The sequence below is a fragment of the Misgurnus anguillicaudatus genome, chromosome 1 (assembly GCF_027580225.2).
Source record: "Misgurnus anguillicaudatus chromosome 1, ASM2758022v2, whole genome shotgun sequence".
NCBI lineage: Eukaryota > Metazoa > Chordata > Actinopteri > Cypriniformes > Cobitidae > Misgurnus > Misgurnus anguillicaudatus.
The window spans coordinates 18,454,173-18,526,261 of record NC_073337.2 but is presented as its reverse complement, the minus strand read 5'-3'; the positions used below and the strand labels follow the sequence as shown (position 1 = coordinate 18,526,261).

The 72,089-nt window shown below is 38.5% G+C and overlaps 4 protein-coding genes and 2 long non-coding RNA genes across 6 annotated transcripts; all 6 read left to right on the top strand.

Annotated features, from left to right (window-relative positions):
- The first annotated feature begins 22,169 nt into the window (after positions 1–22,169).
- LOC129432381 (sialic acid-binding Ig-like lectin 14) lies at positions 22,170–28,270 on the top strand. Its single transcript, XM_073873129.1, has 7 exons — positions 22,170–22,215; positions 22,587–22,946; positions 23,573–23,911; positions 23,992–24,258; positions 24,381–24,671; positions 27,891–27,958; positions 28,178–28,270. The coding sequence occupies exons 1-7, from the start codon at positions 22,170–22,172 to the stop codon at positions 28,268–28,270; spliced, it is 1,464 nt and encodes a 487-aa protein (XP_073729230.1).
- A 3,561-nt stretch (positions 28,271–31,831) lies between these two features.
- On the top strand, positions 31,832–37,148 carry LOC129432094 (sialic acid-binding Ig-like lectin 14). Its single transcript, XM_055190311.2, has 7 exons — positions 31,832–31,942; positions 32,215–32,310; positions 33,469–33,828; positions 34,707–35,045; positions 35,164–35,539; positions 35,853–35,919; positions 36,041–37,148. The coding sequence occupies exons 2-7, from the start codon at positions 32,265–32,267 to the stop codon at positions 36,368–36,370; spliced, it is 1,518 nt and encodes a 505-aa protein (XP_055046286.2). The 5' UTR covers positions 31,832–31,942; positions 32,215–32,264; the 3' UTR covers positions 36,371–37,148.
- Positions 37,149–40,194: 3,046 nt separating this feature from the next.
- Positions 40,195–43,686, top strand: LOC129432093 (Schwann cell myelin protein-like). The gene is made up of 6 exons (XM_073872773.1): positions 40,195–40,240; positions 41,141–41,500; positions 41,681–42,019; positions 42,125–42,415; positions 42,841–42,923; positions 43,669–43,686. Exons 1-6 carry the CDS (start codon positions 40,195–40,197, stop codon positions 43,684–43,686), a joined length of 1,137 nt encoding a protein of 378 aa, XP_073728874.1.
- A 1,066-nt stretch (positions 43,687–44,752) lies between these two features.
- Positions 44,753–45,609, top strand: LOC141363922 (uncharacterized). Its single transcript, XR_012369587.1, has 4 exons — positions 44,753–45,021; positions 45,114–45,132; positions 45,208–45,318; positions 45,444–45,609. It is a non-coding gene; the product is annotated as an uncharacterized lncRNA (long non-coding RNA).
- Positions 45,610–47,842: 2,233 nt separating this feature from the next.
- LOC129432380 (sialic acid-binding Ig-like lectin 14) lies at positions 47,843–50,491 on the top strand. The gene is made up of 6 exons (XM_073861564.1): positions 47,843–47,888; positions 48,325–48,684; positions 48,862–49,200; positions 49,314–49,683; positions 50,015–50,081; positions 50,182–50,491. The coding sequence occupies exons 1-6, from the start codon at positions 47,843–47,845 to the stop codon at positions 50,437–50,439; spliced, it is 1,440 nt and encodes a 479-aa protein (XP_073717665.1). The 3' UTR covers positions 50,440–50,491.
- A 7,973-nt stretch (positions 50,492–58,464) lies between these two features.
- LOC129432382 (uncharacterized) lies at positions 58,465–64,806 on the top strand. The gene is made up of 4 exons (XR_012369589.1): positions 58,465–58,743; positions 64,080–64,167; positions 64,591–64,645; positions 64,750–64,806. It is a non-coding gene; the product is annotated as an uncharacterized lncRNA (long non-coding RNA).
- Positions 64,807–72,089: the final 7,283 nt, after the last annotated feature.

Below are 72,089 nucleotides of genomic sequence, written 5' to 3'. Positions count from 1 at the left end.
TACGTACAAACACGAACACGAACAGCACATGTTGTCCCTGAGCTCCGTAACGACATCTCTCATCAAGGTTCCGCCTCACCGGAAGTTTTACCCACTTTCTTTTTTACAGTAACACCCCCTGGAAACTTGTGTATATATCTGTTGCTTCGACACTGCTTGATTGACAGTTACTCCAGCAAAAGCATTACAGGGCAAATTATGTAAATTACATTTTTTATCAAATACGGCAAAATTCACCCAAAAATAAGCAGTTGCATACCTGGATTTTATCATTCAACTGTTTATCATTAAACAGTTTCTATTAACAGACAGCTTATTCACCTTTATGCAGCAACAGAAGAACCGACAGGTGGATGACAGTATGAAGTAACGTGAAAGCAATTTGAGAAGATACACTACAAACTCCCGCTTTCTTTTAGTAATTTGATTGGGTGACATTCGTTCTCGGCTTTGGTGAACAGAAACTCCCGCACTCTTTCATTTGATTGGTAAACATTTTGACATTGACATGCACCAAAGCCCTTTTAGGGAAGCCAGACCCTTACGAAACAAAAATATATTGCAGTATATTGGAAAATATCATGTAATATATTAGGCAACATATTCCCATATATGGGATTTAATATTTATATTTTTCCATATATTGAAATATATGCATGAAACATACATGTATATATGATACAAAATATATTGCAATCAAGAACAAAAAGGGCACTATATTTTTTACATGTAATAGTTTGTCTTTATATGCTTTGATATATTGCAATATATGCATAGACCATACATGTATATATGAGACAAAATATATTGCATTCAAGAACAAAAAGGGCACTATATTTTTTACATGTAATAGTTTGTCTTTATATGCTTTGACATATTGCAATATATGCATAGACCATACATGTATATATGAGACAAAATATATTGCAATCAAGAACAAAAAGGGCACTATATTTTTTACATGTAATAGTTTGTCTTTATATGCTTTGATATATTGCTATATATGCATAGACCATACATGTATATATGAGACAAAATATATTGCAATCAAGAACAAAAAGGGCACTATATTTTTTACATGTTATAGTTTGTCTTTATATGCTTTGATATATTGCAATATATGCATAAACCATACATGTATATATGAGACAAAATATATTGCAATCAAGAACAGAAAGGGCACTGTATTTTTTACATGTAATAGTTTGTCTTTATATGCTTTGATATATTGCAATATATGCATGAAACATACATTTATATATGATACAAAATATATTGCAGTCAAGAACAAAAAGGCACTATATTATATATATATATATAAAATGCTCGAGTAGGAAGCTGAGATTCAGGCGTGAAGAGAGGACAGGATGCGTAACAGACACCAGCAACAAGGAGGCTGATAGATAGGTCCTGACCTATGATCCTGACCCACACTCCTAATCAGTAGGTGGCGGTAATGCCACTAAAAGTTGTTTGCCAACTGCCAGTAAAACTCAAGAAGAAGAAGAAGAAGAAGGCTGATGTCAGCAGGCTCCAAGGAAACTTCAAGTTTTAAAAGGTATATAAGTTTTCAGAGCTGGTGCTTTTCAGTTTTTATTGCATCTCTGAGAGATTTTTGTGAACAACTTGTTGTTCTGCTCCACAGATGCTATTTTAAAACAGTTTCCTATAAGGCCAAGGAAGCTGATGTCAGAAAATCTATCAACAGTAGAATCTGCGAGCTAATGGCATTAAGACACCAGGTGAAGAGCAAAAGCATGGATCTGTTTCGACCTCACTCTGACCGTCACTACGGTCTAAAAAGGGAATGATCACCTTCGTTCTGCCTATCACCGAGACCATATGTCAACAAAGTCATGTCCATGACCTCCGGAAGCAGAACGACCCGCGTCTATAAATAGCAGAGAATGCTCCCGGTTCAGTCTCTCACCTTGATCGCCTCATACGAGACCGTGAGTAAGAGACTACTGTACGTATTCAGGTAAGAAATTCCTGACTATTTTCTTGTTGCATTCCACTAATTCGCTACCTAAACGGTGCGGGTGCCTTGTGCCCCCGAGAATTGTTGTGGTTTGTGTATTGACTTATTATTTTTAGGTATATACCTTTCATTTAAACTTATATGCACTAGATTTCCGGGTAATTTAAGTTGTTTATCCGTGTGCCTCTACTGCTGTTCGCAGCCGTGGGCTTTGTGCGAGCCCACTAAGTGCGTTCGCGCGCTGGTGTGGGCCGCCATTTTACCTGTGTTTGTATTTACTGCTGTTTTCAGCTGGTATATTGTGTCTGCTGCTAGTGCTATTTTTTGTTGAATTTTTTGGTTGGGGGCTGTTTTTTCCAGTACATTATAAACAGCCCTGTTATTATTGTGTTTCCTGTTCACTATTTCAGTCTGTTAGGTGCGTTTACGTGCTGGTGCGGGCTGTGGCAGTATTTCCCCACACCCTATACCCCTGTTCACAGCTGGTAAGGGGTTAGTGTGTGCCTGCTAAGTGCATTCGTGCGCCGGTGCGGGCCATCATAATACTGTGTGCTGTGCTTTTCTGCTCTTAGGTACTTTTTTTCGCCTTGAGTGGCGGCTACAATCACACTTTTTCCTGCAATACTCCCCTCTGACACACCCTATACCCCTGTTTGCAGCTGGTGGGGCAAGTGTGTGACCGCTAAGTGCATTCGTGCGCTGGTGCGGCCCACCGTATTACCTTGGCGGATTGCTGGAGGAGGACTCCAGGCATTATATTGGGATTCTGTGTTGCTGCAATGGCTTCCCACTACTGCAGGATCTGCAACGCTTCCATGAGTTCTAGGGATGGGCACAGGGAGTGCCCCACATGCCTTGGAGCTGAACACGTGCTGGAAGACGTGGACAATCCCTGTAGTGCAGCCTGCGATCTCTCCAGGGACGAGCGACGGCGCCGGGCCAGCCAGGTGCGCGGCCATGGGCGTGAGGAAGGGAGCGGGAAGCGGCGCTCCCCTGACCAGCCGTCCCTCTCCAGTAGGCATGGGCATAAACACAAGCGCAAGTGTTCACGTTCGCGTGATCGACAGCGGGATTTCCCCCATGGAGTTACCCAGGTTGAGCCACCCAAATCTGTTAAGCCCCCTGCCTCAGCTACGGTGGCAGAAAGCAGCAACACGGGGTCACTCGAGATCCTTGCGGCTCTCCAGGCTCTGTCACGGAGGTTGGACAAGTTAGAAGGTAACCAACAGGACTTATTACATGAGGATCCCCTCTCAGCCAGGCCCGAGAGCTTCGGCGAGGAGGAACATCAAGACAATGTAGATGTGTTATCCCTATGCGCTTCACACACAGTGGTGGACGACACCACAGGTGGCGACGACCTCGAAGGGGAGCTACGTTCCAGCTCTGCTGAGCCAGCTGACGGCTCCACGGAGCCAGGAGAGGCCCCTGTCAGTTCCCTGATGTCACGGGTACTGAGCGCTGCCAAGGTTTTGGGCCTTCAGGGGCCTACATCTGCCCCGGCTCCCGCTGGAGGTGTTTGGGAGGGCATCTCCCGACCTGAACCACGGCCTTCTATACCTGTAGCAGATGACTATACTGCAATGCTGAGGTCATCATGGGGTACAAATTCGAAACGGCCCCAGTTTAATGCAGGTTGTCGCCAGCTGGCAAATGCTAGTTATCCGGTTGAAACTGGACTGGGGAACATGCCACCAGTTGAGTCGCCTATGGCTGCATTGACGTCTCTGGGGTTTTCCCGTGTATCCTCCGATCCACGGTGCCCTCGCAAGGAGTGTGCCAAGACGGACCGTCTGGTCACTAATTCCTTCAACGCATCAGCTCGAGCGGCCCGTATGGGTAACGCTCTAGCCATCACCCTGGCGGCTCTACGGAAGACACTGGGCCCAGACGATCATGATTCCAGGGCCCTGGTCGACGCGGCTCTGTCTTCCCACTCCCAGCTGACACGTGACGTGGGGGATGCTATGGCCTCTGCAGTGCTGTGTCGCAGACAAGTTTGGCTGGCACAAACCTCCCTGCCAGATGCCATCAGACAGGAGCTACTCAACCTCCCTGTGGTACCAGGACACGTCTTTCACCCTGGATTCCAGGAGGTCCTTGATCGGATTGAACAGACTGCAGCATCTAGGGAAGCTGTCCAGAGGGTTTGCTCTAGGTCTGCTTCAACTGCCGGCCGCCCACCTGTCAGTAGGTATAGGCTGCGGCAGCCTACCCGGCCTCCATCAGCAGGTGACAACCCAGAGGCATGGGACTGGTGATTTCGTGCACCTGACCGACGTACAGCCTCAAATTCCAGAATTAAGGGACGACGAGGACCACAGCGGGGCACAGGCAGGGGTGCAGGCCGCGGTGGCGGTCCTGCATAGGAGTCCCGGGTCGCCCGTCGATTGTCCTTCCCAGCTGTCACGGACCTCCTGGGAAGGCATTGTGCCAGACCCTTGGGTCGTGGCTACGGTGGCTCGCGGCTACCGATTACAATTTCGGCTGCGACCCCCAACGTTTTCAGGGATCAAGATAACGTCCGTAAAAGACCCTGTTTTAGTGTCCGTCCTCGTCAAAGAGGTCCAGGAGTTACTTCTGAAAGGGGCCATCTCAGAAGTACCGCCCAGCACACAGCTCACTGGGTTTTACTCCAAATACTTTATTGTTCCAAAAAAAGACGGCGGTCATCGGCCTGTTCTCGACCTCAGGCCCTTGAACCGATATCTCAAGGTGCTACCCTTCAAAATGGTCCACACAAGGGTGGTGATGCAGTCTATCCAGCAGGCTGAGTGGTTCACGTCCCTGGATCTGAAAGACGCCTACTTCCACGTCCCAATCTGTCCAGAACACCGGCCCTTCCTGCGCTTTGCCTTTCAAGGCAGGGTATTCCAGTTTCAGGTCCTTCCCTTTGGTCTTTCTCTGGCCCCAAGGGTCTTTACTCGCATGGTGTCAGCTGCGCTGTCCCCCCTCCAGGCTCGAGGGTTGAAGATCTTGCCCTACCTGGACGATTGGCTCATGTGCGCCCCCTCTCAGGAGCAGGTAGTACGAGACACGAGCACAGTTCTGGCCCACATTCAAATGCTAGGCTTCACGGTCAACCACAGAAAGAGCAACCTGCAACCCCGCCAACAGGCAGAGTTCCTCGGCATCTTTCTGGACTCGGTAAGCATGACTGCATCTCTCACTTCACAAAGAGCAGACAGCTTGATCAACATGACGAAGCAGTTCCACTCGGGCAGCCTTGTCACAGCTCACAGAGTTCAAAAGCTACTGGGCTTGGTGGCTGCAGCAGCAGCAGTGATTCCTCTGGGCCTGCTGAGGGCACGCCCCCTGCAGTGCTGGTTCAATGCTTTCCATCTTCACCCCAGAGACGACAGGCAGAGGAAACTGCGTATATCTCAAACCTTCATCAAAGCCCTACGCCCTTGGAGCAACCGGGAGTTCATTTTACAAGGTGTCCCACTGGGGGGCCTTCCCCACAGGAGGCAGGTCATCTCAACGGACGCGTCCCTGACAGGCTGGGGGGCTGTCTGGGAAGGAAGGGCAGTGAGGGGCACATGGCAGCCGCTGTGGATGAAGGAGCACATAAATGTCCTCGAGTTGAAGGCCATTCATCTTGCTCTTCAGAAATTCCTGCCAGAGTTGCAAGGCCAACATGTTCTGGTGAGGACAGACAGCACTTCGGCAGTGTATCATATCAATCACCAGGGAGGTCCCAGCGATGCCTCCAGGTGGCAGAGGAGTTGCTGATATGGGCATGGCCTCGATTTTCCTCACTGAGGGCAGTGCACATCCCAGGTGTGGAGAACAGAGCGGCCGACATTCTCTCCAGGACAGGGCCACTCCCGGGAGAGTGGAGGTTGAACACCGACGTAGTTGTTCAGAACTGGATGCGTTACGGTGCGGCCCAGATGGATCTCTTTGCTTCAGCGGAGACAACACACTGCCCAGAATGGTACTCCCTCATGGGGCAGGAGGGCAGTTCGGGCCTGGATGCTCTGTCGCAAGACTGGCCAACAGGCTTGTTATACGCTTTTCCTCCACTCCCTCTCATAGCTCAGGTTCTCCGACGGATCAGAGAGGGCCAACACTCAGTCCTGTTGGTCGCGCCACGGTGGCCGGCGAGGCCATGGTTCCCAGAACTCCTCCGGATGCTGCAGGGTCAGCCATGGCAGTTGCCGTGCAGAGCAGATCTCCTGACGCAAGCAGACGGGCGGATTTGGCATCCGAACCCGGGAGCCCTGCGTCTATGGGTTTGGCCCCTGCAGAGCCCATCGATGGACAGCTAGATAAGGCTGTACAGGAGACACTTAATAATGCCAGGGCCCCATCTACCAGAGCTGGCTACGCACTCAGATGGAGGATCTTTTCAGAGTGGTGTTTTGGCTTGGGCATCGAGCCAACGGTTTGTCCCGTGCCACAAGTATTATGCTTCTTGCAGTCCCATTTTGATCTGGGCAAAGCAGCCAGTACGATTAAAGTCTATGCTTCGGCCATTTCAGCTTTTCACCAGGGGGCAGATAACACATCCCTGGGTAGGCACCCTCTGATTAGCCGGTTCTTAAGGGGAGCCCGCCGGTTACGTCCAGGTCGCACTTTGAGGGCACCAAGCTGGGACCTGCCTACAGTTCTGACATCTCTCACTGAAGGTCCTTATGAGCCTATTGCAGACGCAGATCTACGGTCTTTGTCTCTTAAGACAGCATTTCTCTTGGCTCTCTGTTCAACCAAACGAGTCGGGGAGCTGTGTGCTCTCTCCGTTAATGATGACTGTTTGAGGTGGCAGGCAGGGGGCACTGGCGTGTCACTCTGGCCGAATCCAGCTTTCCTGCCAAAAGTGCTTGATCAGCAGTCCATGAACAAGGTGTTGGAGCTGGCCCAATTCCAGCCTTCCGCTGCCTCACAGGCAGAGCATGACAAGCTTAGCACATTGTGTCCAGCCTTGAAAGCCTATCTGATCCGTACACAGGCTTTAGGAAGAACGCACTCTCAACTGTTTGTCTGTTATGGGGCGGCAAGGCAGGGACTGCCGCTTTCCAAACAGAGGCTATCCCATTGGCTGGTGGAGGTTATTTCCCATGCCTATAAGGCTCAGGGGATACCAGTCCCAACAGGTACAAGGGCTCATTCTACTAGGGGTATGGCTACATCTTGGGCTGCCCTCAAGGGTGTGGCAGCAAGCGACATCTGTGCAGCGGCTTCGTGGTCTACGCCATGCACTTTTACAAGATTTTACAGGGTGGATGTGACTCGACCAGCTCCGGTCGGCGACGCTGCCCTCATGTCTGTGACTGAGCGAGGTTCTAATTGATCCTGGGTTCCTCGCGACTCTGTTGGTATGTGTCATCCCTTTTTAGACCGTAGTGACGGTCAGAGTGAGGTCGAAACAGATCGTAGGTTACGCATGTAACCATGGATCTGTGAGACCGAGGGATGACCGTCACTATCCTTGTCGCTCGGACCATTCTGAGGCGCTCAAGGTAGGAGACTGAACCGGGAGCATTCTCTGCTATTTATAGACGCGGGTAGTTCTGCTTCCGGAGGTCATGGACATGACTTTGTTGACATATGGTCTCGGTGATAGGCAGAACGAAGGTGATCATTCCCTTTTTAGACCGTAGTGACGGTCATCCCTCGGTCTCACAGATCCGTGGTTACATGCGTAACCTACGGTATGTAAGTGGTTTACATCAGTGAAGAACCAAGGTGGACTCCTAACCAGGATAATGGACTGTTCTTTTGGCAAATTTTTTTTTTTTTTTTTTGCTTTTTCACGGTTCCCAAAACTTCTTGAAAGTTTGTTTATTATTTATTTGTTCATTATTGTCTGTGCATTTTGTTTATTGATATTGTCTTTATCGATATTGTCTTTATATTGTATAATGGCACTGCTGAAATTTTGAAATAATTTAAGTTGCTTCAATTTATATTTTGTATATTTTTTGTTTAATGGCACTCTTTTAAAATGTAATTTATGTAAATGCAATGCAACACATTTATGTAATGTAATGTAAAGCCAATCACATTTCCTTTGACTGACCATATGCAAAACCTCTTGTGGTTTTAATAGGCCTATAGAGCTCTGTACCTCAAATTGGGTTTATTATCTGTGCCTGATTAAAAGAAAATAAAGGTGGCTTTTGATAGATTACCCATCAGTCTGTGTTAATATGTGGTGTAAATGTTTGTAAATTGCAGGTTGCATATTTAAGTATTTATATATTTTAGATGTTTCATGTACATATACTGTATATATCCCAAATATATTCATACATTGTATGTGCATGTTCTCATATATGTACACACATTATGCATACATTTACAATAAATATGTACATATATTTCCATCTAATTTTAAATATATGCAAAATGTATTCCACAATATATCAAACACATATCTACATATATATTTCCATATAGTTGTACATATATTTGAAATATATTCTACCATATAGTAAACATACTTGTGACACTATATCTGTACATATATTGTTAATACATGTTCCCATATATGCACATATATTTCACATATTTTCCATCTAATTTTACATATATGTAAAATGTATTCCACAAGATATCGAACACATATCTACATATATATTTCCATATAGTTGTACATATATTTGAAATATATTCTACCATATAGTAAACATAAATGTGACACTATATCTGTACATATATTTTTAATACATATTCCCATATATGCACATATATTTCCCATATTATTTTACATATATTTAAAATGTATTCCACAATATATCTACATACATTTAATGTATATTTCCATATAATTTTACATATATTTGAAATATATTCTACCATATAGTAAACATATATGTGAAACTATATCTCTACATATATTGTTAATACATTTTCGCATATAAATCAAAATACAATATTGCAGATATTTATAAATATAATATTGCATATATTTTTTAATATATAAACACATATATTATATCCATGTACAATATATTGAAAGTGGCAATAATTTGTATATTTTGCAATATACTGCAATATATTACACATATATAGAATATATGTACCATCAATATATTATTCCTTGTATTGCCAATGTATAATATATTGGAAAATGGAAAGTAAAATAATATATTGCAATATATTGCAATATATTTCAAGTAATATATTGGTAAATATATTTTCCTTTCGTAAGGGGAAAGCTTAGCATAAAATCGCATAATGGGCATTTCACACGGTACACGGCAGTCACGAGTGCCTAGTTTATTTTCAGTAGGAGACATGCAGAAAGCAGCAAAACGCAAATTTCACCGGTAAAGTGAAGGCGGTCCACAAGCAATGTGGGAGCACTCAAAGTCTTGCCCCTTTTGCGGTCATGGCTCCTAGTCTGCCCCATTTTAAGTCATTCAGGTAAACTTATAAGACTATTACACAGGCTTGGATTTAATCAGGAATAACCAACCAAATGTAACATTAAGCCAAACTTTAGGCCAAACTGTCATTGTTTTGACTGAATTATCCTGACTGTTTTAAATTGTCAGTTTTTTTACAATTTCAACTTTTTTAGAATTAGATACATTTTAAATAAGTTTTCTGTTTTTCCCTCAGATGCTCCTAAAAACACATCAGTGTCTATGTTTCCATCTAAACCTGTACTGGAGGGCAGTTCAGTGACTTTGATCTGCAGCAGTGATGGAAATCCAGCAGTGTTCATCTACACCTGGTACAGAGAGAATGGAGGACAGCTGGAGGAGCTGCAGACTGGATATAATCTCATCTTCAATGTGACTAATCGTACACACACAGGACGCTACTACTGTCAAGCCAAAAACAAACATGGTACTCAAAACACATCAGTGTTGCTGGACATTCAGTGTGAGTATTAACTGTCTATTTTACTTGTGTTTTACCAGCTAGAGCACAAGAACACAACAGCACAAAGCAACAACACAATACATGTTTAGTGAGTACATCACTTTGAATTTGTAGATTACTGTACATAGTGATGCCCTGAATTTGTTTTTTTTCTCAGATGCTCCTGAAAACACATCAGTGTCTGTGTTTCCATCTAACTTTATACTGGAGGGCAGTTCAGTGACTTTGATCTGCAGCAGTGATGGAAATCCAGCAGTGTTCAACTACACGTGGTACAGAGTGAATGGAGGACAGCTGGAAGAGCTGCAGACTGGATCTAATCTCACCTTCAATGTGACTGATCGTACACACACAGGACGCTACTACTGTCAAACCAAAAACCAACATGGTACCCAAAACACATCAGTGTGGCTAGACATTCAGTGTGAGTATTAACTGTATTAACAGTATAGTTAAATTATGCACTTCTACAGGCAGCAGGCTTAAAAAAGTGATAGAAAAAGTTTATGAGGGCACGTGCCACAGACGGTACAGCTTTATTTCTAGCAATGCCCCTGGCCCCCTGCTGTACCTGATTGTGGTAACACTTACTGCTCGCAACAGATTTCACTGATCATTATTGATTGGCTGAAGTGGTGCACACCAGTAATGCGTGGGTTAATCCAAAATGAGCAGGTGCCTGCAGTCATATATATACAGTGAGGAAAATAAGTATTTGAACACCCTGCTATTTCGCAAGTTCTCCAACTTAGAAATCATGGCGGGGTCTGAAATTCTGCGGTATCTGGGGTAGTGTTCAGTCCAAGGGAAGCGACAGGGGGTTTCACACTGCATGACTTTATCGTGGGAACAATCGCAGACAATAATGTGCACTTCCGGTTTACGATACCTCCGTGTTGTCCTAGATGCGAATCGGTGCAACACTGAGCTGCGCGGCCGGTGTGAGATCCCCTTAAGTGTAAGAGGTGGATAGTTTGACTATAGACAGACAGACAGACAGGAAGGTACAGATAAACACAGAAAGGTTTGTCTGAGGGTTATGTTTAGGAGTGTACAGAGGATACATTAGTATTAATCAGTTTGTAGAGTATAACATTCAGGATGTATAAACCTATTATATGAGTTTGTTTGTTTGTGTGCGAGAGTTTGTTTTTGCATTTTTTGTTTATGTTTTTGTGTGTGTAATTTTGTGTTTGTTATTGTGTATGTCTGTCTGTCTGTTTGTGTGTGTGTGTGTGTGTGTGTGTGTGTGTGTGTGTGTGTGTGTGTGTGTGTGTGTGTGTGTGTGTGTGTGTGTGCTATTGACTGAGGTTGTGAGTCAGAGAGAGACTGAGAAAGATTGAGAGATGATTATGTAATATGTGTATGTTTGAGAGTTGACCATTAGAATTTAAAGAAAAACACTCTAAACATTCTGTCAATGTAAGTCTATGGGACTTTTTGGGACGTTTGATCAGATGGTTTAGGAGCATAGCCGTGGGAACTAATTTTACCATAGGGGTGCTGGGCTTAAAGCCGAAGGTATACTAGAGACGGCCGGGTCCATGATCGTCCGTGCGCGGCCCAAAATTTGTGGACGCGCGGACAGTGTGCGTACAGTCCGCATTGCCCAGTGGGAAAACTCCCACTCTGCCACTGCCTTAAGACATTCAGGTAAACTTGTAGCTATTACATTGGCTTGGATGTAATCAGGAATAACTAACCAAATGTAACATTAGGCCAAAAATAATATTTATTTGATATCTGAATTATCCTGAGTGTTTAAATTGTCAGTTTCTTTACAATTTCAACTTTTTTTTTAATTAGATATATTTTAAAAACATTTTCTCAATGTGTTTTTCCCTCAGATGCTCCTAAAAACACATCAGTGTCTGTGTTTTCATCTAAATCTGTACTGGAGGGCAGTTCAGTGACTTTGATGTGCAGCAGTGATGGAAATCCAGCAGTGTTCAACTACACCTGGTACAGAGAGAATGGAGGACAGCTGCAGACTGGATCTAATCTCACCTTCAATGTAACTGATCGTACACACACAGGACGCTACTACTGTCAAGCTGAAAACCAACATGGTACCCAAAACACATCAGTGATGCTGGACATTCAGTGTGAGTATTAACTGTCTATTTTACATGTGTTTTACCAGCTAGAGCACAAGAACACAACAGCACAATGCAACAACACAATATGTGTTTAGTGCGTACATCACTTTGAACTTGTAGATTAGTGTACATAGTGAAGCCCTGAGTTTTTTTTCCCTCAGATGCTCCTAAAAACACATCAGTATCTGTGTTTCCATCTAACTCTATACTGGAGGGCAGTTCAGTGTCTTTGATCTGCAGCAGTGATGGAAATCCAGCAGTGTTCAACTACACCTGGTACAGAGAGAATGGAGGACAGCTAAAGGAGCTGCAGACTGGATATAATCTCACCTTCAATGTGACTGATCGTACACACACAGGACGCTACTACTGTCAAGCCAAAAACCAACATGGTACCCAAAACACATCAGTGTGGTTGGACATTCAGTGTGAGTATCAAGTTTCAAGTTTAGTTTTATATTCAGGAATATATGGCCTCTCGGACCATAGTTTCACAGATATCATGACATGGCAGATAGTCTCTTTTTCATTCCTTGATATATTTACAATGCCAATCGCCATAGTCAGAATCACAAATATTTGACACATCTTTGCAGACATCACCTACAAGGACAAGTTTACTTAAATATTTCTAACGTGAATCTATATGCCCATTTTCTTGGAAAACGGTGATCAGGCATCGACACTAATTTTATCCAAACATAATGCATCTTTTCATATAAGATGTAAACAATGCAAATCTATCCAGGTCACCCTAAACAGCTACATTGCTTGCACTTGTACTGATACACACACGTTTTTTACAAAAAGACACTTGAACATTCTCAATTCATTCTTCTGGCTCAAAGCCCCATATTTCACAACCATAATAAATAAAGTTTGCAAATGTTGGTGGCTGTAGCTTGAAAGCTCTGGTAGGAGTAATGCCGCTTTTCCGTTGCATAGTACCTCACTGTTTGGTTTGGGTCAGGTCGGGTCAGCTCACCTCACTTTGGCTTGGTTAGCTTTTCCATCGAGATTAGTAACACTTTGCAGTGGGAGGGATTTTAGTTGTGTCGCTATATTTGCGCTGCCTGCTGCTGTATCAAGCAAGTGAAAGCGTTGTTGGAATGCTAAACATCTCATTTAAGTTGCATATACACACATATAATGCGCACGTGCGATGCGAATGTACTGCTACAAACTGCAAGTCTGGAAAAAAACGGGTATGGTGTTCCTGTTTCTCAACCTGTGGATGTTATTCATTGCTACAAGGGAGTTTGGGAACTTATAGCAGAGCACAGAAGACAACATCTTTGCTCGAGAAAGCGCAAGCTAGCACTAAGGTAAAGCTTATCTTTACATTATAGCGATGATGACGCTGGTTGTGGCGATTCTCTCAGTCCAATCAGTGATCTACAGTGTTTTTGCGTCACGTTTGGTATCAGCTCGAATCGCTTGGAACCCCAACTGAGGTGGTACGAAAAAAGTATTGGGTAATAGTACTACGTACTGTATCCAATGGAAAAGCTCTCCAAAGGAAGCTGACCTGACCCAAACTAAACCATGGATTTAATCAGGAATAACCAACCAAATGTAACATTAGGCCAAAAATAATATTTATTTTATATCTGAATTATCCTGACTGTTTAAAACTGTCAGTTTTTTACAAGTTCAAGTTTTCCAGAATTAGATACATTTTAAATAAATTTTCTCAATTTGTTTTTCCCTCAGATGCACCTGAAAACACATCAGTGTCTGTGTTTCCATCTAACCCTGTACTGGAGGTCAGTTCAGTGACTTTGATCTGCAGTAATGTAAATCCAGCAGTCAACTACACCTGGTACAGAGAGAATAGAGGACAGCTGGAGGAGCTGCAGACTAGATATAATCTCACCTTCAATGTGACTGATCGTACACACACAGGACGCTACTACTGTCAAGCCAAAAACCAACATGGGACCCAAAACACATCAGTGTTGCTGGACATTCAGTGTGAGTATTAACTGTCTATTTTACTTGTGTTTTACCAGCTAGAGCACAAGAACATAACAGCACAAAGCAACAACCCAATACATGTTTAGTGAGTACATCACTTTGAACTTGTAGATTAGTGTACATAGTGAAGCCCTGAGGTTTTTTTCACTCAGATGCTCCTAAAAACACATCAGTATCTGTGTTTCCATCAAACTCTGAACTGGAGGGCAGTTCAGTGACTTTGATCTGCAGCAGTGATGGAAATCCAGCAGTGTTCAACTACACCTGGTACAGAGAGAATGGAGGACAGCTGGAGGAGCTGCAGACTGGATCTAATCTCACCTTCAATGTGACTGATCGTACACACACAGGACGCTACTACTGTCAAACCAAAAACCAACATGGTAACCAAAACACATCAGTGTTGCTGGACATTCAGTGTGAGTATTAACTCTCTATGTTACTTGTGTTTTACCAGTTAGAGCACAAGAACACAACAGCACAAAGCAACAACACAATATGTGTTTAGGGAGTACATCACTTTGAACTTGTAGATTACTGTACATAGTGATGCCCTGATTTTTTTTTTTTTGCTCAGATGCTCCTAAAAACACATTAGTATCTGTGTTTCCATTTAACTCTGAACTGGAGGGCAGTTCAGTGACTTTGATCTGCAGCAGTGATGCAAATCCAGCAGTGTTCAACTACACCTGGTACAGAGAGAATGGAGGACAGCTGGTGGAGCTGCAGACTGGATATAATCTCACCTTCAATGTGACTGATCGTACACACACAGGACGCTACTACTGTCAAGCCCAAAACCAACATGGTACCCAAAACACATCAGTGTTGCTGGACATTCAGTGTGAGTATTACCTGTCTGTTTTACTTCTATTTTACCAGCTAGAGCACAAGAACACAACACCACAAAACAACATCAAATGATCTGTTTAGTGTAGGAACATGAACTGAATTTCTTATGAAGATTTCTTCTTCACCTTCTCTTAGATGCAACCAAAATCTCTCTCTTCAGCTGTAACAGATCTGATGTAACTGTGTGTTTGTGTGAGGCTCATGGGAATCCCTCTCCTAAAGTGAAGTGGCATCTATCAGGACGTCCTGTCAGTAACTCTACAAACACATCCATCATTGAGGAGCGATTGAACAGCACAGACTTGAGGAGCTTCATTTCTCTCCATCAGTCACTTACACACACAGACACTCTGCAGTGTGTCACCATCAACACTCACAGCACCGCCAGTCATCAGATTCAAATGCTTCACTATTTTCATGAGACAAGTAAGTTCTCTGTTTCAACCTCTAGATAAATTAAACTTCTTTAAAGATTTATTTAAAAAACTTTTGTATTTAGTTTTTCTATTTATTTGTTTGTAGAGGGTGACATCACAGGCACATGAATGAGTTTAAAAATATAAAAGTTTTCTTGTTCCTTACTTCACACACTTTGTTGTAGTAAGAACACTTGAAACCCTGAGAGAACTTTTTTTTAAGCATTTTAATTTTAATATATTTCTCATCAGGTATCAGCGTTTCCTCTGTGCTGATGGGAGTTGCTATTGGAGCTTCAGTAATGATGATCTTGTGGGTCATGAAGCATTTCTATAAACGGTAAAAAAACATCACATTTCAGTTGGAAAAAAGGGCACTAAAATATACTTTAAGTACACTTTCCACAATATGCTAAAAGTGCTCTATTTCCGCACACTAAATTTGAACTTAGTATACTAATAAGTAGTATTTAGTACTTCTTAAGATAAACCTAAGACCATCTTAGTGTACTCAACTGTGCTATTCTGAGACACTATGAAGTTGAACAAAAATGTAATTTTAACATACTATGTCTGTATTTAAAAAAATATATATTTAATTATAACTTGAACCTTTAAACATTTACAAATATACTTTAAAGTATACTAGTAGTATATTAAAATAATATACCAAAGGTATTCCCAGGTGAAAAAAGTTCACCAAGTACACTTTGGGGCGGTTTCCTGAATAGGGCTTATCCTAGTCCAAGACTAAATTGCATTTTTGAGCAGCCATAATTTTAAAATATCTTGCACTGGCATATCTTAACATATATCAGTACCATTGTTTTGTCTTACGATGCACACCAGTAATGTTTTTTGTAAGGTATGTTTGTAAAAACTACTTAAATGACCTAATATAACTATGGCCTAGACCTGGATTAATCTAAGACCTGTCTGGGAAACTGCCCCTTTAAGTACACAACCGTAAGGTAACAAAAATGCTCCATTTTCGTTCAGTAATTTGTACTCCAAAGATCTCCAACCTCGGCCTTGATGAAAGGAAATATCTTTTTTTTGCCCGTTCACACATTCTAAATGTGATTGGATTCCAATCGGATATGCACCAAATTCAGATTTGGACTTATAGTGTGAACAAGGTCTAATACACATCTTCCTGCATTGACGGCCTGTGAGAGGCTTGTCAGCACTGCAGGATTGCTTTTCAGCCCCAATAGAGCTTGATATTCACAATTTTGAAAATCAGCTTCTGGTTAAGTTAAATTTGAGGTTTTACAACTTTGAGTAGCATGTTGCATATACTGTACTGAAATTAGGCTTATAGTTTGATAATTAAATACAATTTAGAAACAGTTGTAAAGCAGGACAAAACCTTCTATGTGGTTCATTCATAAAATGTAATAGTAAAATATTATTTTTAATAATGGGGACATAACTTTTTTTAGAAATAGAAACAGCAGATCCTCAAAGACAGAACAAGAAGATACCACTGAACTTAAGATCACTGACCGGGTGAGTTTAACAAAAACACTTTACCCCCAAAGACATCTGTGTTGGAAAATAAACTCACACACATTTAATCTAACATTTAATACAGAATAGTGTCTGTCTCTGCTATAAATCATTGATTCTACATTGTTGTACAACCATTATGTTTTTTTCACAGGAGAATGAAGAACCTATTTATGCCAATAAAGCTGTGTTGTCACCTGATGAAGAAACTTCACTGAATTGCCCAGAATCTCTTCATTATTCCTCTATTAACTTCACAAACACCCAAACAGAGTCAGAAGAGATCAGGGGCGTCTCCTCACTTACTGATGTCTATGCTTCTGTCCAACAAGAGCCTGACCCGCCACCCAACAGCAACATCTCAACAGTGGAGATGGGAGACAGTAAAGCAAGTCATCCAGTAATTACCATCAGTGCAGACACTGAGCAAGATCAGACAAAGAAAACAGATTTGCAGTCAGATGAAGTTTCTGATATTTATGCTCAAGTAAAACGTGCCACCCAAAAAATAAAAAAATAAGCCACTTTTTAAAATTTGGAATTTTGTGCCATGATAAATTTTAAAGAGTCTCCATTCAAAGAGACTTTTAAATGTAACATAAGCCAATAGAGCCAGTGTCATGTTTTATGATGTTTGTCCCCATAATTATGTAATGTTAAACAAAACAAACATCAACTGTGTAGGATTGTTGTGCCATTAACTTATAAAGTACACTATTAATCATAGATGTAGAATAATGTAATGTTTTTGCATGTATTTTTGTGTGTGTATAATATTTTTATGTATTTTCGTAGTTTAATTTTATTCTTTAATCTATAATTGTAGAGATCCTCAAGCATGTTATAGCATTAAATAATGTAATCACAAACATTTGTAAAACCCTTGGGTAAAACAACAATCTGAAGATTCAGAACTTTGCAATGTTTATTCAGTTAAAGGTAGGATATCACATTTTGAAAAATGCTAATGGTAGCCACCTAGCAATGAAATAACGACCCCACCCTCCAGTCAAATCGTCATCCAAAGTCACACGTCTTTCAAAACACATGAACACGCACAGATCAGATGGTCACATGTCATGTCTCATTTATCAGTGAGAAAACTTTGCAGTACAAAGTGAATAACATTTCCAAAATAAACAACTGGTTTACATCAGAATTAGTTAAAGCACACTTTTGGTTGTGTAGACGTAGTAACTATATTGTTACGCTAATCCGTAAACAAACACAAATTTTATAAGCTACACAATGTTTCATCAAAGTAGAATATCTGAATCCATCTCAATACAAACATATCGCGTACCTACCTTACCAAAATAAACAGTGCAACGACCCTTTCAGACCCTTTGCCTCCTGCAGCTGTTTGCATCTCGTGGTAAAGCAGTAAAGTTACCCATGTTAATTTGGGTTTTTGCTCTTTGCTGATCCAGGCAGTTTTTGCTGTTGTTGTTATAAAACATATCTTTTGTTTTGTGGCTCCTGTGCAGGTTGTCAATTCAGCAGAAAAGTTTGCTATTCTCGCTGTTTACAGACAGGAGGTGAGCGCACATGAACGCGCCAATGACGTATGGTGTCTGCGTAGACTCGCTGTGCAGTGGGCATTCAAATTACGCTTACGTATGAGGAACAAAAAAGGCAACGTCTGTTCGTACCGAAATCTAAGATTGGTTGAAAATTTTTTGGTCCTACGCCTTTCACAGATGACAAATTTCTACAAATACATTTAAACAACTTAACACAGTGATTGCTATCAGGATGTAAGGAGACTTTTAACCAGCATAACTAAAAAAACTCTACCTTTAACCATATTTTCTAACACCTTGCCTGTTTTTTGTTATCTTATTAATTTTTTAATAGTTTTATTTTGTGTGTGTGTGTGTGTGTGTGTGTGTGTGTGTGTGTGTGTGTGTGTGTGTGTGTGTGTGTGTGTGTGTGTGTGTGTGTGTGTTTGACAAGTTCATTATTTTACACTTAAAGCCCTGTTTTCAGATTGTTTATGATGAAATAGAACGGTTTTGACTGAAATTTCGACATATGCGGCTGCCCCGAGAATTTTTGGGTGTTTGTGTTTCACCTCCCATTCCTACAATGGGTTTAATGGTGCACTGGAACAATCCTTCCTAAAATGCATTAAACTTTCGTTTACAAAGACGTGAAACTCACCGAGTGTCACTGGTATGCTCACACAAAAATCGCCAGTCGATAGTCGACAGTCACCACTGTCAGAGGGAAAAAGTAGGCCTACAATAAATGTTTTTAAAATGAACATATAGGCTCATTTAATTAAAATTTGTGTTAATGTTAATCCATATAGTTTAGAATGTGGATAACACACATGTATGTAGGGGAGAACCGGGGCAAAATTAACGTGGGACAAACTTAACAAGCCATTTTCTCAGAGCTCCGATTACATTTGCATTTTAAACCATGACAGCATCTTTAGCATGCAACCCTTGACAGAGCTGACAAATATTGCGTTATTTCGTGACCGTTTTGCACATAAATGGTAAAATGGTAAATGGACTGCATTTATATAGCGCTTTTAACAGACCTATGGCCATCCAAAGCGCTTTACAATTAGCCTCACATTCACCCATTCACACACTCATTCATACACCGATGGCGGTGTCAGCCATGCAAGGCGCCAGCCAGTTCATCGGGAGCAGCTGGGGTTAGATGTCTTGCTCAAGGACACCTCGACACTTGGTCCGGTGGAGCCGGGGATTGAACCACCAACCTTCCGGTTTGTAGACAACCTACATGAACCACTGAGCCACTGCCGCCCCAGAACATGTAGGTCCAGAAAGCTGTTTTCAACGATGATAAGTAAATTCCTAAAGCAGTCATTTTTTTTCAACAACGCTTTGTGTTTCTGGTTTCAAGTGTTACAGTACTGATCAATCTACAGTTTACTTAAGCTACTACTTCCATAATATTTAGTAGGCAAAAAGCAGTAGGCGATGCGAGTAGTATGTCCCAATACATAGTATTCCAAAAACAGTATGTGAAAAGAACCCGGATGGATTGTAGTAAGTGTGCATATGACGGACACTTCACTATCCCATTATGCCCCGGGAGCGGAGTTATCCAACGAAGAAGAAGAGGCGTCATGGCGGAAAACGGCGAACCGCCTGTATTTGCGCTGGTATGACTTGATGTGATGACGACGTATGTCACGTGATGTATCAACATTGCAGATGTAGTACATCCGAATCACATTCATACTACCAGGATTCATACTATACAGTAGGCTACCTACTGTTTTAACGGTCAGTAAGTAGGTACTTCATCTCATTCAGTACATACTGTACAGTATGCATTTTCTGATACAGCCTCAGTTCTCTAACACATCCTGAAGTTTGCCTTCTTAGAGTTTTTCTAATTGAAAGTTAAAGGCGGAGTCCACGATGTTTGAAAAACGCTTTGGAAAAGAAGACGGGCCGACTACCAAAACACACTTATAGCCAATCAAATCAAATCAAATGCCGGGTTGCGTATGTGTGGGGCGGGTCTATCAACAGAAGGTCCAGATTCTATTGGGGTAGGGGCGTGTTTGTTTAGGTGATTTCAAATATCAACATTGGCTTTCAAACATCATGGACTCCGCCTTTAATCGGGATTAAATGTCAGGAGTTCCTGTTGGGACGAAAGTAACATGTCCTGCTGCTAATACTGTTGCATTGTGTTGAAAATGTATGTTATTCTAATTTGATTTAATTTAATTTTATAGTGTTCTGTTAAAGGTAACAATTAACAATTTGCTGCATATGTTCAAAGTGAAATTATACTGGCATTGACAGACCACACTTGCGAGTTACTGACCACAGAAAAATATATATCTCTGTGTACCTAGTAAGCACGTGCAACTTATTACAGTTATTCTAAATTGCTAAAACACTAAACCCTCTGAAACAGATTCCCAGTGGCCTAAACCCATTTGTCAAATCAATCACTCTTTTGACAAAACCTTAAACAAGTTAAGGTAGTTAGACACTATGCAAAACTCATGGACTTTATTTGCAACTCTCAACACAAGCTTTTCACACACAAAACCACATTACACACTGCAATGCACTGATGTTTAAAAATGCTACAGGCCGCAAAGCTGAACACAACTACAACAGTTTCATAGAGTAAAGACAACAACTAAATATTGTTGATAAAATCAGCATTAATAAAAACAGTAGGCGAGAAACCCCGGACCCAGATTCTGAAGCTCTGATCAATGGATACTTTTCTATCCCTGCTTTCCCAGGATGCCATGGGAGAGCAAAGCAATCGTCATATTGACTGGAGACCCGCAACTGTGGTATTTTCAAAATGAGAGTAGTTATTACAAACAAATAACATGGTTCTTCTGTTAAATTAGCATTTTTTGAACTACTGAACATTAAGCTGTAAATTGTTGAAGGTGTAAAGACTAGTATATATTTGTAATTTTGCTCTAAAACCCATTTTATTATGTATAGCTAACAGGGGAGCTCCATTAACCTCACATACATCTTTAAAGTGGATTTACACACACATTCTAAGAACAAAGATGGGTATTTACCTTCATCACTGCTGGTCTTCTCAAATCATTACAACAAGCTGCTGCTTCTACATGTGTGGGTTTACTGGCCAAGCTCCTGCTTCTTTGGCTGTGGTTACATGCATGGAAATTGCCTACTAGCGGTCTGCATGTGTAATTGCAGGTCAACGTGGATGACCTTGCAGAAGTATTTATGAAAACAGTTGCTTATAGTCTCAGCTTGCTCTTCCTTTAAACAGAATGTGTGATGATGTTGATACAGGAAGTTCGTGAATAATCTGATATCAATCAGTATATTGTCTTCATACAGTACAGTTTCACTTAGTCTCAAATCAACAACAGTTGCTTTAGTACAGAATCTACAGGATCCACGAATGAGACATTTTATCAAATCGACTCTCAGCAAAGATTTTACACTAGTTACAATATAATCTCATTTCTGGTAAGATAAACTCTTATTTTTCTTTAAAAAGAAAGTGTAAAAGTACTGTTGATCTTTAACATTCTTGACCTGTTTAATGCACATGATTACAATACATGAGCAGAGATGGAAAGAGTAAAACTGGTCTTTAATGGTCTAAAAATCTACGCAAGTAAAAAGTAAGTCATTTTAACTTTACTCAGATTAAACGTTACTTTTTACAGATGGGAAAGATGGGGGATTGTAGTATAGTTGAAAATGGACAAGGGAATATTAATCACAATATTCCCTTGTCCATTTTCCGTTTTACATTAAGTAAAAGTAAAATTACAGAATTTAAAAACTACTGAAAAGAATAGAAATAAAAAAAAAATTTCAATAACAGTAACGTGAGTAAATGTAATTTGTTACTTTTCACCTCTGCACATGAGTTAGATTGTGGGGTGTAATATATGATTTCATGAGTTCGTTTAGTCATTTATGGCATATTTACAGGTGTGTGTGTGTTTCCTCAGAGGACTGATATTATTTTAATGAAGAGATGAAGACAAAAGAGCAAATCGTTATTTTCATTTGTTTGCTACAAGGTTTGTTTTTTAAATTTTCCTTTAGCATAAATGTGTTTGGTTTTACTGCTGTACAAACAAAAGTATGGCATGTTTAGTGTTGTGTGCCATCTGTGAAACCATGGGTGTGACAAGAATAAAAGCAAACATTTTTGTTTGGTGTTTACACAAAACTATATTGATACTTTATTATAATTGGTATATCAATAAGAATAAACAATATTACAACAATAAACAATATTACAACAATATTTATTACAACAGTTCAGGTAAAAATGATCCTGTACTGCAATTGAATGTTAGGAAATACAAGAAATTTATTGTGTTTGTAACATTGTGTGTGTGTGTGTTTATAAAGAATAATAAACATTATCATTATGTTTGTATTGTAGGTGTTTGGTGTGGAGGATGGAGCATCAGTCTGCCAGAGAAGATTGAAGCTCTGAGTGGATCATGTGTGATCATAAACTGCAGATTTGAAATTGATAACAAATATGACAAAGATCTCACTGACAGTGCTGCAGGAGTGTGGCTTAAAGATGGGACTAAAGACAACAATATTGTGTTTAACTCCACTGACTCCAAACTCTCTTTTAAAGGGGAAATAACTGGAAAATTAAAAGACAAGGACTGTACCACCATCTTTAATGACGTTACTTCAAATCATGGAGGTACATTTTACTTCAGGATTGAGGGTAATGGTCCACTGAAATATATCTATCATCAAAAATCTGTTTCAATAGATGTGATCGGTGAGTGACATGACTGAAAATTATTGTTAATTATAAAACGGTTAGTTCCAATCCTTGATTCTGATTGGTCAATAGGTGTGCTTTATTCACAATAAAACACTGCTATGACCGCTTCACCCAACGGTTTTATTTAATATCACTGCGCCCTTAGCAACACCCTTAGCAACACATAAACATATAATGAGACAAAGTCTGAGAGCAGTTTGTTGTTTTTATTTGAGCTTCCATGTTGTTGTTTGCATTCAGGGACTATTTTTTCTAGCGGAAGGAATGCTTTTATTGATTTAACTTCATGAAAGTTGCACTAATTTTTTTTTACTTTAATATTGTGTGGTAACCGTTTTATAAAAGCAATAAGGCACTCGAGGCAAGTGCTGCATCGTGAATAAGCAACGGCCGAAGGGGTTGCAGGCACTCCGCTTCGCGTTGTGCCTAACAACGCCCCCCAGCCGCCACTTATTCACGACACAGCACAGCCTCTCGCACCTTATTGCTTAATTACAAACTGCAAACACGTACAGTGCGATAAAATCAGTTTTCGCCAATGTGATAAACAATACAGAATGATAAGCTTAATTATTTGTGACCTTCTCCTGACACTGCGAATATATCTGTGTGCATTTCAGACTCTCCCTCCAATCCCACAGTGCAGATGTTTAAGGATCAGATGGAGGTTAAGGTTCATGAGGAGGTGTTAGAGAGGAGCTCTATGTGTCTGCGCTGCTCTGCTAAGACTCTCTGCTCCTCTTCTCCACCAACTCTCACATGGAGCTCCACTGACAGACTCCACCTCAATGAGAACAGCAGACTACAGCTGGATCAACAGAATCAAACTGAGATCATCTCTGATCTGAACTTCACTGCTACTCACCTTCAACATGGAGTCACTTTCATCTGCACTATAACCTACCAGATACAGCAGAGGATCACAACAGCACAGAACATCATCACATTACGTGTTCAGTGTATGAGTAAAACACTTTACATGTATTGTTTATATCATTGTAGGTTACATAGTAATGCTCTCAATGTGTTTTCTCCTCAGATGCTCCTAAAAACACATCAGTGTCTGTGTTTCCATCTAACTCTGTACTGGAGGGCAATTCAGTGACTTTGATCTGCAGCAGTGATGGAAATCCAGCAGTGTTCAACTACACCTGGTACAGAGAGAATAGAGGACACCCGAAGGAGGTGCAAACTGGATATAATCTCACCTTCAATGTGACTGATCGTACACACACAGGACGCTACTACTGTCAAACCAAAAACCAACATGGTACCCATAACACATCAGTGTTGCTGGACATTCAGTGTGAGTATTAACTCTCTATTTTACCAGCTAGAGCACAAGAACACAACAGCACAAAACAACAACACATGATGTGTAGGAAATGCTATATGTATTTATTATTGATATTTTTTTTTCACTTTCAGATGCACCCAAAATCTCTCTCTTCAGCTGTAACAGAACTGATGTAACTGTGTGTTTGTGTGAGGCTCATGGGAATCCCTCTCCTAAAGTGGAGTGGTTTCTATCTGGACGTCCTGTCAGTAACTCTACAAACACATTCATCAGTGAGGAGCGATTGAACAGCACAGACTTGAGGAGCTTCATTTCTCTCCATCAGTCACTTACACACACAGACACTCTGCAGTGTGTCACCATCAACACTTACAGCACTGCCAGTGAAAAGATTCAAGTGCTTCACTGTTCTCATAAGACAAGTAAGTTCTCTGTTTCAACATTCAGATAAATAAAAAAAGTTTTTAGTAGAGAGTAAAATATCACAGGCACCGCAATGAGCTTAAAATATAAAGGTTGTCTGCTTCCTCACTTCACACACTTTGTTGTGATATTAATAACTCCAGGAACTCTATCTACAGATACAAATTATCTACAGATACAAATTGTGGAAAAAGATCACTAGCTTTGCTAAATGAAATGCTTTCAGTTTAAAATAACTATTTTCTTTATACAACAGTTCTTTCTGGTTCTCGAATCTGATTGGCTAAGAGCTATGCGATATTCTACTGATAACGGCACAGTAACCGCCTCACCTTTCGTATCATTCTGCCACCTACTGCTCATTTAAACAGGCTCATCTCTGACTGGAAAAACTGCATGCACACATGGATACACACAGATGCGCTGTTTTTAAACACTCTCCGTGTGTCTCATTAGTTCACTAGCTCGTGAATCAGTCTGTAATCCCAATCGGAAGTGATTATCCCGTCAAAGATCAGTGCTCTTGGATGTAACGTTAAACTTAAATGGAGTAATGTCACATCGTTTGGACGATTAACATTTGGAAAAAGGAATGAAAACAATCATTTTCTCTGAAGCGATCTCTCTCCTCAGAACGCGAAAACACACGTAGAACTGCAGGTAAGCACTGCAGCTTTTAAATTGGACAATTGATAATTAATTTTATCGTGACGTGACTATTAAACAGCATGCAAAAAACATCTCTCTGACCCTTATAAAAAACTGATTTATAGTACTGACAAGAACAAAGTCTAATAATAAGCGAGTGCTCGTATCACATTAAGAATAAATGGGAACGCAATAGTAAAGTTGTATAAATATAGTTTTATTAACTTTTACCTCGCGCCAAAACAATAACAACACAAAAGACACTAAATATGAACAAGAAACCAAGTAATAGTTTCATGACACCAAATACTGCTGATTTTATCTCATTTTTGACCATCAAACACAGACAGGGCCAACATCAGAGCCAGGGAATCCCTGTCAGAGATGTAGCCCAAACAGGGCGGTGGTCAGCGGTGTGAGTGAATACTGACGTCCGCTCATGTCTCTTGTTCTCTCATGTACCGAATCTTTCTAAGCAAACGTCCAAACAGGCGCTATCTTTACTAATCGACTGCAGATTTGAATATTATACATATATATTCTCAACTTAACTAATCTTAAAAATACACTTTGTGACCAAGAAATTTTAATTTTTTGAGTTTTGAATATTGAGTTATTATGAGATTCAAAAAAGCCGAAAGTGTTACCTGTCATTCTCGCCTTCAAATCCGTGGCGGAAGAAAGTAGTTCCCAAACAAAGAGGCTTTTAAAATAACTCCATTACAACGAGGCTGAGGCTGTTTTGGTGAGGCCAACATAAGATGGCTAAGCAAATGCAATGCACTGGAATGCTTCTGGTCCATCCTAAAGGAAATAGCTCCTACAGCAGCTCAAGAGTCAAAAAGCAACACAGTTTGCAAGCTTTTTGCAAGATAAGCACATTGCGGATTGGTGGCTTTTTGGTTGACATCACAGGACACCTTAATGAGCTTAATTTGTGTTATTTTATTTAAAATGTAGTTAATGTTTGAAAAATGTGGCAGCTCTGAAGTCTTTTGTTTAATTTTTCTTTAAGATTTAAAGCAAAGCTGTAGACAGAACTACAGTCAAACAGGCCTGGGAGATAGAATTAGGGCTTGAGATTGATCCAGATAGCTGGGAGGAAGGGCTTGAGAATATACACACTTGTTCAATTAATGTAAGGCATAATTTAATTCAGTTTAAAACTTTGCACAGAATATATTTTTCTAAGGTGAAACTGCACAGCATCTTTCCAGAGGTTTCACCACTCTGCAATAGATGTAAAGTAGCAGATGGTACCTTGACCCACACACTATGGCTGTGCCCTAAATTACAGGTTTATTGGGGAAGCATATTTAAATGTTTTTCTAAAGCATTTAAAAAGAATCTCGAACCATGTCCACTATTAGCTATTCTTGGGATATTTAGCAATCTGGAAATGCCTGATAAACATGAAAGACAAGCTCTTTTATTTGGTATGACAATTGCTAAGAGGCTGATTTTACGAATGTGGAAAAATGAATCTGTGCCTAAGTTTGAAATGTGGGGTAGAGATCTTGTCAACATGCTTGCACTAGAAAGATTGAGATATATTAATAATAATAAACCTGAGGTATTTGATAAAATCTGGGGACAGATTTTAGAAAATGTTGTTAATTCATAGCCAATTACCCCTGTTGATGTCAAAATTAATATGGAGTGTAACCTCTTTGTTTTTGTACATATTGGCAATGTGTAATGTAGTGCCCAAAGTTTTTATTAGACAGCTGACATAGTCAGGATAATGCATTTTATATTTTTATTTTTGTTGTAATGTATAATGTATTAGTCGTAAGGCTAATTGGTCGTTTATTTTAATATATTTTAATAGGATTAAGCTGCTCCATAACATTTATGAATTTGTATCCAGCTTAAGCATTACCTGTCTACAAAATTATTAGTCTTTTTGTGCATTCTTCCCTCAATTGTTCTGTTTGTTTTGTTTTAGATTTTTTTCTTTTCTTAGATTTGTTGTCTTTGTTCTGTTAAAAGAAAAAGCACTAAAATAAATGGTTTAAAAAAAAGATTTAAAGCACTTTTATTTTATTCAAAATATTCTGAATGTTTTACATTACTTGAAATATAGGCCCTAAGTTCAGGCTGCTCAAAGCTGTGTTTGTACTTTTTATTTATTTTATTTAGAAGAAATTCAGTGTCTGTTGTCTGTTACTTGACATAGTAAAACCTACAGTATAGTTTTCCATTTAATTGCCATACAAGTTCAGACTTTTCGGTATGTTACAAGCATATTACTTTGAAAACTGTTAAAATGTAACAATAAATATAGAAATGTAAATGCGTTATTGATTTTATTAACAAGAGGGTAGATTCTTTTGAGTGACGATATAAGATTGGAGGAAATTTTAGTAACTGGACCTTTGAATTTAAATTGAATTCCCCTGGTATATGTCTTTGTGTTGTATGGTTATCTCCTGGTTTGATATTAAAAATATTATACAGAATATATAACTCCATCCTTGTCTTCCTGTAGTGTAGTGATTAATTTTTGTCTTGTATTACTTTGGCGTTTATTTATGTCTCTCTTTCATGTGCATGTTGTGTGATTTCAGATTGTCAACAGACTTTAATTCCACTCCTGATCATTTTAACGCCGATTCTCATCCTGTATGCTCTGACTGTTGGATTTGCACTTTACAGAAATAAACAGTAAGTTATTGACATAACAATCCATTTATAGATAAAGATTTACAGTAGTTAGTGATACTGTGTTCTGCTGGGTTTTAATTACTTGATTTACTTTCTTTTGAAAAACAAACTGAAGGTGAGTTTGTGATGTTTTACTATAGTAGATGATAATGAAAGTGATGATGATGTTTGAGATTGTTTTTGTTTTCAGGTTCACAATGATGCAGGCACATATGCTTCTCTTCAGCCTTCTGCTTTGATGTCTGAATATGAGACTTTGAAATTAAGAAAGGTGACACAATAAACAACAAATATACATGTGTCCCTCTGGATATAAATAAATGATTTATTTTAATTAATAATGAATAAAACTTACTATCTACTCCACCTTCCTGCAACAGTGTAGCTTTGATGTTAACAGTGCTTAAAATGGTCCGGTACTCACCGGTACGCAGTACTGGCACTCTATTTTTTATCTTTAGCGTACCTGCACTTTTTCTTGCATTCCGACACTTCTTACAAGGTGCGGTACTGTGCCTCTTCAAGTCAAAACATCAGTGTGGGTGATTAATATTAATGACAATGTGTAATCACACTACACAGAGGGGGCACTAAGTGAATTATCTGTTTTATTTATCTTCTCGCCAAATCACGCAAATAAAAGCCATTTATCTGAAGCTTTCTTTAATAATTTAAATACCCAGTGATCTCCAGAAGAAGACCAAAAGGATGTGTCAAGCAGAACACCTAGATAAAATAAACACTGTCCACAGGGCTCGACATCAACATCCATTTACAAATGCCGGTAGATTTTAGTGTAAGACCTTCTAGCCACTTTGGCGGGTTGAATATCATTTTGTTATTGTAGTTTTCTTAAAAGCCATGTGAAATAATAAGCAATGCGAGGTGCGACACTACAAAGCTACAGCTGCCATGAGCACTCCCTGCATATAAAGAGCTCAGGGCGTACAGTATCTGAGAGCGCACGTCCAGTTTTGTGCAAAGGCAAATTAAACTCAGTCATATTCTTTGTTTTTTTCTCATTGTGATGGATGATTAAGGGAATTTTGGCTTTGTTTACCCTCCTCTTTATATTTCTGTGAAACAGAAAGCCAGAGCTGAATGATTTTATGTTCATAATCATACTGGAGTGCTCAAATTTGTTAATATGAATGGCAATATACTTCAGAGATATTTTTGTCATAAGAATTTCTAGGGGTGGCAATAATTGTGTCCTACGAGTATTTAAGAAAAACATTAATTTCATGAAGTGAGTGAAAGAAGAGGGTTATGATAGAAAGAGATGTGTGCCTTTCAAATACGTTTTACATTAATGTAAACTAGGCAAACCTATTTTATTTATATAACAGTCTTTATACCATTATGTTCAACCTTGCTCATCATGGTTACAGTCAGTGTTTTTAGATATTGGTAAGATGTGTATTAAGTGTGTATTAAGACAAAGGGTGCTACAGTAGAGATTAGGGATCGACCGATATGGATTTTTCAGTGCCGATGCCGATACCGATTTTTGTTTCATCAGCCTTAGCCGATGACCGATACAGGCTGCCGATTTTCTTTAGCCGATATTTGGAGCCGATACTGGTTTTGCTCACTCAATTTACATCATAAAAATTATGTAAAAAATGGCATGTTGTTAAAAAGAGATGTTATTAGTTTGCACAGTTCTTACATTTATTGTAGTCTAGGACTAGTCTAATCCCTGTCCAGGAAACCGCCCCATAGAGATGAAAAAAACCCCACTTTGTTCAGCAATGATCAGCTGTTAAGCCGAGCTTTCAATGTTGTCGTGAAAAGGTTGGTTGTTTTTAGTCACATGACCTGCAATCACTTGCGGGTTCCAGCACTCTGTCTGTAAATTCTGCCGGAAAAATCGGCAAACACAGCAGCCATGTATCGGCCGATGCCGATACACATAAAACTCGCAAATATCGGCCCGATATATCGGCCGGCCGATATATCGGTCTATCACTAGTAGAGATGCTAAAGATAGCTGCTTGGGTACTTATAGGAACATTTGTTGTTGCCTTTTTTTAAAATTTGAGGTCCAGTGTATACACCGCATATAGTATATACAGTGTATAATTTCTTGTATCCATGACAACCATGCAAGGATGCTTACTTCATTGCCACCCCTCGTAGTTCTCATGCCACCCCCTTGCCACCCCATAAATAATTTTCTAGATCCGCCCCTGAATGGCACTGCTACAAGATATGTTAGTGCAAGATGTTCACATCTTTGGCAAAAGACAGAAATACCAACACATGCTTAAAGTGACCATGCCTATCTATATCCTGCATCAAACTGGGATCTGGCAGCAACAAATAGATGTTATTGAACTGTAAATGTCAGTGCCCATGAATTTATGCACACAATTCTTAGTATTTGTGATACAGTCTCTTTAAGCTTAATATAGAAAATCATAAGATTTTTTTAAATGCTTTTTTAATTTTGAATGTTGTACTAATAATTTGTATTAACACCTTTTCTCTGTATTTACAGTATATATATATTACATTAATTTATTTATATTCATATTTTGTCAACCTTCTTATTTCTGTATTAATCTTAACCAATACTTCAATAAATAAACTTTTGTGCATTATCTTTTGTTGTTGTTTATATAAATTGCATTTTCATGTCAAAGTAATAAGTCACGTGACATTTATGGTTGTTATTTGTATGTGATTGGATACTTTTTCTTGGTATAGCACTCATCTAGGAAAACATTTTCAAAAATGATACAACATTTAAAGAGCAAATTAATCTACACTTTTTGAAAAATGTTCTCTGTCCTCTCAGAAATGGTTTATATAATAAGCACATTGCATCTCTGAAAGATCAGATGTGACTGTTTCAGATCATTTTAGCCTGCATATTTTAGACACAATAAAAAAAAGTGTGAAGATCTTTTCTTATAAAGAGGATGTAAAGATTTTTTTCTAAACTTGTGACTGTTTAAAGGTGCAGTGTTTAAATTTTAGCGGCATCTAGTGGTGTGGTTGCGAATTGCAACCAACGGCTCTGTCCTCTGCTCACCTCTTGCTTTTGAAACACATAGAGAAGCTATGGTAGCCGCCACCGGACAAACATGTCATCGTTGGAGACAACTTAGTAAAAAGGTTTGTCCGTTAAGGGCATCTGTAGAAACATGGCTGCACAAAATGGCGGCTTCCATGTAAGGGGACCCTCTCCGTATGTAGATAAAAACGTCTCATTCTAAGGCAATAAACACGTAACGGTTCATTTTGAAAAGTCTTTATACACCCCTGATAATATAGTTTTGTATATTATTTTGGATTTCTGTCAAGAAATCCTTCTAAAAATTACACACTGCACCTTTATTATGACCTTGTCAGTCTGTCACATTTACTTATTTATTTGTATAAATGAAAACAATAATGTGTAATACCTCAGGCAGTTTATTGCTCATTTATGGTAATCGTTTTCCCTCTTTACACTCCAGTGTCAGATCAGGCTTTCATGTCACATCCTTTAATTTCTTATTTTACTAGTTTTTATTTATATATCTCACATGTTAGTGTGATTACATTTTATGACATAATTTCATTTTTTGTCTGCATTACTTTCTTTTTCCATATTTTTGAGTCTTTGTGAGAATTTATATTGTTGGTGTATTAATACTGTACTGTACTGTACTGTAACATTATTTTAAAAAATACAAAACATTTGCCAACAGGCTAAGGTTTAATTGGGCTTTGTGTTTAAACTTAGTTTTGCTTTATCAGCCTATGAACAGAATGGGCGTTTAAGCTGATATAGGAAGTATTATTAGTTCATCTGATATTAGTCAGTATTTGTGTGAATGACTCACAGCACAGTTTCACTTAATCTCAAATCATCAGCAGGAACTCCATAATGAATCCACAGCATCTCACATTTTAACAATCTGCAAAGATATAACATTATTTAAATTCTTTTTTCTCATTTCTGGTAAGTTAGTTTTAATCAATTTCTTTACTTATAAGTTACTTTCTTTAGAATTACTGTTGAACTTGTTCATCAGTTTGTTGACCTATTTGGTAGTTTATATTACATTTAAATTGATGCATTTAGCAGACACGTTTTTCAGAAGTGACTTATAGTTTATTACAATATATAAATTTTTATCAGCATGTTTATTTCCTGGGTTTAATCTCATGACCTTTAGTGCTGCTAATACAATGCAATGCTGCACCTCTGAAGTGCTTTATGTATATTTGCAGGTGCGTGTGTGTGCGTTTCTCTGAAGGACTGATCTTATTTTATTAAAGAGATGGACAAAGAACAGAAAATCATTCTTTTAGTTTTGTTGTTGCAAGGTTTGTTCTTCATTTCTCTTAACCTAAAACACACATACACACACACACACACACACACACACACACACACACACACACACACACACACACACACACACACACACACACACCATGGAGTGTAAAAAATATGAACATAGTGTTTGTGACATCACCCATAGGTTTGTGAAGAGCTTTTTTAAAGCTTAAAGTAAGCAGTGCCTGCTGTCGCCATCTTGGCCGCGTCACTGTGCGTCACTTGTGAATAACCGAAAATGAGTAAAAAGGCGGGACATGGGTGAAGCTGAGGTGGCTGGTTGCTAAAAAATTCACCCCCCTCACAGTTGTCATGAATGGCAAAATTAGCTATATAGACCAAAAGTACTTTTTGTACCAGGCTGTAAACATTATTTTCTACTGTAAAGTTGGGCATTTTAACATGGAAGTCTATGGGAATTTAGCCAGCCTAGAGGCCAGTCGATGAATTGCACTTTAAGTCACTTCCGTATTGGCTTCATCAGAGAGATCGGAAGGTTGGCCCTCGACACACACACACACACACACAGATAAATATAGATATATAGATTCACCAACAGTGTGGCATCGCAACTGTGCATTTTTATTTGTGTTTAACTGTACATTTTTATTTACCGCTGTTTTCACTGTCCTAAAACAGGTTGATGCCTTCAGAAATATGTAACGAGTTCTGATTGTGTAGTTTGTTTAGTGTGTTGTGATTGGACAGCAGCTTAGCTTAGCAGAGCCGTTTGAGCTTAGCTGGCGACTGACATATTCATGTCGGCGGAGTTTAGTCAAAAACTCTTATTTTGACATCATTTAATCGGGAAGTAGAGGGCTGTTGTCCAAACCGGCCGTTGCTGTAGGCTTTGAAGAGGAATTCTGTTAAAGAAAATGTTGCATATATTTTTCATTTATTTCATTTATTCTTTATAATTTTGCATTTATTATTTATGCTCTAACAGCAACATTACACACTAACTAGGGTTTGAAAAATGGGATCAGGAAAAACGGACCCTTTAACAGATAACACATTTACAGTCATTTTTACATTTTCAATAGTACAGCATGAATCGGGGTGTGCATTCATGCGCTCATGTTTTAAAATATGATAAAAAATATCAAAAGTATGAACACTAGTATTTCAACATGTTTGTATTGTAGGTGTTTGGTGTGAAGATTGGCCCATCAGTCTGCCAGAGAAGATTGAAGCTCTGAGAGGATCCTGTGTGACCATAAACTGCACATTTACTATTGATAACACATATAACAAATATCTCAATGACAGTGCTGCAGGAGTGTGGCTTAAAGATGGGACTAATAAAAACATTGTTGTGTTTAACTCCAGCAACTCCAATCTCTCTTTTAAAGGGAAAATAACTGGAAAATTAAAAAGCAATGACTGTACTACTATTTTTTATAATGTCACTTCAAATCACAATGGCACATTTTACTTCAGGATTGAGGGTAATGGTCCACTGAAATATAACTATCATCCAAAATCTGTTTCAATAGATGTGTTCGGTAAGTAACATGACTGAAAAATAGGGGTGCAACGATTCAAATTACTCATGGTTCGGTGTGTGTCACGGTTTCTAGGGTGACGGTTTCGGTACGTTCCGTTGTAAACTTAAATGAAGCGGTGCCTCTATTAGGGGCTTTTCTCCTTCGCTTGCCAACACGTGAAGAGGAATTGTGAGGTTGGCAACAGATTTGCATACTACGAGTTAATTGGACAGGTACTCTCACGTAGAACTATACATTAGCGGTTTTACACATTGTTTTTTCACCGAATTATATTAGAAATGTGTGGTCGGATCAAACACGGTGCACCGGGGTGCACGTGCGTGCCGAACCATAGGAGGACAACAGGAACCATTGCACCCCTACAGAAAATTGTTGTTATTAACAAATTGTAGTACAGTAACTAGTACAGTACAAAATCTGTTTTTAGGCAAACAATGCAGATTGCTTAGATCAGGGGTGGGGTACCCTGGGTCCTGGAGGGCCACTTTCCTGTAGAGTTTAGTTCCAACCCTAATCAAACACACCTGCATTTCAAAGAGTTTAATTAGAAATTTCAAGTGTTGGAACTAAACTCTGCAGGACAGTGGCCCTCCAGGACCAGGATTCCCCACCCCTGCACTGTCAAAAATAAAGGTAAAAAGCTGTCACTGGGGCTGTACCGTTTAAAAAAAGGTCCTAATATATACCATTTAGGTACAAATATGTATCTTTGAACTGCCAATACCTTTGAAGTACAAATATGCACTTTTTTGGGGTACAAAGGTGTACCTTTTTGAACTTTTGTACCTTTATTTCTGAGAGTGTGGCTTAGATGAAGAAGTAACAAGCTGTGGTTATCTTTGGTTTTTTGTGACTTGCATCTCTGTACTTTTCAGACTCTCCTCCCAAACCCACAGTGCAGATGTTTAAGGATCAGATGAAGGTTGAGGTTCATGAGGAGGTGTTAGAGGGGAGCTCTATGTGTCTGCGCTGCTCTGCTAAGACTCTCTGCTCCTCTTCTCCACCAACTCTCACATGGAGCTCCACTGACAGACTCCACCTCAATGAGAGCAGCAGACTACAGCTGGATCAACAGAAACAAACTGAGATCATCTCTGATCTGAACTTCACTGCTACTCACCTTCAACATGGAGTGACTTTCATCTGCAGTATAACCTACCAGCTAAAGCAGAGAAACACAACAGCACAGAACTTTATAACATTACGTGTTCAGTGTAAGAGCATCATTTTATCATGTTTCATTGCTCTTAAGGACTTTTATATACTTTTATATTTTAGAGGCATTAATTCTCCTGCAAAACACATGAGCTTCAATTTCTTCTTTACTTTCAGATTCACCCAAAATCTCCCTCTTCAGCTGTAACAGAACTGATGTAACTGTGTGTTTGTGTGAGGCTCATGGGAATCCCTCTCCTAAAGTGGAGTGGTTTCTATCTGGACGTCCTGTCAGTCACTCTAAAAACACATCCATCATTGAGGAACGATTGAACAGCACAGACTTGAGGAGCTTCATTTCTCTCCATCAGTCACTTACACACACAGACACTCTGCAGTGTGTCACCATCAACACTCACGGCAATTCCAGTGAACTGATTCAGCTGGATTCATTTTCTCACGAGATGTTTTCAGGTTTCATCACTTTCTATGTGCTGACTGGAGCTGCTGGGGCTTTAGTGATGATGATCTTGTGTGTCATTACACATAAACGGTAGGTCAAACAGAAGAACACTTGAATGTCAAGGTTCTTATCATTGGTTTTAAAAGGAATGTTAAAATGTCCATACATGTACACTTTTCTAAAACTCATGTGTTCTGAAAATAGCTTTAGCATTTTTTGTTTGCAGATATGACTTGGCTTGATATTTTATGTAATATTACAGTGTAACTCTTTTCATGTGCCCAAACGCCTAATTGAGACCAATGTATATTTTAAATGCAAGAGCTATCTGATGCATCTTGGTTTGTATGTCTAAAGTTGGTATGTAAGTGAAATTATTTTAACAAGAATTTTTTTTTATTAGAAGACGAAATAGAAAACCTTCCCAGACGATACAAGAAGCCCCTACAGGTTGCATTTTGACAATTGATGTGAGTTACAACATGCAGGCACCAAAACAACTTTAGTTTACCAACCAAAACAAATTACAAATGTACAAATAAATTAGAGCTTCCCATTATTGGTCTAACTCTGCCCATCAATGTTTGACAGGAGTATGAGGGAGAATCTGTTTATGCCAATAGATCTGAGCTGTCACCTGCTGAAGCTGATAATTACCCAGAATCCCTTCTTTATTCCTCCATTCACTTCACAAACACCCACACAGAGTCAGAAGAGATCATGGATGCTTCATCACTTACTGCTGAATACGCTGTCGTCCATCACTATTATAAAGCAGCATCAGAGAGCTTTACAGATGCACAGATGATTGTTAATGCAGAAGAGCTTAAAGAAGAAGTAAAGCCTAAGAAATCTGATCAAGAGATGTCAGCAGACTCAGATTCTCAATTATATGCACAAGTTAAACGTCAAAACACATAGTGGACTTGAAACTTATGCTTGTTTCACACCGCCCATAAAAGCTACGCTTAAGCAGGCCGTGTATGTTTTGACGGCATATTAAGAGTTCATGCAGTTCACGCAGTAACAGAAGTTTATGTGTGAGCAGCATTTTGACTGCCATAGTTAAAAACACACATACAAATAATACTGATTGTGTTTGTGGAGAAAGTTCTTCTCTGATGTCTTTTAATTGCTGTCAATAAAGCTTATTAACTTTCTTTGAAAGAATTACAGTTCCTATTTACTAGAATTTAAAATGCACATAAGAAAGTGGGAAAAATAGGCAATGACCCACACATGCTGTATATATCATGTCCTTTGGTTTTAGGAAACATAACAATCAATTGTGTTTATCTTTAGCATCTGCGGATTCTTTTTTGTGTGTTGTGTTCAAAGATTATCCATCAAATGGCACTATATGTATATTTCATTAAGATTTTTTTTTTAAGTTTAAGTTTAATACAAATTTTATTTTAGCTACAATTATTTGAAAATGTAAACTTGTTTTATCATAATAAACTTTGCAATTTTGAATAAATGCGTTTGTACTATAGCCTTAAAAGCAGTATGATGATGGGACGGGAGTTCATAGGCAACAGCGCCCTCTTGTGCAGTTTTTGTTTTTTTGCCAAATGTGCAGACCTCGTCTTGATGTTCAAGAGACAGTCAGTAAATACAGAATTGGTAAGTGGTGTAAGCAACACCAAATTAATTGGCTTAAATTCCAGGAAACCCTCACAGTAATTATATAAACTGTGTTTTATACTGTAAGTTGTCTGGAAAAGTGTTTGCCAAAAATAAAATTGTAAATCAGTTAGTTCGAGGGGTCAGGATGGTTGCTTTAGGATGGACTGTTAACTCCTAAATACAAAATGTACATCAAAATACATAAAAATACTAAATACATTATGTACAAAATGTTGTACAAACTTGTAAAATCATAACCATGCAATCATCTGTCAGGATCCCAGCACCGTTCACGTCATCATTCACTCCTCCAACTCGTTCACTCTACGCTTAATACTAATCCCTTTACCTGTGTCTCGTCACCATACTCCTTTAACTCACACTCCCATTAACTCATCTTCTGGTCTCATCACATATGGTTGCACCATACACCATGTGACAACGGTCTTTGCAAAGTTTCTTTGCTTTAACGAAAAATTGCGCAACTGTTCTATTAAAAGCCCTTTTCACGGAGCCATCATTATTTTTGTGTGTGGAGGACAGCTATGCATTTATGAAATCGTCCAGGAGACAGGGTATCTCTGCAATGGAGCAAGATTACCCGCAATATAACACCTGCTATGAGTCAACAATAACTGTGATCTAAATTTGTGCATCCTTCTTCCTGCATATGCATCAGCCAATCAGAGTCTCTTAAAAGTGTAATACTCAATGTCACCACTAGGCCTGTCACAATAATTAAATAATCATCCCATCACAATTGTTTAACCTCATCGCGATGATTTCACATCACCGCAATGATTGCACATCTCTTTAAAAAGCACAAGGGGGAGCTGCAGTGCCTGTATAAACAAGATGGCGCTCCTTAACTGACAGTTTAACACGATACATTGCAAAGCCATTTAATACAGTGGAAAAACAGCATTTAAAGAAATGCTGCCAAACCTTGATAAGCAGTATGAACTGTCAAATAAAACATACATTTCCAAAAAAGCAATTCCAAATTTAGAAAAGTGAAGGATGATATTCTTAAGAAGTAATTTATTTTTTTTGCAGCCACTAGAGACATGTGGTCCAGTGCTAATATGACCTTACTAGAAGTGGCTACTATTTAAGGCCTGTTCTGGTCGTTTATTATGATTGCATTTTAGTTTTCAGTTATTTTCAGAAACTTTATTATGTTTATATCTTTATTTCAGTTTTTGAAAGATATAGTCATAAAATAATTACTTTCAAATTATGCTTCTCTATAGCTGTCTGCTCCGATGTCTGGATATGAGACTTTGAATATTAAGAAAGATGACACACAATAAACAACAAATAAACATTTGGTAATTTTATCAGATTTGTCCTTCTGGATATAAATAAATAATTTATTTGAATTAATAATGAATCAAACTTACTATCAACTCCACTTTAATTCAACAATGCAGCTTTGACGTTAGTATTTGTATACGTGTATTGCAGAAGTGATTCATCTGTGACGTTCACACAATTCTTAGTATTTGTGATACAGTTTTTTTAAGCTTAATGTTTGTTTTAATGCTTTCTGATTTTGAATGTTGTACTAATAATTTCTTTAGATTTAATATTCTGTACATTTACAGAATATATACGTTGTTTTGTTTATACTATTTTTTTTGTTATTAAAGAGTCAATCTTCTGATTTTTGTATTGATCTTAACCAATTCTTCAATAAAGAGATTTTTTGTTATTGTTGATGTAAACTGCATTTTTATGTCAAATAAGTCACATGACGTTCATAGTTTATATTTGTATGTGGTGGGATACTTTTTTCTTTGTAGCACACACCTAGGAGCATTTTAACATAAAAAAATCATATCACATTTAAATCAATAAGTTAAAGTAATAAGTAAATTTTCACCTTTTTAAAACAAACAAAAAAGTTCTCAGTCGTCTTAGAAATGGTTTATATATTAAGCACATTGTATCTCTGAAAGATCAGATGTGAGTGTTTCAGATCATTTTAGCCTGAATATTTTAGACACAATAGATAAAAGTCTGAAGATATTTCTTCATAAAAAGGATGTAAAGAATTTCCTCTAAAATTGTGACTGTTTAACAGGACCTGGTCAGTCTGTCACATGATTTTTTTTGTAAATGAAACAACATAATGTGTAATATCTGAAATAATGAGAGCCGTACGTAGTCAGTTTATTGCTCATTTGATGTAAACTTTTTCTTCTTACACTCCAGTTTCAGATCAGAAGTTTCAGAAGAGAGGCTTTCATGTCACATCCTTTTATTTTTTATATTTTACTACTTTATGATTATGAATAAAATTAATTTACTGATATAGTCTTTTATTAAACAATTTCACATGATAGATTTCATTTCATGACATAATTTCATGTCTTCATCTGTATTACTTTCTTTTCCCATATTTTTTGAGTCGGACAGACAGTTATACATTATGTTACTTTTATTATTCATTAATAACTGTAACTAAAACTTTTAACTGGGAAACTTTGCATTCTGAAAATATCATAGGTGTATACTGTATTGTGATTTTTTGGTAGACACAATAACATTATAACATTATTAAAAAAAAGCTATTAGGCTCAGGTTTAACTGGACTTTGTGTTTAAACATAGTTTTGCTCTATCAGCCTGTGAGCAGAATGGGTGTTTAAGCTGATATAGGAAGTACTATTAGTTCATCTGATATCAGTTAGTATTTGTGTGAATGACTCACAGCACAGTTTCACTTAATCTCAAATCATCAGCAGGAACTTCAGTAAAGAATCCACAGCATCCATAAATCTCACATTTTAGCAAAGATATTACACAAGTTGCGTTCTTTTTCTCATTTCTGGTAAGTACTTATAAGTTATTTTAGAACTGTTTAACTTGTTCATCAGTTTGTTGAACTATTGGGTAGTTTACATTACATTTACATTGATGCATTTAGCAGACACATTTATCAAAAGTGACTTATAGTGCATTACAATATATAAATTTTTTTATCAGCATGTTCATGGGTTTAATCTCATGACCTTTAGTGCTGCTAATGCAATGCTGCACCTCTGAAGTGCTTTATGTATATTTACAGGTGTGTGTGTTTCTCTGAAGGACTGATCTTATTTTATTAAAGAGATGAACAAAGAGCAGAAAATCATTCTTTTAGTTTTGTTGTTGCAAGGTATGTTCTTCATTTCTCTTAACCATAAAAACGCAGGCACACTCGCAACGCGCACACACACAAACACATACACACACTGTTACTGTAAATGTAATTGGATGTGAGAGGGATTTTTTTTTAATTAATGAGCATAAAAGTACAACAAACATAATTAGACATAATAAATTAATAAATAAATAAATAAACAAAACGAGTGAGGAGGCTAATAATAGCAATAATGATAGCAATATTATTTACAATAATGAAAAATTTAATTAATATGAAATGACAAATATGAATAATTAGTAATGTTACACATATTAACAAATATACTAATTTCATCTGGACTGAGGGTGAGGGTAAAGGATCAAGAAGAGGATAGAAAATAAATCAAAATAATAGTAGTAGTAATAGCAATAATAATATCAATATAAATAATAAATATAAAAATAATATTGATAATGGTAATGGTAATGGTAATCTTGATACACCAGTAATAGTAATGATAATAGTAGAAGTTGTAATAGCAATGATTTTAGTAATAATATTAATAATGGTAAAATTGACAATGGAATTAATAAAGGTATATTAATGATAATATAGATGCAGATATTAATAATTAGGTATTATAAAGCTGCCTTTGATCTCCCTCATGGCCATGGTCATTTTAATACATTTTTATTTGTGTTTTTTAATGTTACTTTTCCAAAATAAATTGGTGTTGGTTCATATGCATTAACAAAATGTTAACAGATATCATATTTCCTATAGTCATTTTACATATGCAATAGTGCAGCATGAATCAGAGTGTGCATTCATGCGTGCATGTTTTAAAATATGATTGAAAAATATGAATAGTATGAACTTAATTATTAAATAACACTGCTTGTTTTAATGTTTTACATCATGCTTGTATTGTAGGTGTTTGTTGTGGAGATTGGAACATCAGTCTGCCAGAGAAGATTGAAGCTTTGAGTGGATCCTGTGTGACCATAAACTGCACATTTACTATTAATAACACACATGATAAATATCTCACTGACAGTGCTGCAGGAGTGTGGCTTAAAGATGGGACTAAAGACAACAATATTGTGTTTAACTCCACCAACTCCAAACTCTCTTTTAAAGGGGAAATAACTGGAAAATTAAAACACAAGGACTGTACTACCATTTTTTATAATGTTACTTCAAATCACAATGGCAGATTTCAGTTCAGGCTTGAGGGTAATGGTCCACTGAAATATGTCTATCAACAAAAATCTGTTTCAATAAATGTGATCGGTAAGTGACATGACTGAAAATTATTTGTTAATAACAAATTGTAAAGTAGTACAGTACAAAATCTATGTTTAGGCAAACGATGCAGAATGCTTAGATAAAGAAAATAACACGCTGGGGTTATCTTGGGTTTTTCATGACCTTCCCGAATTCATATATGAAATACATCTCTGTACTTTTTAGACTCTCACCCCAATCCCACAGTGCAGATGTTTAAGGATCAGATGGAGGTTAAGGTTCATGAGGAGGTGTTAGAGAGGAGCTCTATGTGTCTGCGCTGCTCTGCTAAGACTCTCTGCTCCTCTTCTCCACCAACTCTCACATGGAGCTTCACTGACAGACTCCACCTCAATGAGAACAGCAGACTACAGCTGGATCAACAGAATCAAACTGAGATCATCTCTGATCTGAACTTCACTGCTACTAACCTTCAACATGGAGTCACTTTCATCTGCACTATAATCTACCAGCTACAGCAGAGAAACACAACAGCACAGAGCTACATCACATTACGTGTTCAGTGTAAGAGCGTCACTTCATTCATCTAAGGGATGTTATATTCTTCATATTTCAGTGCTATTATTTTGTTTTTCCTGCAAAACACATGAGCTTCAATTTCACTTTCAGATGCACCCAAAATCTCTCTCTTCAGTTGTAACAGAACTGATGTAACTGTGTGTTTGTGTGAGGCTCATGGGAATCCCTCTCCTAAAGTGAAGTGGTTTCTATCTGGACGTCCTGTCAGTAACTCCCCAAATGCATCCATCATTGAGGAGCGATTGAGCAGCACAGACTTGAGGAGCTTCATTTCTCTCCATCAGTCACTTACACACACAGACACTCTGCAGTGTGTCACCATCAACACTCACGGCAATACCAGTCAACAGATTCAGCTGCTTCACTATTCTCATGAGACAAGTACGTTCTCTGTTTCAACCTGTAGATAAATTAAAAAAGGCACAGGAATGAGTGGCTTCAGTGGCTTCAGTTTAAAATAACTATTTATATTTTAATGATTTCTTAGCAGGTTTCAGTGTTTTCTGTGTGCTGATTGGAGCTTCAGTAATGATGATCTTGTGTGTCATTAAACATCTCTGTAAAATTAATAGCACAATGTGATATATTTTTATATTTGTGCTTACATTTTCCCATTTAACATGTGTTTGAATCCAGAGAATTTGTTTCTGTTGTCACTTTTAAACAGTTTTTCACCATTTCAGAGTGGAGGATTTTTAGGCGCCCCTTTAACGGTGGCTCGTTGATACACTTAAGCCATCATGCATTGCCCCGCCCCTAAAAAGATTGCAAGCAGGTTTAAGCTGTAACTGTTTCTCAATGTCAAGGATACTTCCTTGGCAGGACTGGTCCTTACAAGGCACTTCCTTCAGAGGCCAGGCAAGGCTCCTCTTTAGCATTCGGAGAACACGTAAATGGCTGAAAACAAAAAAAAAAACAGCTTTTGTTGTTGACCTCTAATGGCAAAAGTTACATATTGCACTTTTAAACCATGTTAGTACCGTACCAAAATTCTTCTCAGCCCCCCTAAAATGTTGCTATGTTAGCTCCATAAACTGTACAGGGATTCATGATCGCTTCATTACGCTTTAAATTTCATTTGAAAACAGCAGCAGGGCAGACTTTGGCTCTTTCCCCTCTGCGACTTTTAGCGCGTTCAGCACATCTATGCAATACAGTGAAATACTCCAATAAGGTGGCAGAGGTAGTGTCCGTAGTGTCCAAATTTAATGCACTTTCACTTCCTCAAATATTTATTTTCCTGTTAATTGACGTGTTTATTTTGACATTCCGCAGCACATTGTTAAAACAAATATTAAGAAAATATTAACATACATTGCAAATTTTACATAATGATACATATTACACTGCTCAAAATAGCCATCTTAGTGAGTATCACAGTTAACAATTGATTATCTTAAACTTTTTATTGCATTCGGTCTTAGGCCTACCTGTTGAAGTCTCTGTCATAAAAGTTAACAAAATAAGAAAACAAGAAGAGAAAATCTGTCTAACTATAACAAAGATGAATCCAAATTTATCTTTAATAGACTCAATTACTTTTTTGCCAAAAGTGTTAAGTTTAAGGTGTAGCATGGAGTTAGATTTTACAAAAGTTACTGCAGTTAACATAAGATCTTTTGTTTCATTAATAGACAGTAAATCAGATGTGAGAAATAGAAAAGTTTAAAACTCAGCCTAAGATTATGTTTACATGTCAGCATGTAAACTGAGCAATATTTATCTAATGTGGGGTAATATAAAGTAATCAGCAGTCATGAGATTCATTCATGCTTTTTTAATGCTTTTTGCAAATCGTTTTCTTACATGGACTTTGGACCCTATAAAGTAGCATTGGTCATCCCCTGGCAATCCTATTTTTTATAGCTCTGTATATATTTATATGTAAGGAACAATTGACGACGGGGCCATTGAATTATAAGAAAATAATGCACACCCAAGGAGGTAAAGTGGCACGACACGAAGCGGAGTGCATTATTTTCCAATAATTCAAAGGACCGGAGTCAATTATTCCGCTTATACCACGTTTACCACAAACATTACTCTGGTCCCTATTTTTAAGACATTTGAAAAGTTAGGTGTACGGTTATCGAAAAATAATGCATACCTGTGGAACATTTCTCAACCAGGTAACACTTTTTTCGATAGTCCACTTTAGACATTTTACTAATTATAAGTAACTTTGCAACTACTTATCAACTACCAATCTTTAGAGAATTAGTAAACTGTCTGCTTAATATCTACTAACACTTTATTGCGATGATATCTCAACAGACATTCAACTGTCTATAAGTATATTTGCAGGTGCAGGTCAACTTATTCCAGTAACCCAAACCTCTTCCCTTACCCTTACAGTCTACTAATACTCTAATGACATTTAGTTGACGTATAGTTGCAAATTATTGAAAGTTAGTTGACATGTAGTTGCAAAGTTATTTATAGTTAGTAGAATGCCTAAGTGGACTATCAAAATAAAGTGTAACCCTCAACGAATCAGAATATAGCATTCAACATAAATATATTTATTTTACTTATTCTATTATACTGTCAAGGGGGGCTGGGCCCCCTAAAATTAAAATCCAAGAATCGCCCCTGGTTGTAAGAGTTGACAAGTAAATAGTGCAGATAAATTAGTCCCTAAAGACAAGTCAAGATAGCTTAAATTTTATTATTTTTTATTTGGCAGACATTTTTATTTATCTGCTGACATTCCCTGAGAACTGATCCAATGCCCTTCCTAATCTCTACTACTAACAGGACCACTATACAATAAAACAATATCATATAGTAGGCCTACTGTGGCACTGCTGTGTAGTGATTTATTTTTTCTCTCGTATTACTTCGACATTTATTTATGTTTCTCTTTCATGTGCATGTTGTGTGATTTTAGATTGTCATCTGAATTTAATTCAACTCGTGCTCATCTTAACACCGATTCTTATCCTGTATGCTCTGACTGTTGGATTTGGACTTTACAGAATTAGACAGTAAGTTATTGACATAATTTAGATAAAGATGTACAGTAGTTAGTGATACTGTGTTCTGCTGGGTTTTAATAACTTGATTTACTTTCTTCCAGATTGAGCAACAAGCTGAAGGTGAGTTTGTAATGTTGTAATATAGAAGATGATAATGAAAGTAATGATGATGTTTGAGATTGTTTTTGTTTTCAGGTTCAGAATGATGCAGGCACATATGCTTCTCTTCAGCTCTCTGCTCCGGTGTCTGAATATGAGACTTTGAAATTAAGAAAGATGACACACAATAAACAACATAAACATTTGGTAATTTCATCAGATTTGTCCCTCTGGATATAAATAAGTAATTTATTTAAATGAATAATGAATAACTTACTATTTACTTTCATGCAATAGTGCAGCTTTGATGGTTTTTTATACATGTTTTGCAGAAGTGAAAATCTGTGACGTCTTTGGCAAAAGACAGAAATACCAGCACTCCTTACATGCTTAAAGGGACCTCAACCACCCATCTGTCATTACACTGGCATCTGACAGCAACAAATAGATGTTATTGAACTGTAAATGTCAGTGGAATTTATGCACACAATTATTAGTATTTGTGATACAAAGTTTCTTTAAATGTAGAAAATCATGTGTTTGTTTAAATGCTTTCTGATTTTGAATGTTGTACTAACAATTTGTTTTAAAATATATATATATATTTGAGATTTTGTACATTTACAAAATATATATTTACATATTTTTATATTAATATTTTGTAATTAAAGAGTCAATCTTCGGATTTCTGAATTAATCTTTTAACTTGAATTTTTTGTTGTTTATATAAACTGATCCAAATCCTTGTCCGGGAAACCACCCCTTAAAGAGCAATAAATTAATCTGCACCTTAAAAAAAGTCCTCTCAGAAATGGATTATAAGCACATTGTATCTCTGATCTCAGATGTGAGTGTTTCAGATCATCTTAGCCTTCATATTTTAGACATAATAGATAAAAGTCTGAAGATATTTTTTCATACGGATGATGTAAAGAATTTTCTCTAAAATTGTGACTGTTTACAGTTTTTTCCAATTGCTAACACACAATTTTGCAAACTAGTCTGGTTTTATCAAAAAACTTAACACAATTTACAAAACCACACACCCAAATAGCAAAATACCACATATATCCTGCAAAATGAAGCACTCCAACCGAAAATACATATAACATTATCAAAATCAAACTTTGACACAAATTGGAACACACTTCATTCATATTACAAGATTTTTGTCTAACCAACTACACACAGTTGGGCATAATGAAAAGTGCACGTTTCTTTAGTATGCTTTGCCATAATACTAAAATATGTATTAGATTGTTCACATGCACAGAAATATTTGCAGATACACACACATGCTGTTGAATTTTTTTTTTCACCAAACAAGTCATAACGCCTCGTCCACATCACAGGCAATATATTCCCTTGCCAGACATCGAGGGAAGAAGCGCCTTGAGCGCCTTATCCATCCCTAAATTGCACCAACATCAATCTCATCACATGCATCTTCCATAGCCTGCAAAAGAGGCATGCGCACAAAGTGCTGCTGGTTATATACCTTCCATATAACTCTTCTATGGGGTTCAAGAATGGCAAGTATGGTGGGAGGTATTGCACGATAAATGTTTGGTAGTCAGCAAACCAGTTTTGGACTGGGGCTGCACAAGGAAAGCTCACGTTGTGCCATACTACAACATACCGGTTTCTTTGGTCTGCATCATTCATACACTCTGATGGTATGAGAATGTTGTGGAGTCTTTCTAGAAATGTGAGAATATGGGCTGTGTTGTATGGTCCAAGGTTGGCATGACGGTGGAGGACACCATCCATATTGGAGATGGCAGCACACATTGTGATGTTCCCACCACGTCAGCCATGAAACATCTATAATGGCTCTGTGGCCAATGACGTTCCTGTGGTCTTTTCTAGTGCTTACATCCTGATTGAAGTGTTAACAATTAACCATTCAGGTGTTTGGGCAGGTGGCACATATATTGGCCATTTAGCTTGTGTAGTGTCATTTTGAATGGTATATATGTCAGATTGTTATGTCTTGTGCAGAGAACCGTGTTCAGTGCATTTAAAAAGTGCCATTGTGAATTGCAAAATATGTGTAAAGCAGAAAATGTGTTTAGACTTTTGGAGACTCGAGAAGAGGTGTTGCTCTTTGTGTGTCTGTTTAAATAGTTGTGCTGTTCATGTCATTTTAGTGTGTTAGCAATTGGAAAAAACTGTAATTGGACTTTGTGTTTAAACATAGTTTTGCTCTTTAAACAGAATGGGTGTTTAAGCTGATATAGGAAGTACTGGATTAGTCCATCTGACATCAGTCACCATTTGTGTGAATGACTCACAGCACAGTTTCACTTAATCTCAAATCATCAGCAGGAACTTCAGTAAAGAATGCACAGCATCCATGAATCTTACATTTTAACAATCTGCAAAGATAATACACGGTTTACATTCTTTATCTCTTTTCTGGTAAGTTAGTTTTAAACTATTTCTTTACTTATAAGTTTCATTAGAATTACTCTTTAACTTGTTCATCAGTTTGTTGACCTATTGGGTAGTTTACATTACATTTACATTGATGCATTTAGCAGACACGTTTATCAAAAGTGACTTTTAGTGGATTACAATATATATAGTTTGTATCAGAATGTTCCCTGTGTTTAATCTCATGACCTTTAGTGCTGTTAATACAATTCAATGCAATTATCTACCGCTGAAGCGCATTAACTTTACAGGTGTGCGTGTTTCTCTAAAGGACTGATCTTATTTTATTACAGAGATGGACAAAGAGCAAAAAATCATTCTTTTTGTTTTGTTGTTGCAAGGTTTGTTCTTCATTTTTCTTAACCATGAACACAAACAAACAAACACACACACACACACACACACACACACACACACACACACACACACACACACACACACACACACACACACACACACACACACACACACACACACAGATAGATAGATAGATAAATATAGATATAGAGATTCAACAACAGTGTGGCATTGCAATTGTAAAAACATTTTAATACATTTTTATTTGTGTTTGTTTTACACAAATAAATTGACGTTACTTCATATGCATTAACAAATGTTAACAGATAACACATTTACAGTCACTTTAGATATGCATGAATCAGAGTGTGCATTTATAAGCTCATGTTTTAAAATATGATAAAAAAACATTAATAATAATAATGTATTAATTTAATAACACTGTTTGTAACAATGTTTTTCATCATGTTTGTATTGTAGGTGTTTGGTGTAGAGATTGGAACATCAGTCTGCCAGAGAAGATTGAAGCTCTGAGAGGATCCTGTGTGACCATAAACTGCACATTTACTATTGATAACACATATGACAAATATCTCACTGACAGTGCTGTAGGAATTTGGTTAAAAAATGGGCATAATAAAGAAAATGCTGTGTTTCACTCCACCAACTCCAAACTCTCTTTTAAAGGGGAAATGACTGGAAAATTAAAAGTTAAGAATTGTACAACCATCTTTTATAATGTTACTTCAAATCACAAAGGCCAATTTTACTTCAAGATTGATGGTAATGGTGGACTGAAATGGACCTATACACAAAAATCTGTTTCAATAGATGTGATCGGTAAGTAACATGACTGAAAATTATTGCTAATAACAAATTGTAAACTAGTACAGTACAAAATCTGTTTTTAGGCAAACAATGCAGAATGCTTAGAAGAAGAAATAACAAGCTGGGGTTATCTTTGGTTTGTGTGACATTCCCCAATTTATATATAAAATGCATCTCTGTACTTTTCAGACTCTCCTCACAATCCCACAGTGCAGATGTTTAAGGATCAGATGAAGGTTGAGGTTCATGAGGAGGTGTTAGAGAGGAGCTCTATGTGTCTGCGCTGCTCTGCTAAGACTCTCTGCTCCTCTTCTCCACCAACTCTCACATGGAGCTCCACTGACAGACTCCACCTCAATGAGAACAGCAGACTACAGCTGGATCAACAGAATCAAACTGAGATCATCTCTGATCTGAACTTCACTGCTACTCACCTTCAACATGGAGTCACTTTCATCTGCACTATAACCTACCAGATACAGCAGAGGAACACAACAGCACAGAGAAACATCACATTACGTGTTCAGTGTAAGAGCATTATTTTATCATGTTTCATTGATCTTTAAGGTCTTTTATATACTTGTTTAATTCAGAGGCATCACTTCTGCAACACATGAGCTTAAATTTTTTGTTACTTTCAGATGCAACCAAAATCTCTCTCTTCAGCTGTAACAGAACTGATGTAACTGTGTGTCTGTGTGAGGTTCATGGGAATCCCTCTCCTAAAGTGAAGTGGTTTCTATCTGGACGTCCTGTCAGTACAAACACATCTATCAGTGAGGAGCGATTGAACAGCACAGACTTGAGGAGCTTCATTTCTCTCCATCAGTCACTTTCACACACAGACACTCTGCAGTGTGTCACCAACAACTCTTACGGCAATTCCAGTCAACAGATTCAACTGGATTCATTTTCTCACGAGATGTTTTCAGGTTTCATCATTTTCTATGTGCTGATTGGAGCTGCTGGGGCTTTAGTGATGATGATCTTGTGTGTTATTACACATAAACGGTAGGTCAAATAGAATCACAGAAGAAAACTTGAATGTCAAGGTTCTTATCATTGAATGATCAGTTTATATATGTAACCCAACAACATTTATTTAAAAGAAATGTTAAAATGTCCATACATTTTGCTAAATTACCTGTATTCTGAAAATAGCTTTAGCATTTTTTGTTTGCAGATTCCACTAATATTACAGTGTAACTTTTTTCAAGTGCCCAAAAACCTCATTGAGACCAAAGTATATTATAAATGCAAAAGCTATCTGATGCATCTTTGTTAGTTTTGTCTGAAGTTAGTATGTGAGTGAAATTATTTTAACAAGAACCCTTTTTTTTAGAAGACAAAATAGAAAACCTTTCCAGAAGAGACGAGAAGCCACTACAAGTCACATTTTGACAAATGAAGTGAGTGCACCAAAACAACTTTAGTTTATCAACTAAAATAACAAATGTACAGATACATTAGAGCTTTATTGATCTAACACTGCTCATCAATGTGTGACAGGAGCATGAGGGAGAATCTGTTTATGCCAATAGAGTCATGCTGTCACCTGCTGAAGCTGATAATTACCCAGAATCCCTTCATTATTCCTCCATTCACTTCACAAACACCCACACAGAGTCAGAAAAGATCATGGATGTTTCCTCACTTACTGCTGAATACACTGTCGTCCGTTACTATCCTGCAGGAGCATCAGAAAGCTCTACAGATGAACAGGTGATTGTTAATGCAGAAGAGCTTAAAGAAGAAGTAAAGCCTTAGAAATCTGTTCAAGAGATGTCAGCAGACTCAGATTCTCAATTATAAGCACAAGTTAAACGTCAAAACCCATAGAGGACTTGAGACTAATGCTTGTTTCACATCACTCATAAAAGCTTGCCTTATATAGTGCAGCCTTATATATTGCTCCAAGTAGTTTTAAAGGCAAGTTTATTTTAAAAAAGAGCAACTTTTGGCGTTAAACAATTTCATATCCAAGAAAGATGTTTGGATATGGCAAGACATGATAACCACAGAGTTTTATACGACCAACCTGTAAGGCATCGTCATTGACGAAGTACAATTAACTTATAAATGGTAAGTGGTATTTATTAATATCATATTGTCATTATGCCTGTACTATGATTGTCATTGTCCACTAAAATTTGTTGCTTTTCAATACAATATACAGCTAACGGTTTAGTTGCATAGCTTTCAGCTGTGCACACGAACCGATAAAAGTTGATGACGCTTGAATTTATGTCGCTCTACATACGTCATCTGGTATAATTGAAACGATTGGTTATGAGCTACGTACAGACGCATTTGATAGACATTCGTAGCAATAAACGGCTCTGGGCATTCGTAAACCACGCCTCAAATACGAATAAATTAGCATATGGTTCCCAGACCACGTCTCATTCTCTATGGGACTGGTCTAGTGTTAGCCAGACTAGTCAATAAATTTTATTAACTCGCTTTGAAAGAATCACAGTTCTTATTTACTAGAATTTAAAATGCACATAAGAAAGTGAGCAAAAAATAGGCAATGACCCACACATGCTGTATATATCATGTCCTTTGGTTTTAGGAAACATAACAATCAATTGTGTTTATCTTTAGCATCTACAGATAATTTTTTGTGTGTTGTGTTGAAAGATGATCCATCTAATGGCACTATATGTATATTTCATTGAGATTTTTTTAATGTTACAAATTTTATTTTAGCTACAATTATTTGAAAATGTAATCTTGTTTTATCATAATAAACTTTGCAATTCTGAATAAATACGTTACTATAGCCTTAAAAGCAGTATGATGATGTGAGTGAGTATTTCATAGACAACAGCACCCTCTTGTGCAGTTTTTGTTTTTTTGCCAAATGTGCAGACCTCGTCCTGTTGTACTGAACCATCCAGAAGGGCTTTAAAATGGACTGTTAACTCCTAAATACTATTATGTACAAAATGATGTACAAACTTGTAAAGTCATAACCATGCAACCATCATTGGCCACAAATCTATTTTGAATGTCCCAGGCCAACATGTAGGCAACATCACGATGTCAAACAAATCCAGTCTTTGCTGTTTCACTTATTATGTTTACAAAAAGTAATGCAGTTACAACTTTGAAAGCAAATATTTACTAAAAATGACAAAGAATCTCAAAAAACAAATAAATAATATTATGGTTGTGCAGTTGTGGCCAGTGACTTCCAATGGGCGTGAATTCAAAATATATGTTCAGAGTGTCATGTGAACAATCACGAGTCTTGTCAAAATAAGTGGCAAACATAAGCGTCTCTTTTACCTTTTCGATGCGTGTGGAGCAGGCTCGTATTTTGACAAGATACATGATGCACATAGTTTACATGACGTGCATAACACATATTTTAACTTGACCGGCCACACACATGACGGGCTTAATACATGTTGTGACGAACTTCGCATTGTAGTCCCTCGAAAAAAAGTCACCGGCCGCCACTGCGGCTGTTTATATTATTTTATACCACGGGTCTGTTGAATGCTTTATTCTGAAGCCCATGGGTTCAATAGGTGCTGATTATTTTTCTGTAAACCGCACACCTAACCTTTCAAATGTCTTAAAAATAAGCACCAGGGCAATGTTTGTGGGAACCATTGTATAAGAAGAATAATTAACTCCGGTTCTTTTAATTATTTGAAAATAATGCACACCTGCGGTAACGCATTAACACCTAGGGTGTGCATTATTGTCTTATAATTCAACGGCCTGTCATCAGTTATTCCTTACTTCAGTAAGGGACTGAAATATGTGTGTTGGTTGATGTGCTTGCATTTATGAATTTGACAATTACTTTCTTTAAAATAGCCTTCTCATTATGTCATCACTCAAAGATGTGCTAAATAGCACTAAAAGTGGTTTACTGCTCGTAATCATACAAGAAACATTTTGGTGCTAAACCGCACCTATGTAGCACCTGTGTAAAACCATATTGTGCTATGTTGAATCATTAGTAGTGATATAGTCATGCTTTAGCAACACTTATGCTTCTACAGAGGTGCTACTGTAGGTGCTGGTCATAAAATTAGAATCATCAAATCATCAAAAGGTTGATTTATTTCACTAATTCAATTCAAAAAGTGAAACTTGTACATTATATTTATTCGTTGCATACAGACTGATAAATTTCAAATGTTTATTTCTTTTAAAGGCAGGGTTCATGATCTCTGAAAGCCAATGTTGACATTTGAAATCAGCTAAACATACACGCCCCTACCCCAATAGAATCTGGACCTTTTTTGATAGACCCACCCCACACATACATAACCCAGGCAATGATGTTGTTTAGTAGACACGCCCCTTAATGCTGATTGGCTACAAGTGTGTTTTGGTAGTCCGCCTGACTCCCTTTTGATATGATATTCTAATTATATGACCGGCACCTGTGTATGTGCTATATAGCGATAAAATGATTCTCCTAAGATTACAACCTTTTTGTTCTATAAGTAATATAAACATTAGAAAACGCAGATTATCTTATCATTATGATGACACACATTCACTCTATGCACTACATATATAAGTGAACCATTTTGACCACATCCTGAGATCTTAAAGGAATAGTTTACCCTTTTGCCATATTAAACCAGTTATTGCCTCGGCCTGGACGAATTGATACATACCTGTCTTTTTTTAATGCGTGCACTGTGCGGCGCGTTGTGGGTGTGTTGGCATTTGGCCTAGCCCCATTCATTCCTATGGTACCAAAAAAAAGTTTATTTAGTGGCACCATACTTACTGGTATAACTCCTCATGTAACAGTCTTTAAATAGGGAAAACACTGAAGGGTTTGGCGGCTTCCCTCTTTGGTACCATAGGAATGAATGGGTCTAGGCTAAATGCTAACACATTCACGACGCGTTGTACAGTGCACGCATTGAAAAAAGATAGATATATATTAATTCGTCTAAGTTGAGGTAATAACATATTTTAACTCTTTCCCCGCCATTGACGAGATATCTCGTCAATCAAGAGAAACGCTTCCCCACCAATGACGAGTTTTTCCGTCTTTCCGCAATACCGCTATTATCCACTAGGTCTGCAACTTTTTAAAACCGGAAGTATTGCCCTATGGCATTGTTCTTCACTCCCAATCCTGGAGAGCCGGTGTCCTGCAGAGTTTAGCTCCAACCTTAATCAAACACACCTACCTGTGATTTTCTAGTGATCATGAAGACATTGATTAGCTTGCAGGTGTGTTTGATTAAGGTTGGAGCTAAACTCTGCAGGACACCGGCTCTCCAGGGCTGGGAGTGAAGAACACTGCCCTATGGCAAGCTGCTGCATGTCTGTGTCTGTTTTAAAGATCGCTCTGAATGGGATCTCTATGAAAAGTCCGTCAGCAAAATAGAATTATCTCTGCTTTTTGCTCAAAATGTGGTGTTTTTGCAGAAACCTACCCATATTCAAAAGCTGATTACAAAAGAACTACTCAAGGTAGGATGAAACGTTTTTTTTTTTTTTTTGAAAGCAGAGGGTCTGTTCTTTCATTTGGAATATTGTATGTTTATATATTTGAAGAAGAACATTTTCTGGAAGGCATTAAACTTTTGTGAAAATCATGAAAAACGCTGGCGCTGGCTGCAACTTTTTTAAAAAACGCTGGCGGTGAAAGAGTTAATATTGCAAAAGGGTAGACTATTCCTTTAAACCACTCTCAAACACCTTAAATAAACCATTTGCAATACATTTATTGACAATTTTATTGAATCAGACCATTATCTCTAATAATATTTTAATATTTTTTATACAGTATTCCAGTTACACTGTGATGTCTTTTGTGGGTCTTTTGGTAAGACAGACCATGGTTGTACATAAGAGGTCAACGCTATTATTTAATAATTGCAATCATAAATTGCAAAACAAAACTTTGAATTGCTTGATATGCATTTTCATGGCCCATTGAAGTGTTCTTAATACTGTAGATAGTTAATGTCTTACCTTAACATTTGCTTTTGAACAGAGTGTGTGTTTAAGATGATACAGGAAGTACAGGATTAGTACTGATCTCATATCAGTAGCACTGACACCACACAGCACAGTTTCACTTGGTTTGAAATCATCAGCAGTTGCTTCAGTACAGAATCTACAGGATCCATGAATGAAACATTTTAACAAATCTGCTTTCATCTAAAATATTACACTGCAATTTTATCATTTTTGGTAAGATAGTCAAAAAAAACGATTTGCACTGTTTAACTTTTTCTTGCTGACCTGCTGGATGCTTGCAATGTTGTGATGACATTTGTATTACATTTATATTACATTATAAATTCAAAGTGATGAGTTACATTGTGAGGTTTAATGATTTTAATTTGTTCATTTATTGCGTATTTACAGGTGTGTGTTTCTCCAAAGGGACTGATATTATTTTAATGAAGATGGATAAACTTTTAATTTTTATGTTACAAGGTTTGTTATTCTTAAGTTTTCTTTAGTAAAATGTTTTTTACTAACAAAAGTGTGACATGTTTATTGTGCTGTGGCAATTGTGAAAACATCAATGAGACATGAATGAGAGTAGCTAAAAATTCAAGTGCTAAATGTAGCCTGTGTTTGGTGTGTTTAGATAGAAATATATTGTAACTATAAAACTTGAAGATAATTTCGAATAAACAATATTACAACAATATTTATAACATCCATTTAAATTAAAATGCACAAAGGTAGGTAGGGCAGAACTTAATTAAATGTAATTTAATTTTATAGTGTTCAAAGTATTAAAAAATATATAGTAAGAAATGTTTTTTTCAACAACTCAAGTTTGTACTGTCAAGTTGCTTTTGAAACATTTGATAAACCTGAAATTTAAAATAAAAATGTAATTACATTATTTTTTGCAAAGAAAATGACATAATATGTTTGCAGTTACATATAAACAAGGTGATAGTGATGTATATTTATTAAAAACAAGTGTAACACAAATACCTGTCTTGTTTGGTTGTGTTACTTTTGACCGACCTGTGTGTTACTTTTGTCCCAGCTGACAGGGTCAAAAGTAACAATGCGCTACTCATGTTCAAAGTGAAATTTTACTTTCGCCCCCTTTCCCCTATCTAGGTAGATTTCACTTCAAATGTTCAGTAAATTGTACAAAATGTATACTGTTTTATGTTAGTAACATTTATAAAGAAATTTTTAAATAATAAAAATGCATGCAGGTTATGTTGGTGAATGCTTTACAATATACGGTATGTGTTAAGTTTTCCCAATTTTTCAGCTCTGTCCAAACTTAAAAAGGACTTTCTAAGTCTGAAGGATGCAAGAGAACAACTCATTAGGTTTTACTGCTTTTAATTCTCAGCAGAAGTAAAAGTAGCAGCGGTGCAAAAGTTGTAGTAGGTGTAAAGTAGGAGTAAGCGTAGGCAGTAGGCAATAGGTTGATAACCTTTAAACACGAATATAAGCAAACAAATATGCATTAATATAAATAAAGACATTCTTCAAATTACAATTTAATTTCTAAAAACAAACATTACAATATCTGAATCAAATAAAGTAAGTTTTATTTAAATCAAGCATGTAAATTTCATGCATTAACAATACACAATAATGGCCAGGAATCCAAAATCAAATAATTATATTCCAAGTTCAACATATTTCAAACAAATTGAATTCCAAAAACGTTTTCACCTCCATGGCTGCGTCCGAAAGCTCTAAAATGCTGCCTTCTGAGGCAGCATTCAAAGGCTTGAAGGTATCAAGGTTGTATCAAGACATATCCGAATCCAATGTTTTGTTTACTTCCTGTCTCATAAGATACCTCCATCTCCTGTCCAACAATTCTATGCGCTGGTGTGCACGGAGAATGTCATTGGTCAAGGAAGCGTCTGGAGCAAAAATTTATTGTAAATAAAGTTATCTTTTCACTTTTTTTACCTTTTAAATTGCATTTTTAGTGAGAAATTAGTATTGTATTTTTTAAATATGGGATTAGTTATCACAAAGGCGCTCTTTGTTTATATTTCAAACAGGATCCCATTTTGCTGCCAATCCCATTTTTGCTGCATGTCCGAAAGCATTTCTCTGAGCTGCCTTCATGCCTCAGAAGTCATTCAGTGTTTCTCAATTCCAAGAGATCGGTCTTGCCAGGCAACCTTGGATGAGCGAACTCAGAAAGTCACAAGAACACAGAACGCTATTGTGAGAATTGAAATGTGGGCGATCTTCCTGTTGGTCACCTGACCTCCGCCATTGTTTTGCTGCAATGATTTCTGGGGCGTAAAGCAATTTCAGCACGCAACTCTCCACTTGATGCATCCTCGATATCAAGAACACATCCGGGTATTTTCTCTGTATTTGCGTTCTTGAGAATTGGAATAGAGGGTATGCACGTGAAATCACCTTCGGCGAAAGTGACTGCGGTTACGCCCACTGAGTGGCAAAAGAAAGAGCGGCAGAATTTGTGTACAGTGTGAAATCAGCGAAAACACGGGAAAAACGCTCTTAATGAGAAAAGGCTGTTGTGCGATAGACTGTACTAACAGTCTCTCTGTTTATATTTCAGACACGCAGCCTTTGAAGTGTGTCCGATAGCCTTTCTCTGAGCTGCCTTGATGCCTCCGAAGCCATTGCCTCATGAGGCAGCAAGGCAACAAGTCAGCTGCCTAAGTTTTCAAACGCAGCCATTGAGAATCAGCCGATATGTTTGCAGGGGAGCACCATTACATTGTTCCCCCCGAAACACACCTAAAAGTTTCCAGCTCACCCACAACACTACACATGACGCAACAGTATATGTTAATTATTTTGTAAACTTCTCATCATGTTTGTATTGTAGGTGTTTGGTGTAAAGAATGGTCCATTAGTCTGCCAGAGAAGATTGAAGCTCTGAGTGGATCCTGTGTGACTATAAACTGCAGATTTGATATTAATAACACATATGAAAAATATCTCATTGGGAGTGCTGCAGGAGTGTGGTATAAAGATAAGACTAAAGACAACAATATTGTGTTTAACTCCAGCAACTCCAATCACCCTTTTAAAGGGGAAATAACTGGAAAATTAAAAGACAAGAACTGTACTACCATTTTTTATAACTTTACTTCAAATTACAAAGGCAGATTTAACTTCAGGATTGAGAGTAATGGTGGACTGAAATATACCTATACACAAAAATCTGTTTCAATAAATGTGATCGGTGAGTAACATGACTGAAAGTTATTGTTAATAACAAATTGTGAATTAGGACAGTATAAAATCTGTTTTTGCATAAGTAGGCAAACTTTGCAGAATGCTTAGATGGGGAAATAACAAGCTGGGGTTATCTTTGGTTTTTTGTGACCTTCCCCAATTCATGTATAAAATCCACCTCTGTGCTTTTCAGACTCTCCCCCCAAACCCACAGTGCAGATGTTTAAGGATCAGGTGAAGGTTAAAGTTCATGAGGAGGTGTTAGAGAGGAGCTCTTTGTGTCTGCGCTGCTCTGCTAAGACTCTCTGCTCCTCTTCTCCACCAACTCTCACATGGAGCTCCACTAACAGACTCCATCTCAATGAGAACAGCAGACTACAGCTGGATCAACAGAATCAAACTGAGATCATCTCTGATCTGAACTTCACTGCTACTCACCTTCGACATGGAGTCACTTTCATCTGCACTATAACCTACCAGCTACAGCAGAGGAACACAACAGCACAGAGCAACATCATATTACGTGTTCAGTGTAAGAGCATTATTTTATCATGTTTCATTGATCTTATGGACTTTTGTCTACTTATTTCAGAGGCAAAACACATTCAATTTCTCCTTCACTTTCAGATGCCCCCATAATCTCTCTCAGCTGTAACAGAACTGATGTAACTGTGTGTTTGTGTGAGGCTCATGGGAATCCCTCTCCTAAAGTGGAGTGGTTTCTATCTGGACGTCCTGTCAGTAACTCTACAAACACATTCATCAGTGAGGAGCAATTGAGCAGCACAGACTTGAGGAGCTTCATTTCTCTCCATCAGTCACTTACACACACAGACACTCTGCAGTGTGTCACCATCAACACTCACGGCAATGCCAGTCAGATTGAACGGCTTCATCTTTCTCATGAGACAAGTAAGTTCTCTGTTTCAACCTCTAGATTAATAATAAATGTTTTTTTGTAGAAAGTAAAATATCAAGGCACATGAATGAGCTTAAAATAAGTTCTCTTTCATCATCTCGTGTTCGAGATCCACCTATGGAAGGGCATCCGTACCTGACCTCTACAGAAGCATCCAATTGCACCAAGTCTGGCTAGACAGACAGAAGCGCGCAGCCAATGTCAGGTAAGACCACACGCTCTTACCTGCTGTCATATAAGACCACTGCGCGCTGCTCCTCCTCAGTTGACATTCGCTTCTCGCGATCTCTGCACGGATTCAGTTCGGTTGGATTTTTCGCTGTTCACTTTGTGTCTCCAGGAGGAATTATCGTCAGATCAGCCTCCGCCTGACGTGACAGTCGTTAATCTAACCAGGTTAGCTGTCTCCGTTTTTTCTAGCATCATCGAGCCGCCCACGCTCGTGTTTTCTTTCACCTTTCCCTTATCCACGGCTGCCCGCCACGGATTTCTCAGAATTTTTCGCTGGTATGTCGCTTTTTAAAACTGCCGCTACTCCCGGGAAGTCTTCATCACGGGCCTGCCCGGCCGCGTGTGGAGCTTTGATGCTGCTAAGGATTCGCACGAGTTTTGCGTGGTTTGTTTGGGTCTCAAACACGCAGAGGAAGCTTTGCAAAACCCGGATAAATGCAGCCATTGCCTTGCGCTGCCGAAAAAGCTTTTGCGGCGTCGCCTTAAAGTTGCTGCGACCCAGTGTGGTGCTTTCGGATTCGGATGAGGGGCTTGGTGGAGGGGATGCGCAACCGGAGACATCCAGGGGCGCAACTTCCCTCAGCTGGGCCGACATGCCCAATCCCGCATTTCCAGAGGATAACATCTTCGAGGAAATTGCGGCGTTAGCCGGCGAACTGGTCGATTCCGGTGACGCTGACGATGCGTACCTTCTTGGGACCTCAGAGGACGAGGAGGCCATCCCGCCCTCATGTGCTTCCCAGGTCAACCCCCCCGCGGCTTTACCTCAGTCCATTCTCCTCGACGTATGCGAGCGTGCGGCCGCGCGGCTCAAAATCGAGTGGCCGGCTCCACAGAGCGCCAACGATCAGGAGAGGGACATTTATGACGGGAAAGTGCTGGGACCCCCTCCCGGCCCGAGGAAACAACTCTTTCCAGTTCTTCCTGCGTGCGCTAAGCACATGAGGCATTATTGGAAGGACCCGCTCGACCTTAAACATGGTCTCACCGGCCTCGAGGTAAAGGACATGGCGGCTCTCGGCTTGGGCGACCCGCCCGCGGTCGAGCCGTCGATCGCTAGACACCTCAACCCCGTCCAGGGTGGGCTGCTCGCCCCCCCGAAGCCGGTCTTACCTAACAAGATGGACCGTTTTTCTGCCTCGGTTCTACAGGCCTCATATAAGTCCTTGGCTTTGGCAGTAAGGGCTCTTAATGTTTCCTCGCTCCTTTCCGCCTACCAGGCGGAGAATTTGGACGACTTGGGAGCTCAGCTGGACAAAGGGGCACCATCGCCGACTTTGTGGAAAGAGATCCGGACGGTAAACGACACGTCAGGTGCCCCCTGTTCGTGTGCCTAACCCCCCGGCCACGGGTCGGAACCCGCATCACAGCAAGGAGAGACCCCGCCACAAACCCTCTCCACGGCAGGTTAACCCACCGCCTGCTAAACCCTGGGGGAAACCACTCCCCACCGCGGCTGCGGCTGGGAAACCCCCTAACCCGACCCCCAATATCCCGAAACATAAGCGGCCGGCCTGATGTTCGACTGTTGGGGACGCAGGGTCTTTGTTCACGGGCCACAAGCCCTTTGGACTCTCTTTTCTCTCCAGAGCTCCCGTCCAAGAGACGGAGGTTATTTCATGGAGGGGCCGACCACCCCCCTCAAGAGGCTGCCCAGCCCGTGTGTTCGGTGGACGTGTGTTTTCCCCCCGCGTTCAGGGGGTCGGTTGTGAGGAAATGTACACTAAGCACATACATTGTTCCCCTCACCCAACAAATAAAGGCTTCGGCCCAAGTGTTTCCCAACACAAAACACACAAAAAATACCCAAAACACAATAAAACAAACGAATCAAATGAATTCGTTTCAGAGAGAGCACATCTCTCTGCAGAGAATAACCCCCTCTGAACCCACGCATGTCGCCCCTTGTTTGTCCACTAGAGGGCGCCATTGTATCACAAATGAGTCTACCGAGCGCTCACGAGTTCAGCTGCGCGCCCTCAACGCTTTTCAACGTCATTCTCTTCTCTCACACGTAAGAGAATTCCGCTCACATTCTGAAAGAGGAAATCTCCTCTCTTCTCATAAAGGGAGCGATTCAGGTGGTGCCCCCCGATCTGATAAATCAGGGTTTTTATTCTCGTTATTTCCTGGTTCCAAAGAAGGACGGCTCTCTCCGCCCTATCTTAGACCTCCGAGTGTTGAACAAACATCTAAGGAAATACAATTTCAGAATGTTAACCCACGGTTCTCTGGCCCGAGCCATAAAACAGAACGACTGGTTCACCTCAGTCGATCTGAAGGATGCTTTTTTTCACATAAGCATTTATCCGCCTCACAGGAAGTTTCTGCGTTTCGCATATCAGAACATATGTTACAAATTCACAGTTCTTCCTTTCGGTCTCTCTCTCAGCCCACTGGAGGAACGCAGACTTTTACGCACAAGGCACCCCCTTGGGGACAGTTATGTTGCGGAAAGTCGTGACGACAGATGTGTCCTTAACGGGCTGGGGTGCAACCCAGGAGGGCAGAACGGTGAACGGGCTGTGGCCGAGCATTCTCCATTCAGCACACATAAATTATTTAGAGCTCCTTACCATATGGAAAGCTCGGAATCATTTTCTGCCGCGCCTGCGGGGACATCATGTTCTCGTACGCTGCGACAATACCACAGCGGTGGCATACATCAATCGCCAGGGCGGTATGCGCTCCTCAAAACTTCACAATCTAGCTCACAAGCTGTTAGTGTGGAGCAAGGGTTTTTTTCTGTCAATACGTGCAACTCATGTTCCAGACATTCTGAACAGGGGCGCAGATTTTCTGTCAAGGGGAAACCCTCTTTACGGGGACTGGCGTCTCCACCCACAAGTGGTGTGTACGATATAGAGGCAATTCGGACCGGCAACCGTAGATCTGTTCGCCTCGCACGAAAATGCCCATTGTCCTATGTTCTTCTCGCTAAAGGACTTGGACGCGCCCCTCGGGGTGGACGCACTGGCCCACCCATGGCCCAAGGTGTTGCTGTATGCCTCTCCCCCCTGTGCCTCATAATTCCCACGCTGGCCAGAGTGAGGGAGGAGAGCTTGTCTCTCCTTCTGATAGCGCCCAGATGGCCCAAAGCCCCGTGGTTGGCAGAAATAATTCCTCTGCTATATGCCCAGCCGTGGCCCCTCCCCCTCTGCACAGACCTGTTGTCTCAAACGAACGGGGAAATTTATCACCCACACCCGGACAGGGTGGCTCTCTTGGCTTGGCCCGTAAGAGGACAAACTTAAACGCGCTGGGATTACACCCGTGCATAATTGCTACTATTCAAAATGCCAGAGCCGTTTCTACACCGTCCTTATATGGTTGTAAGTGGCAAGTGTTTGAAGGGTGGTGTGATGAGCACGATCTCATATCTTATCAGTGCTCAGTCCCTGAGATTTTGCGTTTCTTACAAAACCTTATGGATAAAGGCAGGTCTTTTTCCACAATTAAGGTTTACCTGGCGGCTATTTCTGCTTGTCACGTAGGGTTTGATGGATCTACTGTCGGGCAGCACCCTTTAATCTGCAGATTTATGAAGGGTGCCCGTCGCTCTTTGCCAGTCATCAGGAAGTCTGTCCCTGAATGGGACCTCTCCATGGTGCTGGACGCCCTGTCTCAATACCCCTTTGAGCCCCTGGGTGTTATTTCCTTGAAGCTGCTGTCTTTTAAGGTAGCTCTGCTCTTGGCTCTAACATCAGCAAAACGTGTTAGTGAACTGCATGCATTTTCTGTACACCCTTCATGCACAAAATTCTCTCTGAATGGAGAAAAGGTTTTTCTGAAACCTAACCCGGCATTTATGCCTAAGTGCTTCCCTGCGTTCACATCGGAGGTGCTGGAGCTGTCCGCTTTTCACCCTCCACCTTTTTCCTCTGCGGAGGATCAGAGGCTTAATGCTTTATGTCCTGTTCGTGCATTACAGACGTATATCGACAGGACTAGAGTTTTCCGGAAGAGTGACCAACTCTTTATCTCATGGACGCCTCCTCACAGAGGGAATCCCGTATCTAAGCAACGTCTTTCACATTGGCTTGTGGACGCGATTGCCTTGGCATACGAATCGAAGGGAGTGCAACCACCTGGGAATATCAGAGCTCATTCTACGAGGGGCGTGGCCACCTCTTGGGCTTTGTTTAGGGGAGTGTCACTGCAGGACATCTGCTCTGCTGCGAGCTGGGCTTCTCCCCACACATTCGTGCGTTATTATCGGTTGGATGTTACTAAAACCTCAGTAGCATCATCATAGTCCTTCACTGCACACCTTATTCCTACTGTTGTCTTTATAGTAGGAACAAGCGCATACGGGTTTTGAGCTCGTTCATGTTACCAAGCATGCATTCACATCTCTGCCCTACTTTGTTTTTTGCATTTATGGGTTTCCACAGGGTGTGCTTTTTACATAATTTCTGCCTTGCATGCGCACCACAGCCACTTGTGTGTGTGCGTGGGGCACATTTTTATGGGACGTGTCGGGCACCGCCCTCCCCCCCCCGGGGGTGACCGTTCCATTTTTTATACTGGCTGTCATACCTCACTGCGAGTGTGTTGGGCAATCGGGGAGATGTCCATGTCTCTCCCATAGGTGGATCTCGAACACGAGATGATGAAAGAGAACAATAGGTTACTTTCGTAACCCCGGTTCTCTGAAACATCGAGTGGAGAGATCCACCAGCTTTGCCCCGCTTGCCGCACGAGAAGCGAATACACTTACTGAGGAGGAGCAGCGCGCAGTGGTCTTATATGACAGCAGGTAAGAGGGTGTGGTCTTACCTGACATTGGCTGCGCGCTTCTGTCTGTCTAGCCAGACTTGTTGCAATTGGATGCTTCTGTAGAGGTCAGGTACGGATGCCCTTCCATAGGTGGATCTCTCCACTCGATGTTTCAGAGAACCGGGGTTACGAAAGTAACCTATTGTTTTCTTGTTCCTCACTTCACACATGTTGTGGTAATAACTACACCAACCCTGGAAAATTATCTGCAAAACTCTCTTTTTTTCACAGAGTGTGGAAGAAGCATCACTATAGCTTCGCTAAATGAAATGCTTTCAGATTAAAATAACTATTTTTATTTTAATATATTTATCATCAGGTTTCAATCTTTTCTCTGTGCTGATTGGAGCTGCTATTGGAGCTTCAGTAATGATGATCTTGTGTGTCATTAAACATCTCTGCAAACGGTGAGCACATGATGTATGTGATATAACAATGCAGAGATTTTTTTTTTAAAGTGAAGAGAACATTATAATAGACCTGCTTTACGTGTTAAAGATTGAAATCAATGCATCTAATCTAATAACTTCAAAAAGTTTACATTTTCTGTTTGTCAGACGTTTGTAGAATTTGTTAAAATGTGCATACAGGTAAACTTTACTAAAACCCCTGTATTCTGAAAATAGCTTTAGCTTTCTTGTTTGCAGATACCACTTGGTTTGATATTTTGTGTAATATTACAGAGTAACTCTTTGTTCCCAAATACCTCATTGAGACCAATGTAAATAAATGCAAGAGCTATCTGATGCCTCTTTGTTAATTTTGTCTGAAGTTTGTATGTGAGTGAAATTATTTTAACAAGAACACTTTTTTTTAAAAATTCGAAATAGAAAACCTTCCCAGGAAAGATCAGAAGACACTCCAGGTAGCATTTTGACAAATGAAGTGAGTTACAACATACAGGCACCAAAAACAACTTTAGTTTATTTAACTGAAATAACAAATGTACAGATACATTAAAATTAACTCTACCAATCCATGTTTGACAGGAGCATGAGGGAGAATCTGTTTATGCGAATAGAGCTGAGCTTTCACCTGCTGAAGCTGATATTTACCCTGAATCGTTTCATTATTCCTACATTCAATTCACAAACACCCACACAGAGTCAGAAGAGATCATGGATGCTTCATCACTTACTGCTGAATACGCTGTCGTCCGTCACTATCCTGCAGGAGCATCAGAGATCTCTACAGATGCACAGCTTAAAGAAGAAGTAAAGCCTAAGAAATCTGATCAAGAGATGCCGGCAGACTCAGATTCTCAATTATAAGCACAAGTTAAACTTTGCAGTAGCAGAAGTTTATGTGTGAGCAGCATTTTGACTGCCATAGTTAAAAACACACATACAGATATTACTGATTGTGTTTGTGAAGAAATTTCTTCTCTTATGTCTTTTATTTACTGTCAATAAAGTTTATTAACTTGCTTCAGAAAGAATCACAGTTCCTATTAAATCCAGTTCCTAGAATTTAAAATGTGCATAAGAAAGTGAGCAAAAATAGGCATGCAATGACCCACACATGCTGTATACATCATGTACTTCAGTTTTATGAAACATAAATCAATTGTGGTTATCTTTAGCATTTACAGATTATTGTTTTAGACATGTTTTGATCTAATGGCACTATCTATAAACTGATTCAGTGGAAATTACTGAAACATCTCAACACGGTTTTTGCGTACAACACTGACAAACTGTGTCACAGTTGCGGGATGAGTAGAGGATAAGAAGAACGTAAGTTGAAATTATAAAAATATTTTTGCAAATGCTAAACACAGTTCTCCACATTATTCAAAATAAAGCTCTTGTGCTTTATTAGGAAAATACTGACATTTAAAATGCTACACTTATTTACAGACACAAAGTGCTTGCATGTGAAAACACTTCTAGCTCATTTGTTCACTTTCCATGGCCAATTTACACTGATTAACACAATATCCAACTCCAACACAACCCCAACATTCTAAAGTCTCGTTTACTTTGATCCAACAACTGCCAGCAGGGGTTTCATAATGACCCAACATATTGTCTCAGACGTATCTTTTGGCGTTTGTTGGATCATTGTGAATTGCCCTTTAGACATTACAGTTTTTCTAAATTGCTACAACACTAAACCCTCTGAACCACATGACATAAACCCATTTGTTAAATCAATCACTTTTTTTAACTTAAACAAGTTTAGGTAGTTAGACACTATTTGCAAAGCTCATGGACTTTTCATTGCAACTCTCAACACAAGCTTCTCACATACAAAACATGTCACACTGCAATGCACTGGTGTTTAAAAATGCTACAGGCCACCAAGCTGAACACAACCACAACACAGTTATCATAGAGTACATAATGAAAGACAACAATTAAAGATTGTTTACACTTCTTTCTAATGAGTTTTTTTACTAATTGTACACAATATAACCAAGCTGAAAGTGAATAGAAACACACGTTGAAGGAAAGCAACCTACTATCATATCTATGATGTGCAGGGCTTTCTGCATCACAGACGACTGTGTGGCTCATTTTACTCCAACATCCAATCAGTCTCTCATGATCATAATGAAGGTATGAAGCCATCAATCCCATAGATTGCATTTTCGAAATTGAGGGGTGAGCTGTTGGTTGCAATTCGCAATCTTACTGCTAGATGCCGCTAAAGTTAAATGACAAATGCAACATGTCACCACCTACTAGTGTAACAATGCAATTCATACACTGAAAAAAATTATTCATTGAATTTAATAAAAAAAAATAAGGTAAGTGGTTGCAATCAATTTATTTAAGCTACATGTAAACAAAAGTTTTATATTTTATTTTACTTTACTAATCTTTTTTGTATAAATGTAGCTTAAATAAATTGATTGCAACCACTTACCTTAAAAATATTGATTAAATTCAGTGAATCATCTTTTTCAGTGTATAATCTTTATTTGATGCAACATTTTAGTTGCAAAAGTTGATCAACTCTGATTTTGACCACTGTTAAGTAAATTAAGTAATTTATCTCACAATGTCTGTGATCATTTGAATTATTGTAACATATACCAACAATACTCGTGGTTGAAAAGACTATGAAACCACTTTCGTAGATAGAAACACAGGAAGAGCAAGTAGCATAGCTTTGCTAAATTAAATTATTTCGGTGGTTCTCCTCCTTCTCAAAATAATCATAATACTCAGTGCTTGACGTGGGGGGAAAGTTCCGATAAAAAAAGGCTTCTCCTGGTCCCAGACTAAAATGCACGTTTGAGCTGCATTTATTTAAAAACATCTTGCACTGACATATCTCAACATGTCATTGCCATTGTTTTATTGTTTTGTCTCAAGATGCACACAAGTATTGTTTTTTTTTATAAGGTTTGTTTGTAAAAACTACTTAAAGGCCCCAAGGCTTAGTCCAGGATTACGCCTTTAGTGTGAGAGACCCGGGTTTGAATCCACTGTGACACACCATTGTGTCCCTGATCAAGATACTTAACCCCTAGTTGCTCCAGAGGCGTGTGACCTCTGACATAGCAATTGTAAGTCGCTTTGGATAGAAGTGTCAGCTAAATGTAAATGTCTACATCTGTTCTAAGCTAAGTCAACAGTGTATTTGAACGTTATCTTTAACATCTCGTTGCAACACATCCTCACCCCATGTCGTCAATATTTGACGACACCTGACCTGACGGGGAGGGTATACCTTTTGCGTCATTTTTTGACGAACTGGGGACTTCAATACTATTACGTCCGTTGCATTCTCTTTCCTATTTTCTTTCCATTTTCGCGTCGGTTTAGGGTTAGATTACGCAAAATTAAACAGTGTACGCGAAATTAAGTTGTCACCTGGCGTTGGGGTTAGAGTTAGGTACGACAGTTGTCACCTGGCGTTGGGGTTAGAGTTAGGTTTGGGTAGGGATGTCATTATGTAAATCTAACCCTAAACCGACGCGAAAATGGTAAGAAAATAGGAAAGAGAATGCAACGGATATACCCTCAAGTGTCAAGTGGTCAAGTGTCGTCAAATATTGATGACATGGGGTGAGGATGGGTTGCTCTATCGTAACGTTAGCCTAACATTAGAAAACGTAAACGTTCGCTTCTAGCTGTGTTGTACATTATGTCACTTAGCTTCATTGACGTATCTGTAAATAACCGAGATAAAAAGTCAAAGTGCGACCTATGCTTACATGTGTTCAAGGAAATGTTCAGAGTAGCAGGCAAATTTATGTTGGTTCAAACTCTTTTCTTGTGTTTGCATTTGCAAATACAGCTGTTCCATTATGTCGAGGAGCAGAGATGAATGAGTGCTCCGAGGTCAGCAATTTTACACTTGTTCGACTTCATGCAGCGCTGCATGAACTGACAGGTGGATGATGTCAACGTACCGCGAGTGTGAGACAAGAAATCACATGTAGAAGTCTAATTTCGGATCACTTTCGTGGTATTTTGACGTCATCTGCCTGTCGATTCTTGCAGCGCCACATGAAGTTGAACACACCTATTGCAACAACTTCTCCGGTCGCCGTGATTTCACCAAGAAAGATGTTATCCTGGATCAACGTTTTTTGTTGACCCTGGATCAACGTTTTAATCAAAGATACACCAACTTACCCTTAACTCAAACCCTAAACATTTTTAAACCTTCAAATTAGTGTTAATACTTACAGAAATAATACTTTGAGGAGTATTTTTCAAAAAACCCTAACCCAATCTAAACCTAAATCTGACATACACACTAATCCTAATCCTGCAATCTGATTGGTTAATGAAAATGTTGATCCAGGACCAACAATGGTGTTGATCCAGGATCACATCCTACTTTGTGAAATCACGTTCACCCAACTGGTCGTCCCTCCAACACAAAGAACCAGCACCGCTGGTGAAACTACAGGTTTGGCATGCTCTTGACCGCATATATACACGGGTACGTGTAAATGAACACTTTTCTGAAAACTGACATGTGTGCACTATGTTATTTTTTGTATCCGGAGAGGTTGAAATTTCCGTTTATGAAAATAGCTGCCCACGTGTAACCGTAGCATAAGGTGTGAAAATGTGTGAGTTTTACAAATCACTGTGCGTTGCAATGCTTTGCAAAAAGGGTGAAGCAAACATTGTGTGTAATGTTGTGCAAATCTGTGGAGGTAGAATTTTGCAAATTGTGTGGACATTTTTATTTTAGTGTGTAAACAATCCTAAAAAAATGTATAAACTTTAGAGACTCTAAGCCACATCTCTAAGCCCTTAGAGCCGGTCCTTTGACTTTCAAAGCTGCCATGATTTTATCTGGGACAATGTAACTGTAATCATGCTTTTATTTTGTCTCCACAAATGTTTTTGTTTGTATACTATATCATATTAAGAGTGTTCTTACTTTCAGTGAACAATGCAGCCTTACAAAACGATTGAATGAAGTGAATGGCTTTCCATCGGCTTTTGCGTGCTGAGAAACACTTAGAAAAAAATGATAAACTGTGTCACAGCAGCTAAAAAAATAAAAAAGTACAAAAAAAGTAAGTTGAAATGATAAAACAACCTTTTTGCAAAATGCTAAACACAGTTCTTTACATAGTCACATTATTCAAAGAAAATCTCTTGTGTTTTATTGGGAAATACTGACATTTAAAATGCTACAATAATTTACAGACAACAAGTGCTTGCATGTGAAAACACTTCTAGACATTATGTTTTTTCTGAATTGCTAAAACATTCAACCCTCTGAACCAAATTCCCAGTGGCCTAAACCCATTCGTCAAATCAATCACTTTTTCGGCAAAACCTTAAACAAGTTTAGTTAGTTAGACACTATTTATAAAGCTCATGGACTTTTTCGCAACTCTCAACACAAAACCACATTTCACTCTGCAATGCACTGGTGTTTAAAAATGCTACAGGCCTTAAAACTGAACACAACCACAACACAGTTATCATAGAGTACACTGGTAAAGACAACAAGTAAAGATTGTTTACATTTATTTCCAATTCCAATTGTACACAATATAATCAATATACAGCTGAAAGTGTACTGGTGTGTTGTGTGTTTATACCAACAATGGATAGAAACAGAGAGGCAGAGAAGAAAGAGTACAAAATATGGTAGATGAGGAAGAGGTGGTAGATGAGGAGGAAGGGCAGGACCAGTGGTGTGATAGGTGTAGATTGTCTTTATACTTCCGTATTATAGCCCCAACAGTGATCACTGGAACATTCAGAAGCTTATAAATGTGTCTATAAGCAGTGTCATCATTAAGTTTTGCAACAATATGGTTGCGAAGGTTTTGAGACAGCTCTTTACTTTTACCCATCATGAGATGTGTCTTGTGAGACACCTTGGGAATGAAACTTTTTTGTTGGGACTGATCCAGCTGATATTAATTTGCACTGACAGGGGGCTAGATTGCTTTTTATTTACTGATAGTTCTCTGCTGTCTTGGCTTTCCATGCCTTTTATATTTAAATGTTTTATAATCCAGCTACACAATGATGTCTGAAATTGGAGTACATAGCTTTGAATTGCTTCATATGTATTTTCATGGCCCATTGAAGTGTTCTTAATACTGTAGATTGGTAATGTTTTACCTCAGCATTTGCTTTTGAACAGAATGTGTGTTCAAGATGCAGGAAGTACAGGATTAGTACATCTCATATCAGTAGCAGTAACACCACATCACACAGTTTCACATGGTTTCAAATCATCAGAAGTTGTTTCGGGATCCATGAATGAGACATTTTAACAGATCTGCTTTCAGTACAAATATAACACTGGTTACAACGATTTTCTAATTTCCGGTAAGATAGTCGAAAAACGATTTTGCACTGTTTAACTTTAACTTGTTGACCTGCTGGATGCTCTCAATGTTTTTATGACATTTGTATTACATTTGTTCAGTATAAATTCAAAGACATTGTGAGGTCTAATATATGATTTTCATTTTTTATATATATTTACAGGTGTGTTTTTCTCAAAAGATCTTATTTTAATCAATAGATGGATGAACTCATTATTTTCATTCTTTTTTTACAAGGTTTGTTTTTCTTAAGCTTTATAAGAAATGTTTTTCACTAACAAGACTGTGACATGTTTAGTCTGCTGTGGCAACCGTAGTCAGACGACTGATGTTGACGACCTATGTTTGGTGTGTTTACATACAAATATATTGTAACTATAAAGCTTGGATATCATTTAGAATAAACAATATTACAACAATATTATTATAGCAGTTTAAATTAAAATGCACAAATGTATTTTATGTGAGGTAGATTTCACTTCAATTGAATGTTCAGTAAAGTTTACATAATATATACTGTATTATGTTTGTAACATTTATAAAAAAAATCTTAAGTAATAAAAATACATGCAGATTAGGTCTGAAAGCTTTACACTAAACTGTATGTTAATTTGTACTTCGTATCATGTTTGTATTGCAGGTGTTTGGTGTGGAGATTGGAACATCAGTCTGCCAGAGAAGATTGAAGCTCTGAGTGGATCCTGTGTGACCATAAACTGCACATTTGATATTAAAAGCGAATATGACAAATATCTCACTGACAGTGCTGCAGGAGTTTGGCTTAAAGATGGGACTAACTATCAAAGAAATGTAGTGTTTTACTCCAACAGAACCAATCACTATTTTGAAGGGAACATAACTGGAAAATTAAAAAGCAAGAACTGTACCACCATCTTTTATAATGTTACTTCAAATCACAGTGGTCAATTTTTCTTCAGGATTGAGGGTAATGGTGAACCTAAATGGACCTATTCACAAAAATCTGCTTTAATAAATGTGATCGGTGAGTGAAAGTTATTGTTAATTAAAAATTGTAAACTAGTACAGAACAAAATCTGTTTTTTGCATGTACACTGTAAAAAATGGTGTAATTATGCAGCTGGTTGCCAGTAACCTACTGTAGAAGATAAAGAATGAAAATGTTTTATGTTCATTTAACTTTGAACAAACTGTTGCCAGTAAATAACATAAATGTCAAATTTACAGTAAGTTACTGGCAGGTAATTGCCAGTAATCCCCACTGTAATTTCTACAGAAATGTTTTACAGTGTAGGCAAACAATGCAGAATGCTTAGACGGGGAAATTACAAACTGGGTTATCTTGGGTTTTGTGTGATCTTCCCCAATTCATATATGTATATGCAAAATATGATGAGGCCATGGCAACTGCCCACATTTACAGGCCAGTTGCGATGGCATATTCAATTCAATTCAATTTTATTTATATAGCGCTTTTCACAATACTTAATTGTTTCAAAGCAGCTTTACATTAATAGAAGTGTCATGGGCTTGTCAGACCTTTTGTACTAAATTAAGGTCTGAGTACATTTGGCAAGTCCA

Bases quoted from the DNA above. Each gene is read 5' to 3' on its own strand.
- LOC129432381 (XM_073873129.1), top strand. From the start codon at position 22,170: ATGAAGACAAAAGAGCAAATCGTTATTTTCATTTGTTTGCTACAAG. The intron at 22,947-23,572 runs GTGAGTGACATG...TGTGCATTTCAG, and splicing joins TGTTTCAATAGATGTGATCG to ACTCTCCCTCCAATCCCACA. The intron at 24,259-24,380 runs GTGAGTATTAAC...TTTCACTTTCAG, and splicing joins AGTGTTGCTGGACATTCAGT to ATGCACCCAAAATCTCTCTC.
- LOC129432094 (XM_055190311.2), top strand. From the start codon at position 32,265: ATGGACAAAGAACAGAAAATCATTCTTTTAGTTTTGTTGTTGCAAG. The intron at 32,311-33,468 runs GTTTGTTCTTCA...TTTGTATTGTAG, and splicing joins TTTAGTTTTGTTGTTGCAAG to GTGTTTGGTGTGAAGATTGG. The intron at 35,920-36,040 runs GTGAGTTACAAC...AATGTTTGACAG, and splicing joins GTTGCATTTTGACAATTGAT to GAGTATGAGGGAGAATCTGT.
- LOC129432093 (XM_073872773.1), top strand. From the start codon at position 40,195: ATGAACAAAGAGCAGAAAATCATTCTTTTAGTTTTGTTGTTGCAAG. The intron at 42,020-42,124 runs GTAAGAGCGTCA...TTTCACTTTCAG, and splicing joins CATCACATTACGTGTTCAGT to ATGCACCCAAAATCTCTCTC. The intron at 42,416-42,840 runs GTACGTTCTCTG...CTCAATGTCAAG, and splicing joins TCACTATTCTCATGAGACAA to GATACTTCCTTGGCAGGACT.
- LOC129432380 (XM_073861564.1), top strand. From the start codon at position 47,843: ATGGACAAAGAGCAAAAAATCATTCTTTTTGTTTTGTTGTTGCAAG. The intron at 48,685-48,861 runs GTAAGTAACATG...TGTACTTTTCAG, and splicing joins TGTTTCAATAGATGTGATCG to ACTCTCCTCACAATCCCACA. The intron at 50,082-50,181 runs GTGAGTGCACCA...AATGTGTGACAG, and splicing joins GTCACATTTTGACAAATGAA to GAGCATGAGGGAGAATCTGT.